Source organism: Labrus bergylta, chromosome 2 (genome assembly GCF_963930695.1).
Source record: "Labrus bergylta chromosome 2, fLabBer1.1, whole genome shotgun sequence".
NCBI lineage: Eukaryota > Metazoa > Chordata > Actinopteri > Labriformes > Labridae > Labrus > Labrus bergylta.
The window spans coordinates 15,443,359-15,514,456 of record NC_089196.1 but is presented as its reverse complement, the minus strand read 5'-3'; the positions used below and the strand labels follow the sequence as shown (position 1 = coordinate 15,514,456).

The 71,098-nt window shown below is 40.5% G+C and overlaps 4 protein-coding genes and 1 long non-coding RNA gene across 5 annotated transcripts; 3 read left to right on the top strand and 2 right to left on the bottom strand.

Annotated features, from left to right (window-relative positions):
* Nucleotides 1-13,995: 13,995 nt before the first annotated feature.
* On the top strand, nt 13,996-22,675 carry rgmb (repulsive guidance molecule BMP co-receptor b). Its single transcript, XM_020653635.3, has 3 exons — nt 13,996-14,529; nt 18,263-18,810; nt 20,474-22,675. The coding sequence occupies exons 1-3, from the start codon at nt 14,412-14,414 to the stop codon at nt 21,212-21,214; spliced, it is 1,407 nt and encodes a 468-aa protein (XP_020509291.1). The 5' UTR covers nt 13,996-14,411; the 3' UTR covers nt 21,215-22,675.
* Nucleotides 22,661-24,734, bottom strand: LOC114921285 (uncharacterized). Its single transcript, XR_003809589.2, has 5 exons — nt 24,502-24,734; nt 23,638-23,949; nt 23,484-23,525; nt 23,284-23,389; nt 22,661-23,166 (listed from the first exon to the last, which is right to left on the bottom strand). It is a non-coding gene; the product is annotated as an uncharacterized lncRNA (long non-coding RNA).
* Nucleotides 24,735-24,878: 144 nt separating this feature from the next.
* On the top strand, nt 24,879-32,978 carry erap2 (endoplasmic reticulum aminopeptidase 2). Its single transcript, XM_020653637.3, has 22 exons — nt 24,879-24,895; nt 25,243-25,315; nt 25,942-26,277; nt 26,391-26,577; nt 26,683-26,852; nt 26,985-27,123; nt 27,202-27,336; nt 27,424-27,544; nt 27,630-27,784; nt 27,882-27,995; nt 28,566-28,697; nt 28,922-29,053; nt 29,507-29,575; nt 29,698-29,873; nt 29,987-30,066; nt 30,261-30,444; nt 30,610-30,766; nt 30,870-31,054; nt 31,202-31,363; nt 31,569-31,709; nt 31,823-31,904; nt 32,157-32,978. Exons 3-22 carry the CDS (start codon nt 26,114-26,116, stop codon nt 32,301-32,303), a joined length of 2,832 nt encoding a protein of 943 aa, XP_020509293.2. The 5' UTR covers nt 24,879-24,895; nt 25,243-25,315; nt 25,942-26,113; the 3' UTR covers nt 32,304-32,978.
* Nucleotides 32,979-33,965: 987 nt separating this feature from the next.
* On the top strand, nt 33,966-51,585 carry lnpep (leucyl/cystinyl aminopeptidase). The gene is made up of 22 exons (XM_065965780.1): nt 33,966-34,372; nt 36,559-36,653; nt 37,671-37,873; nt 38,575-38,686; nt 38,808-39,065; nt 39,219-39,409; nt 39,586-39,724; nt 40,850-40,984; nt 41,122-41,242; nt 41,346-41,497; nt 41,591-41,704; nt 41,805-41,936; nt 42,692-42,826; nt 43,210-43,370; nt 43,463-43,551; nt 43,640-43,823; nt 43,960-44,116; nt 45,918-46,102; nt 46,333-46,494; nt 47,010-47,150; nt 48,323-48,404; nt 48,493-51,585. Exons 1-22 carry the CDS (start codon nt 34,345-34,347, stop codon nt 48,622-48,624), a joined length of 3,108 nt encoding a protein of 1,035 aa, XP_065821852.1. The 5' UTR covers nt 33,966-34,344; the 3' UTR covers nt 48,625-51,585.
* A 13,058-nt stretch (nt 51,586-64,643) lies between these two features.
* Nucleotides 64,644-69,268, bottom strand: slc14a2 (solute carrier family 14 member 2). The gene is made up of 10 exons (XM_029281129.2): nt 69,069-69,268; nt 68,532-68,603; nt 68,264-68,435; nt 67,428-67,617; nt 67,072-67,200; nt 66,485-66,677; nt 65,997-66,144; nt 65,600-65,734; nt 65,385-65,434; nt 64,644-65,299 (listed from the first exon to the last, which is right to left on the bottom strand). The coding sequence occupies exons 1-10, from the start codon at nt 69,090-69,092 to the stop codon at nt 64,886-64,888; spliced, it is 1,527 nt and encodes a 508-aa protein (XP_029136962.2). The 5' UTR covers nt 69,093-69,268; the 3' UTR covers nt 64,644-64,885.
* Nucleotides 69,269-71,098: the final 1,830 nt, after the last annotated feature.

Here is a 71,098-nt window from a genome sequence, read left to right as displayed (position 1 = left end):
GCTGTGAACACATAGTTTGTCTGAGTAAGCATGTGTGTGTATGTTTGCCCTTTAGTCCTTTTTGTCTGCATGTAGGGGAATGTGTGTAGATCTTTGTGTGCACGTGTGTAGTGTGTGTGAGAGAGTAAGACATGTACCCAGGTGCACTGCCTGAAGGTTGGTGGGGGTAAGAGGGGGGTGTATGTGTGTATAGTGTGAGTCTGTGTGTTGTATGTGAGAAGGGATGACAGGGTGTGTCAGGAGGATTCTACCCCCAAAATCCCAAGACACAAAATAAGGTCAAATTCAAAATATCGTGTCGGGGGAAAAAAAAAAAGAAAATAGAGAGAGAGCTGGAAGGTATTTTTATGTAAATTTAGATTTTCCACCGAATTAATGTGGAATTACAGCTGGAAATTTGAAGAAAACTTGAATGACACAAAACAGTACAGAGCTAATAAATGTTGATTTTACATTCATATGGCATACAACCTTTTTCCATGTATTTGTAATTTGGGAAGCTATAGTTGAGTGATATTAATTGTTTGATTACTTTTTGTTTCAACAGATGTTTAGCAAATCCATCCAAATATATTTTCTGCATATAAAACTATTTAAGACTCTGACTCATGCTTAAATTTAAATTTGCTACAAGCTGCAGAGCTTGCCTTGAAAGACACTTCTGCAAATCTTGTTTTTTTTTTTTTTTTCAAAACAAGGCTCAGCTTTTGCTGACATGGGAGTTGATACATTTTGTAATTCCAAAAAATAAAATACAAATCTCTCATTCTCAACAATGGCATTCAGGCAGAACTGAAGTGAAGCAGAGTGGAACGAGGCAATTTTGTGAATGAGACAAAGACAAAGAGAGAGCAGGGAGACACCTGCAAGGCCCTTCACCTCTTCTACTCCGTTATTTCGTTTAGCCCTCTGGTGATGAGGCGTGTGTGTGTGGGTGTCAGTAAAAGCTTGTAAAATCGGAGCCGTTTCTCTCACACACACACACACACACACACACACACACACACACACACACACACACACACACACACACACACACACACAAGCACACGCACACACACACACACACACACACACACACACACAAGCACACACACACACACTGACAGAATGGTGTCTGAATATTTCTCAAAACTCAGGCGTTTTGCAAAGATCGTGTGCAAATATTTGTTTCTCTGCCTGAGGTTCCATCTGAATAAGTCATCAATTGGAAACTGTGTGGGATGTGTGAACATGTACGTATCTGTTTATGCTTTGTGTCTTGTTCTGTTTGGGCAGATCTATGAATTGCAGCTCATCTTGACATAAAACAGAGGAGACATTCTTAAAATGTAAAAGCTTGAAAAAAGAAAGAAGGGATGGTTAGTGTTACTGTTAGCTTGTCTTTTCAACTGGAATAATGATTATAATAAAACATGATGTTAAAAACTAAAAAAAATAAAAGATGCAAATTATTAATGTTTTGTGGAAGCTCTTGTTTCTTTCCTAAATTTGTTGTTGGCACAGATTTTGCTGCTTGATCTAAGCCATCACAGATGTGTCTTGATTAATTGGACCTTCTTATTATCATACTGCACCGATCCCTCATGATGTCATTAGGGCTAATTTTTGTAGTGTTTTTTTTTTTAAAACAGTTAAATAAGAGAATCAGACCTGGAAATGATCTGGATCCATGTGCTGCCTTTTTAAAATCTGTGCTGCTTTTATCTCAGAGCATTTCCACTCACCACTGTTGATAAACAATCAAATCAGAGATGACTGGGGGCCCCACACTGTCCCTGACAACAAAATATTTATATATCAATTCAATTCCTGCCTTTCCGTATTCTACTAATTGGCTATATTTGAATGTAACTCAATGCATTTTTCATTTTGCAAATATTAATTTTAAACATGTTCTGCCTTTTCTTAAATCTCAATAGGGAACACTGCCCTACATTGAAAATCTTCTTTCATTTCTACACAGCTGTTTTAGTATGTTTCCAGCCCTCACAGGCAGACTGTTGTTAAATGATTTCTGGACACTGCTCCCCACCCTTCACCCGGCCTGGGTGGGCCTGTCTGCAGGGTGCCAAGCAGGGTGTCTGTGGCCAGTGATGTGAATTGACATGCTGTTTAAAAATGGATCCGTCTGAATAATTCAGTCTGTTATTTTAGTGTCAGTATTGAATGGTAATGTCTGGTTGTCACGGAAACATAGTCCCATGATCCTTGGGCCTGCAGCTGAGTCCCCCGGAAGAGAGGAGAAAAAGCACACGCCCGATCATTTTCTGCAGAGAATGAGCTGAAAGTAAACACCGTCACTCCAACTCAAAATGTTTCTCCCTCTAGATACAGAAAGAACAAGAGACTGGCTCTATTTTAATATGAGCAGGAGTAACTCTTTATAAGTTATATAAAATATTACAGTGCAACTGGCAGAAGGGTGTAGATGAAATACAACACTTGTCTGGAACTGATGAATACATACAGGCAGTTCTCTGGCTTTGTCGTTCTCTTTCTGTCTATCGCTGTCTTTTAAACACACACACATACACGCGTGCGCGCGCACACACACACACACATACACACAAACACACACACGCACGCGCAGGAAGGGTCCCGGGGCTCTATGGATCTCCAGTGAGACATGAACACATGGAGCAGTCATCGAGCCTCCAGCTGCTGCTGTGGAGTTTCTTTCTGTGCTGAGAGCGACTGAGAGGGGCTTCATCTGCAGGCCTGCCACTTCACTCAGTACACACATGTGTGCAGAAAAAACCTCATTGTCAGTAAGCACACCATGTGCATTTGTAGGCATGCCGGTGGGTTGCATGTGTGTGTGTGGGTGTGTGTGTGTGTATGTGTTCGAGTACAGTAAACATTTCTTTGTGAGCGGCCAAGGCAGAAAACCGGCTGTGAGAACAGCTGGGGAATCAGACGATGATTCTTTCTTCCCTCCTAAACGCTGGGATTTACACGCTGCCCAAAGCCCAGACACACACGCTTCTGTGCCAAGACGAACATGCATATGCATAAAATCATGCACACAAAGGACTCACTTGCACAGATTGCTTCATACATTTCAGGTCATTCCATCATCTGTTAGTCATTTTTCATCCTAAGCTCTTCACCTTAAACAAACTGTCACAATACACTCATTGATTTATTCATAGAAAGAGTCTTGTGTACAAATTGGTTCTTGTTCAAGCAGCTTACTTTTGATATGACATGCTACCTTTTGTTCAGATCATAACACTCTCACTCTGCAGCATTTGAAGCCTTATTTGATTAGACAAATTGACAAAGTCAGCACTGTGTTTTCTTCGATAAGCAAACACAGAGAAGTAATGTAACTTTATTTCCCCTTTACTGTCTCAGGACAGCATTTTTTTCTTACTTTAAGTGTTGTAAAATACTTAAAAGCAAAGCCGTTGTGTCTACAGTGCCAGAAAACTCATGAAATTTAACTCTGCTGTCTCTGTGTGACATTTACACAGAATAAATGTTTCAGTCATCACCTGAGCTGCAGTGTGCCGAACAGAGCAGGTCTTAATGCCAGTCAGGAGATGTTCAGACATTCAGAGACACGCAGCCTGCTGTCTTCCAAGTGACTCCAAATCCCACCGTCCCTATCGTGCTTTCATCCCTACCTGTCAGACGATGAGAGCTCTATACACCTGCGACAACCTGTGCTGATGTGTGTATATGTTTGTGTATGTTTTTGTGTGTGTTTGTGCCCACTGAGGAGCATGCTGTGCAAGCGTATTCACAGCCCATGTTTCTGACAAGCCTAATGAATCTCCAGAGAACCTCTACCTGCCAGCTCGCTCTTGTTCTGTCTTGTCTTCATTGTTCTCTCGCTCTGTTTTCTTCTTCTTGTTTTCTCCCCCCTCCTCACTGTTTGTGTTAACTGAAACTGCCTTTCTCAGCGCCATGGGTTCCTCCATCAACTAACAAGCCTTTTAACTATTTAGGGTGCACCTCTGACATATCCACATGAACTCCCAAGGAGGTAAATGGTCCGAGATAGACGTTGGTGTTGTTTCTGATGTAAATTACATGAACTTTAATCCAGTTGATGTATTGGTCTCTAAACTTCTTCTGCATGAAGGGGGGTACCTCCATCAGTGAGGAGCCTTTAATTATACTTAACCATGCTGTATTAGTCATGCCTCAGCTCAGCTTGTCTACCCAAAATCCATTACCTATGCCTGAGGAGGTCTTGTTAGTTCACAATTGAGCACTAATTACACAACATTATGATACATGGGCCTCATCTTGCTGTAATTAGTGAAATATAGTCGCTTTACATGAGCAGGGAGGCAGAAGAACAACGATGGTGCGAAACAAAACATTCAAATTCACTCAGTCTACCATCAACTTTACACGTCCTTCAATAACACACACACACACATGCACGCACGCACACACACACACACACACACACACACAAACACACACATGTCTGACGTGGTTTTCCAAAGTTGTGACTGCATCACTGATCTGTTGCCTAGCATAAATCAAGGGGGGTAGGGGGGCACACACAGAGCATGAGTAATGAAACGCTTCACACTCATTTGGCTTTTGCACTTCAAATGAGATTGGAGCAGTGCAGCTTCTAAAACACAACCATTAGATCTATAATGACTCCACAACCTACTCCCCGTGGACGGACTACACACACACACACACACACACACACACACACACATACACACACACACACACACACACACACACACACACACACACACACACACACACACACACACACACACACACACACACACACACACACACAAGCAGCACCGTCCCAGCCCCCCAAATAGTCTATGTATTATGCATTCCACCCATCTGCCACTCTGTGAGCACTCTATCCCAGGGGGAGATAGGGGAGGGGGTAGAAGAAGAGAGGGAGGCTCTCACAGCTGGATGCAGAAGAAGGAGGGGAGGATTGCTCTCTCGCTCTATCTTTCTCTCTCGATTGCTCTCTCGCTCTATCTTTCTCTCTCTCTCTCTATCTTTCTCTCTCTCTCTCTCTCTCTTTCTCTCTCTCTCTCTCTCTCTCTCTCTCTCTCTCTTCTCTCTGTATATCTGTCAGGTTGCTGGAATGTCAGGGGCTCACCTGTGTTTGGGATTTTTCCTCACAGACAGGTATGAGCATATGGCTCTGGAGTATGAGTGATTTATAGATGCCCATACATTTATTGTGTGTGTGGGTATGTATGTGTAAGTGTGTGTGTGTGTGTGTGTGTGTGTGTGTGTGGGGGGGGGGGGGGGGGGGGGGGGGGGGCTGACATTAAGCTGACCATCTGCAGCTGATTCAAAATATCTGCAAAACTTTAGTGTGTGTACGTTCAGTTGTGGGAAAAAGCACACCAACAAAGTGTTTGACTGTAAATGGGAGTGAAAGGAGATATGTGTGTATTGTAATCAAAATGGGCACAAAAATGATAGATGAACAGTTTTCAGATGTAAATGTTTGATTATGTCCCATGTTTGAAATGCACTCATGTTGACAAGAAAATAAAAAAAATGTCTTTAAAAGGGGAACTGGTTTAATCACAAGGCGTCTGCTCATATACGTCAACGTTAGCTGGCAAACCAACTGACAAAACAAGTTTCAGTGCAGAGCGAGCTGCAGGCGAGAAGGGAGCAGTTTTAATAGCGCGTCTTTGTCTCACAGCTGCCAAACATTCACCCTGACCAAAACCAAACTGCAACCCCATGATCCTCATCTACCCCATTACATCCCTCTGCTGTTTCCTTCTCACTGCTGTGTGTGTGTCTATGTGTGTGTGTGTGTGTGTGTGTGTGTGTGTGTGTGTGTGTGTGTGTGTGCGTCAGAGAAAACAGAGGCTTCCTTGTACTGTGCTGTCTAATGCAGCTGTGTGAGCTTCAGATGTTTTCACACAAAGGATGCAATGATAGATAAGGGAAATGTAGAAGGAGAGGAGGACGGTAAAGACAAAAACGATGACGAGATAGGGGAAAAGTAACAGTGGACTTTGTCAAATGTGTCACTATTGTTTACAATATTGGAATGGGTCTGTTTCCTTCCAAAGGTCTCTGTGGACTTGTGACTTAACATGACAGGTGTGCTACTATCTGTATGTTGTGTCAGATTTTGTTTTGATCTTCTGATAAACAGCAAATGAAACTAATTAAAACACAAAACATAACCTGGGCTGTTTTAATAGAGATACTCAAAATAGAGAACCTGAGGAAGCTTCAGGCGAAAGCGTTGTTTACTCCCAATAAAGTTACAGTAAAGCAGTTTTCAGTGTGCCACAGATTATTTCTTTATTTTTCATTGTATGTTCCTGCAACTGAGCGGCACCTGAGAACATTGTTTGGCTGTGTGCGGGGCACCCCATTGGCCATTTCCAGATTTAGCTTCTAGATTTAGAATAGTTTTAACAGACTTAACATGACAACCACAGTTGATTTAAGTTTCCTGTAAATAATAAAGTGATTACTTATGTATGGTAGAGTTGTTGTATGAATAAATCTGCATACATTTTTCAATCTGATTTTGCATAATAATCTATTCCCAAATGTAACCAGTGATTGCAACTGGCTTATATCCAAGATAAATGTAATAGAGAATAAGGTTAACATTATGACACAGTACAGTACATCAGTAAATGCACAATGGCTGACAAGGCCTCCCATCAAGAGGCTTAGAGGGATCCTGTTGTGATGTTATGCAGCGTTATTCCGTTGCTCTTGTTCTCTCAGAATGTGTTTTTCATTTATCATTCATGCATTTGCGGTATTTTGCTGTTAAAGCATTTGTATGAGCTTTGTCCTGCACATTCTACTTTTGCATTATTTTTCAATGTTGTACTTGTTTTGGACTTTGTAAGTGTGTTTGCCTTTGCAGCTTTAAATAACTGTAGTGATAACCTTGTTGGCAACTGTAACTCTGACTTTCTGCCAGTGTATATGGCCTATTAAACAAGCAGTTTAATGCAGTAAGAGGAGAGGGAGGAATATATTTGGATATTGTAGGAGTGAAGGCACAGTTATCATGTGTTGTATTTTTTCTGATTTGTTCCTATTTTAGTGTCACGATAGTATTTTGGGTTTACGTCAGTTCTAGTCAGTCAAGGAAAAGCAATGGGCTGCTATGGAAAGACCATTCTAAGAGTGAGAGTAGATACGGATCAATGTGATAATCTCCACAAAAGGAATTCTCGTTACAATAAATTGAGACAGGGATAAATGTTCTCGTGCTCTCACCCTGACTCTTTTTCCATTGAAGCATCTGAAAGAGACCTCAGTCTTTGTACCGGAGGAATTAAAGTGCAGCACAGGCTGATAAGTTCAAATAAAGTAAAACACAACATGAGTTTGGCTGGCAGTGAAACTGCTATCAAACAGGCTATTATAGGATAAGGTTTCCACTTGTATTACCCTGTGCTTTGATACCTGGATTTTATCTTTTCTGTTATCGTCTCGCGTTAGGAATATAAACACACACACACTTGTAGTCTCCATTTACCTTTACCACCCTTCAGTTAGCCTGGAATTCTGGGAATTGTGTCTGTGTGTGTTTTTGTGTTGCTGTTGATGGTATGAAAAATGGCTGCATGAATTGACTATGCATACAGTGAAAGAAAGAATCTAAGTCAGTCTAAAATGAACTTAACTAAAATATTAAGGTATCTTTACTTATTGTGCTACTTAAAGCAGCGTTATGTAGGATTTGGTTGGTGCATTTTGGTGCCCACCAAAGTTCTCCAAGTTTCCACAGTGCAGTTCACTATTTAAAACAGGCTTTCTGTTTCCTTTATTCTAATGTGCTTCATAAGCAAGCCCCCTAATTCCATGATATTATTCAATGTATTCAGGTATTTTCTAACATTAAGTTAAAAGTTGTCTTTAATTCTAGTGTTTCAATGTGCCATACATTTGTTTTCAACAGTTAGAGTCAGTTGGGGCGCTGGTGGCGCAGTGGTTAGTGTGCTTGCCCCACGTATGGAGGCTGTAGGTCTCCAAGCGGGCAGCCCAGATTCGAATCCTACCTGTGGCTCCTTTACTGCATGTCATTCCCCACTCTCTCTCTCTCCCTGATGCCCTACTCTATCCACTGTCCTATCTCTCCAAAAAAGGCACACAAAAAAAGATAGATAGAGTCAGTAGCTTTTTCCTGAAAAACAAAATATAGACTTGTACAAAAGTAATCAATCATTACTTTTGGGCCTCCATACATATGTGATGGAGCCTGTGACTGTAGAGACCCTGTCCCCTGTCTGTATTTAGGTCAATGTTCATGTTTTGGTTGGCTATAGGATTGTTTCTGAATGGGGATTGGATGTGTTTCCCCCAGCCATTGACAGTGTGTAGGTGAGTTTGGGAGTGAATATAATTCAATGATTGGATGCCATTTAAACTGGCAAATATCCCATTATACAACCAACTAGAAATGAGAAATAACTTAGTTACCTCAGTAACATTGTGAGCAGTAACGTGTTATAACAATGTTGTATTACTTTTTTTACAAACATTTTTGTTCTTTTTCCACCACTTCATGTGTGTGCTCATCTGTGAGTGATTGTGCAACATCTTTCAGTTTCTTTAAGCGCTACAGCCTTTGACATGTGAGCAACAATGCAAACTCTCAACATATACACACTCACACATGAAGAGACAGGTGTGCATGGAGTTGCGAGAGCCATTTGTTGAATGACGGGTTGTTTGGAGTCGGCGTGATGGGGTGGGGGGTGGAGAGAGGTAGAAGTGGAGAAGGGAGGCAGAGGTGTGGAGGTGAAGACAAGCTGGACTTTTGGAAACAGACTGTCTTTGTGCCTGAGGCTCACTGAGTGAATGTGTGTGTGACGAGGCAGAACAGTTCTGTAGAAGTGTGTGTGTATTTGTTTTTGTGTGTGCCTGGATGTGTGTATTTCAGGCTCCTCTGCTCTCAAGTCTCAGCTGTGTGTAATTGAGTAAATGAATTAGTATGAAATATGGAATTAAACAACATGGATCGGGTCATATGGTATCCAGATGTGTGTGTGTGTAGGTGGATGGATGATTGGAATGAAATATGATATTAGTCATAATGAATAGCACCATATGCACACACATAATTGAATTAACTGTTCTGTGTTTATGTAAATGAAACGTTCATCTGCTTCCTACTCGAGAGAGCTAACAGGTCACAGAGGTTTAACTGTGAGATATCTGCTTTTTAAATCTGGTCTCAATAGCTCATGTCCAGGTTGCACATCTGGCTGGAAAATGAAGGGGAAAATACGCTTTTAATGTCTTCGTTGGTTTTTATTTTAGAATAAGTTATGAGCATTGTTTCTCCCTCTTTGTAGACGTCTATGAGAGAAGTCACCATCCTCCAAAAGATATTCTCTCCCCCATTTAACGTTGATAATGGTGGTATGGACACACTTAAGGTATAATATGGGGCATTTCTTTTTTTTTTTTTTTAAGATTTATTTTTGGGCTTTTTGTGCCTTTAATGGAAAGATAGGACAGTGGATAGAGTCGGAAACCAGGGAGAGAGAGTGGGGTGCTCAATACATGGGGCGTGCGCACCAACCATTGCGCCACCAGCGCCCCAATATGGGGCATTTCTTGATCAAAATGTCTTATAAAGGGGATTTCAATTATATAATGTGTTCTTTACATTTGTGTACCTACATTGACCCAACTCTTTCCTCATAAACATGTCTTTGTAATTTGGTCAAAAGATACTGTATACTGTGTTTCTCTTATCCTGTCTTCCAAAGACCAAACTGATTATTTTCCACTACTTTATGAAGGTTTATAAAACTGCAAAGACATTGTTTGTTGGGGATGATTGTGCCAGTATTTAACAGTCAACAGCAGATTAACAATCATATTTAAACATATTTTATTATATATCTTAAGAAGCAGAAGTCCCCTGTTTACAGGACAGTGTTACTCTGTTATTGATAGTGCTACTAATGCATTAACATGAATGCAACACATAGTGAATTGAAGTGGAGAATATTCTAACTATTTATTGTAGTGTACATTTCTCATTGCTTTGGGAAAGTGATCATAAATTGAATCTAAAAAGTATCAAGTAAATTCAGCTGTGTAATGAATTATAAAGAAGTAGAACGTCAATGTTTCAGTCTCTTAATTGATGTGGAGTTGAACTATAAAGAAGTATCGACTGGAACTGCCTAAGAAAAGTGACAGTACTTAAAACTGTACTCATGTAGTGGCAGAGCGTCAGTACAGTTAAGACAGTTACTCATCGAAATTGTTCAGATTCTGTTTGAGTTGCTCATGTCATTTCTGTTGGACACATTTTGTGTCAAACCCTTGTGTGTTTACTGACACAATCAGCAGTAAGTCACACAAGACAGCGATGTGAGTGTGCATACTGGTTGAGTCATTTAAAGTGAAAGTACCTGGCTATGACACACACCACATAAAATATCAGCCACAAGGACACTCTGTTTGCTGTACAACACACACACACACACACACACACACACACACACACACACACACACACACACACACACACACACACACACACACACCATACAGTCACATATTTTCACACATATGCACATATACACACATACTAGCTGGCTAGTGTGGCACAGCAGGTCGGGGGGGCAGAGGATTACTGCTTTAGCATAAACAGTCCTGCAAACACAAGTATCCGAACAAGCTTCCAGAGAAATACAAGAACAAACACAATGTGTATCTGCACAATTAATAAAAAAATATAGTAATCTAGATGCATGGATACTTCAGAACTGTCTTTGAAACCTTTCCAGCTCAAGAATAGAGGAGTTTGAAGGTTTAACTTCTCTGTAATAAAAAGTTAATAAGAAATCAATTCAACAATTTGCAGAGAGTTATTCATTAATGAATGATAGTGTAGGTGGAGAGAACAATAGCAAAGGCACTGCTTATGTTGAAATATAACAGTGTGCAGTGTTCAATGTCTTTAAGGCCGGAGGCTGTTTACACCGTCTGCTCACCTCCTACCTCCTGCAGCTCTGACTGTTCAAATTTACGACTGTTACCGTGTGAACAGTTTGGTGTCTGTTTATGTCTGGACTGTTTTCAGTCGCACAGGAACTCCCTTTACCTTTACTATGTTTGTCTTTTTCCAATTAAGTTAGGAGAGATAAACCTTTTCCTGTTGGATGCAGAGGAGGGTTGTTGCACAACTTGTTTCAGCTGCAACATCATTCATTTTATTAAAGTTAAAAGTTTGATAAATACTTCCAGAGGGTGTCATTAGAAAGTTTATAGAAAGAAATCAAACATGGAGTTAGCCATTAAATGGATAGTGAATATCTGCCCAATTAAGAACTTTTCTCCTTGAAAAATATCAAGCTCATTTGGACAGTGGATCAAAGAAATTAAAGACTTCATGCAGCAAAATGATGTCTGTGAGGAAAACAGGAATTCATCCTGTATTAAAAGTGATCAATTCCAGGGTTGCAAATCAACATGGACTCTCCAGATTATTGTGTTATTCTCTGTTTTAATGTGTTTTGTTTTTGGTGTGGGTGCATGAACATGTTCAGTCTCATAATGAGCAAACATCATAAGAATTAAATAATTGGAGTTTTGTTATGTATGGATACACTAATCAATCAAACTAAGGGGTCAAGAGAGGCATGGGGGTCGGCGTGGGCATGCTAATCCCCGGCGGCACAGACAAGTTCTCGGGAAGTGGAACGCCCTCTCTCTGCCGGGGAAGGAGCCGGAGCTGTTGCGGGAGGTGGAGCGCTACCAGCTAGATATAGTTGGGCTCACCTGAAGACACAGCACCGGTTCTGGAACCAAACTCCTGGAGAGGGGCTGCTCCTTTCCATTTCTGGAGTTACCCAGGGTGAGAGGCGCCGGGTGGTTGTCGGGATACTCACAAGAACCCGACTCAGCTGTGTTGGAGTTTTCCCCGGTTAACGATAGGGTTAACTCTCTGGGACTTCAGGTTGCTGAGAGGAAGGCTCAGAGGTTAAATGCACCCAACAGCAGTTTGGAGATCACGCCTTTCCTGGTGTCTCTGGGTGGGGTCCTGGAAGGGGATCCCCCTGGGGACTTTGTAGTTCTACTGGGGGACTTCAGCGCTCACATGGGCAACGATGTAGACACCTGGAGGTGTGTGATTTGGAGGAACGGCCTTCTTGATCTGAACCTGAGTGGTGTTTTGTTGTTGGACTTCTGTGCTAATCATGGATTGGACATAACAAACACCACGTTTGAACATGGGGATGTTCATAAATGTACCTGGTACCAGAACACCCAAGGCCAAAGATTTGTAGTTGTTTCTTTAGATCTGTGGCCGTATGTTTTGGACACTTGGGTGAAGAGAGGAGCAGAGCTGTCAACTGACCTGGTGGTGACTTGGAACAGATGGCAAGGAAGGCTTCCGGAAAGACCTGGCAAACCCAAAAAGTGCTGGTGACTGGGGAACCCATTGTTGGGCAGTGGAAGGAATACTTTGAGGAACTTCTGAACACAGGCAACACGAGGTTGGCAGAGGTCACTGAGGCAGTTAGAAGCTCCTCAGTGGCAAGGCGCCAGGTGTGGGTGAGATTCGACCCAAGATGCTAAAGGCTCTGGACATTGTTGGTCTGTCTTGGCTGACACGCCTCTTCAGTGTTGTTGATCCAGTTTGGGGGCCTCAAAATGTCATCTCTGCTTTTTGCAGATGATGTGGTTTTTTTGGCTGGGACCTCCAGCAGGCATTGGGCCGTGAGATTGACAGACGGATTGGCTCGGAGTCAGCAGTAATGCAGGCGTTGTACCGGACCATTGTGATGAAGAGGGAGCCGAGCCTGAAGGCAAACCTCTCGATTTATCGTTGATCTTTGTTGCAACCCTCACCTATGGTCATGAGCTATGGGTAGAGAATAAGATCGCAGATACCAGCGGCCGAAATGAGTTTCCTTCAGTGGGTGGCTGGGCTCAGCCTTAGAGATAAGGTGAAGAGCTCAGACATTCGCATCGAAAGGAGCCAGTTGAGGTGGTTTGGGCATCTGATTAGGATGCCTCCTGGCCGCGTCCTTTTGGAGGTTTTAGGGCATGCCAAACTGGGACACCGGGATAGACCCAGAGTTCGCTGGAGGGATTATATCCCGCCTGGGAAAGCCCTGGAATCCCCCAGGAGGAGCTGGAAAGCGTTGCTGGGGAGAGGGAAGTCTGGGTTGACCGACCTCGGATAAGCTGAAGAAAATGGATGGATGGACATCTTTTTTTATCCCACTACCGAGGCATTTAGTTTGGAGAAGCTTGTGCATTAAAAAAAACAAGGACACTAAGACAACAGTTAGCCTATAATATAATAAGAAGGAAGCCTATTGTGTTCTACAATATGGTTCCTCAACCATCAAACATTAGTCATGGAAGTTGATTTGCTCTGGACATATAACATGATTTTTATGTATTCGGTCTTGGATAATGAAGAGTGTTTATTTTATCTCTCTGTACAAACAAAGTTGGGTTACGGGACAGTTTGTGACTCCAGTGGAATCTGATTAAAATATTTGAGCTATAGTTCACTTCAAATATTTGTCTCTTTTCTACACAATAAAGCATTTCTTAAAATGTTTAAGACAACAATGCTTATGATGACTATAGTGATTGATTGTGGTTATCATTTGAAATATAAGTTGCTGTGGGAGGCCTATTAGATAAAGCAATAGTAGCACCCTAAATGTTTTAATAGACATCGCGATAAGAAACAAACGCATAAGAAAATAGGCTATGTTGATCATTCTATCTCAGCCAAATAAAAATCTTGGCAGCACAACATCGGAAAGCCATAACTCCCTTCTATTTAAAGGTTGAATGGCATCTCACCAACGTTTTTCTACTTTTATCTGCTGCTTCTTCATAAGGCCTACTTGTTAGACCCTCACTCTCTTTCTCCCCGTGTGAGTGTGTATGCTTGGGGTTGGTAATAGGCGGGTTTTCCGCCTACAGCGTTTGGTTGATTCTCCATTGATTTGTCGGGGGAGCAGTGGAGGAGGAGGAGAAAGTGAAAGGGGAGGAGTGGAGCAGAAACCCCGGCCTGCTGAGGAAGAGAGAGATGTGATTGTGCGTGTTTGGGACGAGAAAGCAAAGCACGGAGTGATCCCAATCGAGGCAAAAGTCCACCCGTGGAGGTCGCGCACTTTTATCACTTGCTCGCGTGGATTTGTCAAGTAAAAGTGTTGTCGGAGGGACTTCTGCGTCTACTTTTGTTTTTCCTCTCTTTGCCTTTCCTCCCCCTCCGCCCTGCATTCCGCGGAGCAGCTGTGTTTTAATGCCCCTGCGCACCCGAGGAGGAGAGGAAGGAGAGAAGAGTGAGGAAGAAGAGGAAGAAGAAGAAGAAGAAGAAGAAGAAGTGAGAAGGCCTGGACACCACCCTTCCTCGCCCCTCGAAGGTCTGTGCTCTCTCCCCTCCTGGCCCTGCATGGACGGGGATGGGGAGAGCCGGATGCTGTTGCCGCGGGGCTGAGCGCCTCGCCTCCCCGTCTCTGCTGCGCCGTTTCCGGCCACTGCTGCTGCTGATCATCGCTCTCTGCTGCGGAGCTCACTTAGGTAACCAACTACACCGCACCACTGCAACCACTAGTGTCATTAGAAACTAACGTGCAATTTTACGCACTTGGTTATCCAAATACGCACTGATTACTGTTTACTACAACAAGTACACCAGTAACAACATTCCCCTTCAGTCTGTTACATTAAACCTCATCAGAGATACTTTATTAGTTATTAAGTGTTAGTAATCATTGTGTTGGGCCAAGTACTGCCTGACAATGGCTCTCTCTCCAGCGGCAGTGCAGCAGTATGTGGACGGATCGAGTTTCTCCTCCTCTCTCCTGGGCCGTCATTCTCCTGTCTGCCCCTTAATGGCTCATGGAGGAGGGGAAGAGAAGGAAAGAGTGGGTGACTACCTCTCCTCGTGAGCAAATATACAGCTTCAATCAGAACACTAAACTGAAAAAAAACATAATCCATCCCATGTGGAAAAAGATTTTTTCAAAGTTTGCTTCACGGCTGAATTGTGTTTTAAATCTTACACCTGATTTTGAATGCGCTACGTCCACAGTTGCATGATGAGAATCCAAAAAAATCCAGCATCAGAAATGATTAAAAAAGTTAGAAAATCTAGAATCTTAACAAATAAGCACTAAGAAAGCTTTTCTGAACAGCAGCCTCCTGTTTCTGTGATTGTTAATGTTATTATAACTACAAGATTAAAGCCAAATACTGGACAGAAAAACAAAGAATTAAATTCAGTAGAAATGTGTTTATTAAAAATCAAAGGTGTTTGTTAGGAATATCGAAACTTAAAATGTCACAATAATTATTGTCAAGTTTAACTGTGACTCACATCATTGCTTTGTTAAAGACACAATGGATTTTGTAATGTATAATGTATATAACGTCCTCTTTCCAGAAGCCTGCTCTGTGTGTTGCTGTGTGTGCAGGGGGTCGGCTGTTGTGGCGGCTGTCTGTTGAGCAGTCACACCTCCAGTAATTAGTTTAACACAGCACAGGCAGCAGGACAAAACAGCCCCTGCTCTCTTGTGGGAACAGAGAGACCCACTCCACATTAAAGACCCTTTTGGCACCTTCTGCTCCACGTGCGTCATGTGGAAAGAATGTGTGTGATTTTTGAGCGTTTTACCAAACAGAATGTTTTTATCTGTTTTAACTTGTACATTATTTGGGCATATTTCATATTTCATTGTCGTTCCATGTGTCTGTTTGGAGCAAGAGTCTGGAATGTGGACTATTGTTCGCTCTTAGTGTCGAGTGCATGCTGTACTGCTCCTGTGAAGCTTTGTGTCTCTTAGCTTGCAGGTGCTGTTTGTGTGATTTGAGCTCATTGTGCTAGAGTGCACACAACAAGGTGATCAATAAGCACTTCACAGAGTTATTCCCTCAGTTTGAGAGATGATCCCAGTAGATCCTCTCTTGATCTCAAGATATCAGAGAAGTTGGAGGCTTGTCGGGTAGGGAGACAAAGAATCGAAGCCGTCGACCCAAGAGATCCAGCTGGAGGATCTTTTGACCTCTGTCTGATGGGAGTGAGAGAGCCTCGGGAAGTGATGAAGAGAGGTGACCGGGGAATCAGACTGAGGGCTGCAGGCTTAAAACACATCAGAGCCCTGCTGTATTAGAATAGTGCTGATGGGAGTAAATGTTTGAACTCAGGGGAAAGAACAATCTGTAAGAGAAAAGATGAAACCTATGAGATGAACAAAACAGCTGGGAGAATGGAATCGAGTGAGTAATATTGCGTCATACTTTAGAGGAAGTTTTTCTAATGGTGTCTGTATTAAAAAACGTACTCCTGTGGATGAAACAAACCAGACTCGAGATGTGTGAAATGGCCCTTGTGTATAATCTCCTCACATTAGGAGTTCTTTATTCTCTTCTTAAGTATATTTTCTTCTCAATTCAGTATTCATCAGCACAACTCAAGTTACCACAAATTGCTTATTTGTATGCATGGATTGGCTTTTCTTTTGAAAGTACAGCTGTGCATGCTTAGAAAGGAAGCTTAGGAGGAGGACTTTACAAAGGAAGGATGATGGGACGCCTTCAAGACCAAAATTGAAATCTACTTGTGCTTACAGGGTCGCATGCTTAGCTTTGTAGATGTTTGGAAACTAAAGCAGATATGCTCTCGGAAAGGTTTCAACATTTGTTATAAGCCGCCAAGTTGAACCCAGGTCCATCAGTTTCAGGGTGAACTCCCTTCTTGCTACGTCATCTGTCTCTGAATGAGGGCTTTTGTATGTTTTTCGTGCTGCTCATGATTCTGATACCCTCGAAGAGAATAAACTCGCTCTGATTAGATTGCAAGCGGTATTTGGGTTCTGCAGCTCAGATGGAGGGAGAGAAGGAGGCTGTTGGAGCGCAAGTCAAAGACACAATGTGTCCTCAGTACTCAGACTGTCTGTACAGTGGTTGCTGGCATGGCAGGCCGTCTGTGTATGTGTGTGTATATGGCTTGTGTGGGTTGGTGTCAGTATTTAACAGGCAGGAGAGAGATTCTGAAGCGTTGTGTGAGTGGGGGTCTGTACCTGCACCCCTGTTCTCTAAAACTCAGAACACTACTGCCCCCAAATGGTGGCACTCGACTCCTTCATGCCCCCAAAATCAAATACATGTACAAAGAAGTGTGCTGTGTGCGTATCAGTGGAAACTTCTGGTTGTTGAGCGATGGTGTGACATTAAAAGAATCTGTTGATTTCAGTGAAAAACATGTTCTCTCTGGTTTTGCTTTTGATCATCCCACCATCTGAAGATCACGAACTGTTTGTGCCTTTTAATGGAAGCACGACTCACATTCTTTCTAAGAAAGCTGTGTGTGTGTGTGTGTGTGTGTGTGTTTGTGTGTGTGCAGCTGCCCATACACTGCAGAGCCTCTCTCCAGCCTAATCTAATAGGAGCATGCTGTGACTGATGCATTAGGTCTGGTCTCTAATCTCTCTCTCTCGCTCTGACTCCCTCTCCCTCTCTCTCTGATGATCTGTGATATAAAAGGCTGGTTTGACCCTTGTTGAATTCAGAAATGTAGTATTGGCTAAAAGCATCAGGGACATTTTCAGATAAAACTGTTTTTTTCCAGCGTATCTGTCTAAATGGTAGAACATGGAGTCTTTCGGATGCATTCCTGTGGTGTCCATCTATCAACAAACAAAAATATAGTTAAAAGTTCCATTTGTTTAATGCAATTTCATGATCATGGGTTTTTCAGTTTGTGTGTGTGTGTGTGTGTTTAAGCTATACACAAGATCACATATACAATGCCTGCAAAAATGACCACTGAATCTCACTAAAAGTGAACAAGTCAGGTGGTCTGTTAGTATGCACGGCACACCTTGTGTTGTCTTACTCTCTGTGTCTTTTATACTGTTTGTGTTTTGTGTTCCCTGACTATGCAAGCAGTATTATCTCAGTGCTGGTGGAAAAAAAAAAACTTCTTTATCTTCTCCCTCTGGCTGCTCTTTGGTTTATTACACTTCAGCTTTATTACACTCACAGAGCAGCCGGCTGATTGATCAAGACTTTCATCCTGCAGCCAGTTCTTTTTCCAATTTTATTAGGTTGAATGTAACAGGCCGGTAGTTTTGTGTGTTGAAGTTCAAAGCAGTTATCTTAGTTGTCTTTCATGCACATAAACCTTCAATTCTCAGTGAAATCCAGCTATTAATGCATCAAATGCCTATACTTAAACAGATGCTTTGGCTGATTGTCTATCACTGTATTAACATTATGTTTCCAACATTGTTCTGCATCTCTCTCTCCTCAGGTCAGTGCCAGGTTGTCACCCCTCAGTGTCGTATCCAGAAGTGCACCACTGACTTTGTCTCCCTCACGTCCCACCTGACCCCAGCTGTGGATGGCTTCCACACAGAGTTCTGCAAGGCTCTACGTGCGTACTCGGCCTGCACCCAGAGGACCGCCAAATCCTGCCGGGGGAACCTGGTCTTCCACTCGGCCGTGTTGGGCATCTCAGACCTCATGAGCCAGAGGAACTGCTCCAGAGACGGGCCGACGTCCTCCACGCACCCCGAGGTGCTGCACGAGCCCTGCAACTACCACAGTCGAACCCAGCACGCACACACACACTCCCACGTGCACACACACACCCATGCTCACAGCCACACTCATAGCCACTCTCGGGCTGGGTACCTGTTCTGTGGGCTGTTCGGGGACCCCCACCTGAGGACATTTAAGGACAGCTTCCAGACATGTAAGGTGGAGGGGGCGTGGCCTCTTATTGACAATGACTATCTGTCGGTGCAGGTCACTAACGTCCCTGTGGTGCCTGGCTCCAGTGCCACAGCAACCAACAAGGTGAGATGAGAACAATAAAAAAGTTTTTGACGTTCTAATTAGTTTAAAGGGCTGGAGAAGTTTAAATAGTAGCTGATGTAATCTATGTAATCTCTGATGTATTTTGTGTGTTAGAGAGAAACATTTTATATCATTATTTATAAATGTCCTCTTTTAGATTCATTTTGTGTCTGGAAAACTTTTTCTTCACACTCTACAATTCTATCTCTCTTTCTGTCTCTTTTTGTCAGTCAGACTCGTCAGTGTGAGTGGTTGTGTATCCTTCTTCTTGTAACTGCAGCTGTGTTGGAAACCTAACTGGGTTAATGGTTGCATGCAGCCTGACCTCTAATAACATGGAATGATATGTGTGAAAGGACCCACTGTTTACTTTGTGTGTGTGTGTGTGTGTGTGTGTGTGTGTGTGTCTCTGCAAGTTCTTGTTAGTGTGTGGGTCTCTTAAGTAGCTTAGCTTTCACATATTTTAAACGACTTTATGTGTTAAAGAACTATATCCTTGTATGACAAAAAAAGACACACACAAACATCACCAAATGGATTACAACCCACACAAGGTGATCTTTGTGGTGTTAAAGAAGCTTTGTTGATGTTTCCCTCGATGATCTAGCCTCTCTTGCTCAGTCGATAGCTTTAATTATTAAAACACATACACACCCTTGCAGACACTTAGTCATGCGCACACTGGCACACACACACACATTAAGCAAATAGCAGGTTTGCTAAACTGTGGAGCTGAAGTTTTGACCTTGTGTCAAAGGTGGGGCAAGTTATTAGTCACGATTATTAGGGACACACACTTACACACACAAACACACACACACACACAACCACCCACCCACACACACACACACACACACTCAAGCCCCCCAGGCTTAATGGCTTGCCAAGCCTCATTCCTCACGTCTGTCATGTGAACAAAGCAGCAATTCACCGGAACTATAATACTCACACCACACCCTGCGTCCAGCACAGCCTCCACTCACCACTGGACTCGAGCCCAGTGTGTGACTTTGTGTGTGGTTGTGTGAAATAGAAACTTGTTAAAAAGTAATTAGGTAATTATTCAAATACAGTATGACAGTGTGTAATATTTGAATGTTCATATTTCTGAGTGGGTGTGTTTGACTGAGAGAAATTCTACACTGGTCTATGGCTACTTACATGGATCCTTTCTCATTTTCAAGTATATTGGGTTTTTTGTTCTTCATTCATTTGTTCAAGGTTAAACTTAAGTCATATAAATATAAAAAAAGAGAGCCTCAACTTTTAACCGAAAGATTCTAATTAATTAACTATTCACTTATACTGGATATGATCCTCTTTAAGAAGTTACTTGAAAAATTAAATAAAGTTATTGCCTAATCATTTATTTTGAAAATCTCATTATTAACAGGCTTGCTTCTTTAAAAAAAATCCCTCATTCCCAGGGCAAAGTGTAGTCTTCAAATAGCTTGTTTTTGCCCAAACAACAAGATGTTTTATTGACTAGATGATATACATATGAAGCAAATTTTTGTTCAAATAGCTTAATGATTTTCAAACACTTTCAGTTGTTTGTATAGTTGAATCATTTCTTGCACAATACGTTTTTCATTCAAAACACAATTTTGAATTGATCAAGTTACTGGAGTTAACCTGATGCTCTGTCTTTCCCTCTCTATAGGTCACCATCATCTTTAAACCGTATGAGGGGTGCACAGAGCAGAGGGTGTACCAGGCAGTTACAGACGGCCTCCCTGCTGCCTTCGATGATGGGACAATCAGTAGTGGAGACCCCATTCACACATCTGCAGGTGCAGACGGTTCAGCTGGAAAAGTCCGGGCTCTGTGGATATCTGAGCGCAGCCCCGGGCGACATGTGGAGCTGCACGCTGGATACATTGGTGTAACAGTGATCGTTCGCCAGCTGGGCCGCTACCTGACCCTTGCAGTGCGGATCCCAGAGGAGCTGGCTCAAGCCTACGATGCCACCCAGGACCTGCAGCTGTGTCTGAACGGCTGCCCCAGCGGAGAGCGAATAGACCAGGCGGGGCACCTTCCCCTGCCTCTCTCCCCTCCTGCGCTTGGCCTGCAGCTTCAGCAGCTGCATAGGCCTGAATACGCCTCACAGACACAAGCATCCCCCTACGGTGCCATGCAGGTCTTCGGAGTAGAGGAGGCAAAGGAGCGATGCAGGGAACAGCTGGAGGTGCAGGACATTTACTATCACTCCTGTGTGTTTGACCTCCTAACCACCGGGGATGCTAACTTCACTGTGGCCGCGTACAGTGCCCAGAAAGACATGGAGAGTCTCCACCCTCACCAGGATAGATGGAGGATCTACCCTCGCAGCTCTGCTTTGTCCACCTTGTGCTGTGATTCTCCAGCTGTCCTGCTGTGTGCAGTGATCTTAGCACTGATGTAAGATAGGGAGCGGGACTCTTTGTGTGTGTGGGGGTGCAGCGCACTAGAGAGAGTTTTTTTTATGAGCACTGTTACTGATCACTCACCTGTCTCACATAGAGAGGAAGCAGCAGGCTGGACACGTACTGGGAACCAGATTTTTTGTAGAAGAACTGCATCTTACCCTTAGAATCAGTCGTCTGATGAATAACACTGAACATGTAATAAAGGCTTTTTTAAATCTGTCATCATCTTTGGAAAGGACACTTGACAGAGACACACATGTACCTGAGTGGGTGAAGAGAGTGTGGATACACTCTCTAAACTGTAAATAGCTTGTCTTCAGTGCACAGTGTAATGCCGTAGGGTTTTTATTTTTTTTTGTCATTTGATGTGATCTTTCTTTAATACCTCAGACAGAGGATGTTTTAACAGAAGCACTTTATTTAGATTTTTTTTTTTTTTTTACAAATCTACATCAGTGTTTCTTCATCACTTGCTTTCTCCACCAAAATCGCTGATGGTTCACTTCAGAGCCATCTATAATTTGACTTTTGATCCATTTGAACTAAAAGTCTGTTGAATCCAAGGAGCTGCGATATTTGTTCAAATGCATCATCTAGCTGATTTGACTCAGCGTCCCCTGTAACATCAGACAATGTGAGTTATCTTTTGAATGTATTATGATTTTTCTTTAAAGCAAATGCCATTACTTTCTGTTGCTCTTTGAGTATGTTTTTCTCAGTCCTGATTTCAAATATATGTGAATGAGTGTGTGCACGTGTGTGTGTGGCTGTGTCAGTGTTTTTTTATTCCTCTGAGAATCATGTTGCAGGTGTTCCCACCTTTTTTTTTGTTGCCTAAAGTCTGTGACAAACAGGCTCAGTGTGTTCTTTGTTTAATTTGAGCCAAAGAAAGTTAATTTATGGTTTAATGTACAAAAAAATCCAGAACTCACTGTTTAAACCAGCACGTCTCCTCCTCACTCTCTCTGTGTTTAAATGTTTCTACTGTAGACAGTTTTACTCCTAAAGCCAGGATTGAAGAGCTGCTCCTAACTGGGATACATTAAAGATACAAAACACTGCAAACCAGCTGTGTGTTGTGGAAAATGTGTACTATTAAATATCTAATAGACCCTTCAGACTATGAGCCTTATAACATGTAACTTTCTGTAGTATTATGCCCCATTTGGTTGGATGTATGAGTTGGTTTTCAGTTTTGGGCATCTTGTGCGTGTCACTTTGGTGAAGAGTGGCTGATCAATGTTGAAATACTTAACTTATTTATGATCGTAGAGTCCTGTAGAGGAAGTGAAGCTCCATATTCTTGCTGTTGGATAATAATTTAAATAATGTCAGATGTGATTGTACTGCCACTTAGTGGTGCTTTGTTGCTATGTCTGTGCTACTCAAGGTGCTCAAAAAAACGGTGTGCAAGCGTTTTATTTAAAAAACAATAAATACAAAATGGTTCAAGTTTCCTTTCTGTTTATTTATGTCTCATTCAAGCTAATTGTTTCTTTTTGTAAACTACCAACAATCTTGACTTAAGTCTTCCCAACAATCCAAGTAAGTTGAAAAAATAAGTAAGACAGAGTTTTTCTCAAACATATGCATAGCACAATGTGCGCTAACCCACCTGTCTGAGGTTAAGTTTGGATCAGATACCAGGTCTGCCCTCACAAACATAATCTGTCGTCAACTGTCACAGTCTGCAAACACCTGGCTGTCAGTAAGGAAAGGCGCGCCAAAGACTCAGAGCATTGAGACCCGCTGCTCAGTGATCCTGATAACTTAGCATTAATACAAGATTCAAGTCCAAAACACAGCGTACAAACATTCTATCAAAGTTAACTTCAAGAGTGGACTGTGCCCAACCCCCTCGGTGACTTCAGACAATAAAGAGTTTTCCTCTTGGTTTGTTTCCTTTTAAGGTCACATGGTTCATCTGCAGGCCTCCTTTTCCAATCATCTGAAAGTTCAAATTCATGGTTAGGATCTTTGAGACACTTACACATTGTGTAACATAAGACACATTGACAACACTATGAATATAAGTCATAATAAAGTCAACAGATGTATCTCTTACCACTTAATAACAGCATATGTGGTCATCAGAGTGTTAAAGATGATTATTTTAAAGAGAAGCAGCCTCAGTATCAGGACAACCACTGTGTTAGTCCAAACAACCACGTCTGGAAATCAAACCACACAGACCGACATATGAGACAACATTTGCAATTTGAGTCCCCAGGATTTAAAAAAAAAAGTTTGCTAGAAGATATTTACCTCCCGTCTCTTCCTCTTCGTAGCAGAACTTGTCTTGATGACCTGATTTTATAAAAAAAAATTGTTAATTAAACATTAAGTTACATTTGTTTGTTAGTGTTAAAGATTGAAAAAAACTTCTGGTGTCCTCACACCTGATCGTCTTCAGTCCTACCTACTGAGGATGTATGATGTCTCCTGATTACTTTGGCCCGTCGTCTTTGAGTCACAGAGCAGCTGTAGGATGGCCAGTCTCTGCTGGCCACAGTGATGATTGCCACAGCACTGTGGCTGCGATGCTTACTTTTTACAGAGAGTCTGAACGGCGAGCTGGACATGTGACATTCTGATGGTGACCTCCAGTTTACCTCTAGGTGCCCTGTCCTGAAGTCAGAGACCATACAGACCAGCATTGTCCAGCCGAGTCTTTCACCTGACAGGTGGACCGGAGGAGCCAGAGAAGCCAGCACGCCTCCCTCTACTCCTCCTGAGGGAAGATGGAGGATCAGGTGAGAAAGGATTACAAAAAGAAACGATATGCTTAGGCTGAGGTGAGAGCTAAATAAAGGCTATCAACTGGATTAAATTAAACAACAAATGAAAATGAATGAAAAACAGGTCTGTGATGAAGCAATGGTTTAAAATTAGAAGTAAGAATTAATAAGCTACACAAGGATAAAAAGAGTTTCAGATTAAATCTCTAATGCATTGAAACATAATCTGCTAGATTTAACTCCAAAAATGTCAAAGATTTATGTTTGTGCTTCAATATTTCTTAGGTTTTGGAGATTTGAAAGCCGTTACTTAAGTAGAAAAAGTTGTACACTTTGTAATAAAAATACTTAAAGAATGATTAAAAACCCTGAAGACTATTTTCTGACTTTGGTCTTTACAAAATAAATGTTTTGCATTTACTTGATGTTCAACTCAAACATGTTGGCCATGTTTTTAACAACGATTAAAAAAAGCTAACTTTATTTTTTGCATATTTAAACAAATAACACTACATGGTTGTTATTAATAAATTGAAATGACTTACCTGTCCATAAATAGATAATAGGAAGGTAAAATAGTCCGCTGTGAGGCTCAGTCATGTCTGAATTGTTTTGAGTTGCTTCACTGTTTACTGTTTGTGTGTGCATGTGTTTGAGTACCTTGTGTATTTGAGTGTGTTAGAAATGGGGGCAGGCAGTTTGGCTTTGCCAGGAGCATTGCATTGTGGGGGACTGGACTAAAATTCCTCTTTGTTGTGACCTTATCCTGACAATGGATACCCCTCCACACACACACACACACACACACACACACGCACAAACACACACGCACAAACACAGGGGGAGAACAACAATGAACAGCAAAGTAACAGACTGTAGAAATCCAGTTGAGTCTTCTGAACAACTGGAGACACACCTGCAAAAGCTGTTAGATCTGAGGTAAGAGACTGATAATATCAACACACACACACACACCACACCACACCACACCACACCACACCACACCACACACACACACACACACACACACACACACACACACACACACACAATGTTGAATGTAGACTAATGTGTGTGACATGTGTGCCAGTTGAAATGTACTATTAAACACTTTTATAATATTTAACATTCATTCACAAGTGCACTGAAACATGATTTAGTAGTCATTTAAAATATCTCGGTAAATATGTAGGCTGCAGTATATTTTTAAGACATACTTGACTTGTATTTCTCCCCCACAATCACATCCTTACAAATGCGCATTTATAGTTTGTCTGCTGTTGCAGTGGGCGGGAGCTGAGCTGAAAAGAGAAAGTGAAAGTTAACATCAGGAAGAATGATAAAGCAGCAATGACCGAGGTAAAAGCTTTTTGATAGTTGTTTGTGCTTCATTTTCATAAACCATGACCTCTGGAGCCGATCCAAGACATAAGTGACTTTAATAACTTCATACTTTATAACACGTGTTCGATTTCAGGTGAATTTGTTGTTAAAGTTTAAACAGTCTTTATGTTATCTGCCGCTGCCTTTGGACAGCCTTATTTGAACTCCTGTAGTTCTGCTCCTGCAGCTGTTGTCACCTCACAGTTTTAGCTGTGTCCTCATCTTGTTTATCCGCATGGAAAATCATGTGGTCCGTTTGTCACATGCTTGATTTCCACAGGCTGAGATGTGTTATGTTTTCAGCCTAAAATTTGAAAGCAGCTCAGTTTGCCAGTAGGCTACAAACTGCTCGCTCAACAAAATGTAGGCTAGGTGTGATGCTTTCAACTTCTGAAAGGTCTGAAATTGAAACCTTTATAGGGAAAAACTTTACATTTATTTTGGATGAAGTTTATAATACTAAACTTCATGAGTAGTTTTGTACAGTGACCTTTGAAACCATAACCAAAGCCATAAAACTTGCATGAAAAAGGTGGGAAGACATCTCATAGTGAGACTCATTCAAATGTTTCAGATTTTAATCCTGTCCTTTTTTCTTTTAGGTACAAGGAACATGTTACTGAAAAGATATTTTCCTCCAACCATATCCTGGAGGTGATCAACACTCACCACCACAGTTTAGTCCTTCATATTATAATTGATATTACTAAGTATAAGACCAGCTTTTAGTTGCACCATTTCTTCAATCAGTGTTGGAAGAACAGGTTCTCTATAATGGTGTTGTTAAAAATATTAGTGCTGTGTGTCCTCCATCTCTGTCTTGTGGGGTCTCAGCCCACCTCTAAAAAAACATCCACTCCTCCTCACCCTGTGGGAGAACAGTCTCCTCTGGGTCCTGATAATCTTTCCTTCCCCTGGAGCCGCCTTCGCCTGCCAAGGTATCCCTCACACTGTGTTTGTTTTAGACCCACATACTGAGTTTACATGAATATTGTTGAACATATATTTCTGAGTGGCTGTATAAAAAATCTGAACATGTACTTTGTCTTAGGTACATTAATCCTCTTCACTACGACCTACTCCTGCATCCAAACCTCACCAGTCTCAGTTTCAATGGATCAGTGCAGATCCAGATTGATGTCCAGAACAACACAAACTGGGTTGTCTTGCACAGCAAGGGTCTTAACATCACTAAAGCCACCATACTGGACCTAAACCTTGCTCACCTGTCTGACCAGGTAGCTGTAAACCAAAAACTCCTTGTTATCTCTTAATGTTCCTTACATGTCACCAAAAAAATCGGAATCTGAAAATACTGTATATCTGGTGTTTTCTCTTCATAGGTTCTTCCCGTTCTTTATAACCCTTCCCATGAGCAGATTGGTATTTTCTCCCCGCGGGTGCTCACTAGTGGGCAAAAGTACTTTCTGTATCTTGAGTTTGCAGCAAAACTAGCAGAGGGCTTCTATGGCCTTTATAAGAGCAGCTACAGAACCAGCACAGGAGAGACAAGGTGAGAGGAGATCGAGTATTTCACTGCAAACTTTATAAAATGTATTACATGTAAAGGGGGGGGGGGGGGGGAGTCCAGCTACAATAGTACGTTTTCTTCACAATACAAGTGTCTTCCAATGTCCCCTTGCAGAAGTTTAGCTTCGTCTCACTTTGAGCCCACAAGCGCTCGAATGGCCTTCCCGTGTTTCGATGAGCCGAGCTTCAAGGCCAAATTCACGGTTCGGATAAGAAGAAATCCAGAGTTCATCGCTCTGTCCAACATGCCTGTGGTGAGTTTTTAAAATAGTAATAATAAACATTTTAATGTTTGGATAAAAAGGCTGCAGTGAATTGTTGATGTATTTCAGGTTGAGACCGTTCATTTCAGTGATGACCTGCTTGAGGACCACTTTGATGTGAGCGTTAAGATGAGCACATACCTCGTGGCTTTTGTCGTCTGTGACTTCAAATCTGTCACTGCAACAACATCTTCTGGGGTGCAGGTGTGGTGTCTCTGCCGTTTCTTAATTTCTTAAAACCCAGAGAAGGTTTTTTACAGGTGGGGGTTTATATTCCGCTTTGTATCTTAGGTTTCCATTTATGCTGTCCCAGAGAAGATTCAGCAAACACACTATGCCCTGGAGGTTGCTGTCAAAATGTTAGACTTCTATGAGGAGTATTTCAACATTAACTATCCTCTACCAAAACAAGGTACTCTTTGCTCAGCCACACAGCATTTCTTCTTTTTTGTTGTTGTTAATTATTTTTCTGTTTCCCCTGCCTTTTCTTACTGTAGATCTAATAGCAATCCCAGACTTTCAGTCAGGTGCTATGGAGAACTGGGGTTTGACCACCTACAGAGAGACCAGCCTTCTTTTTGATCCCCTCACATCCTCTGTTTCTGATAAACTCTGGGTTACCATGGTGATTGGCCATGAGCTTGCCCATCAGGTGAGAGATATTACATGCTTGTATAGTTTTTGAACTCCATTATGCTCATGTGAACTTCAGGAAGATTGCAGAAAGTTAATAACACTCTCTTCTGTAGTGGTTTGGTAACTTGGTGACCATGGTCTGGTGGAATGATATCTGGCTCAATGAAGGATTTGCCCGATACATGGAGTTCACTTCAGTGGAGGCCACGTACCCTGACCTTAAAGTAGTAAGTGCTTTATTTAAACAAAGTTGTAACCAATATCAATATAAGCTGATATTCAGTAAATCAGGACCTCAAGAGTGATATTTCTCTTATATTATTTCTTTTATACAACAGTTATACAAGCAGCAAATAGATGAAAAAGTAATAACGACAGATCAGAAATTCTAAAAGTATCACATCTTAACTGAAGGTAGATGGTTTCCAAAAAACCCAAACATTATCCTTTACTCTGCTACTTTGTTTGCATCCATGGATACCACAGACAAGCTACTTTTACATGTATCTACATGTTTAAATTTATAATGCAACCAGTGAAATAACAGTCTGCTGAGTGATTCTGAGATATACTGTGCTATTGATTACTAAAGACAGTTACAGTCTGCTGTAATGTTAACTGACAGATTCAGAATACCTGGCTTCGGTGTTGTGATACACATTTGTACTCTATCAGATGCTTGGAATGCTTTTTTGTCAATACTTGTGTTTTTTGGAACTCACTGTTGTATATGAAGATTTCTGGATCAATATGAAGCCCTTGATCTCTGACTGTGTATTCTGTGCTTCATCTTGCAGGAGGAATATTTACTGCACACCTGTTTTGCAGCAGTTGGTCTTGATTCGCTGAACTCCTCTCGAGCAATATCAAGCCCAGCAGAGGACCCCACTCAGATCAAAGAGATGTTTGACACAGTCTCCTATGAAAAAGTATGCATTTATTACAACATTTGGGTTTCACTGGTTTGAAAGAAATAGGCAATGAGCCTCTTGACAATGACAGTTGCTACTGCGTAACTACAGATCTCTATATTTTTATTTTTTTTTAAAAAAATACCAAGTTTTGATGTTCCTGACTGACAAAATTCATCCTGCCTAGTCTCTAATGACTCATGGATTAAAAATACCTTTTTCTCTCCCCCCCCTCCCTCCAGGGAGCATGTGTTCTGCACATGCTGCGACACTTTTTGACAGAGGACGTGTTCCAGAGTGGGATAGTACGATACCTCCGCAAATACAGCTACACAAACGCACACAATCAGGACCTGTGGGACAGCCTAGCCAATGTAAAAACTCACTCACTGTGTGGACCTTTTTTTTTTTTTTTTATCTTCTAGGGTTTTAGATATTGATGCGCATTTTCTTTTTCCTTCGAGACAATAATTTATTTTTACCATTTATTTAGCTCTGGTTTATAAATCAATGAGACTTCCTACAGGCATGTTATTAATCCAAGTGAAGACCATGTCTGTTGTTATTACCATCATATGTTTGGTTTATTAGCCCAGAAATACAATGGTTATTGATTATGAATCCACAGTAACAAGCCATTGACAAATATGAAAGCGAAACATGGGATCCTGTGTGATGCATTTTAAATCTTCAGTTTATTTTCTTATTGGATCAAAAGAAAATGAAATCAACAGCTTTCATGAAAGTGGAATATCATATTTAAATTCTAAAAGACTTACATGGTCACTTATAATCTATATGCTAAAATTTTTGCTTTTGTTTTACAGACCTGCTCAGAGGAGGATTTCATCTCAGGGAAACACTGTTACAGCAGCAGCCAGGCCTCAAAGAATGCAGTCAGTTAACATTTAAACTTCAACCACGCATCCCATCGCCCTTAATTTAACCTTTACAACAATATATTCTGACTCTGTGGTTTTTGTGTTAACACATGTTGATCTCTAATTGTCTCCTACAGTACCTGTTTGCAGGGGAACACATGGACCTGACTGCCATGATGAACACTTGGACTCTGCAGAAGGGGATTCCTCTGGTGAGAGTAAAGAGGGCGGGGTCTCGCCTGCTGCTCAGACAGGAAAGGTTCCTGAGGACTGTGCTGCCCTCTGACCCCCTGTGGTCCACAGTGCAGCAGGGGTGAGCATGCACTAAACAATATACTCTTGTTTGTTGGTCTTATCCTTACATACATTTTAAGCTTACTAGATTCAAACTTTGCATTTCAAGTGACGCTCTCTTCTCTTGTATAGTTTTCTTTGGCACATCCCTTTAACATACAAGACAGATGCTTCTAGCACAATCCACAGACATCTGATGACAACCCTCACAGGTAACAGCAGTAAAAGCTAAATGTCATATTTTAGTGTAAACTCAAATACACTGGTAGATAGACAATTAATAACTATGAAGTAAATGCTTTTAAAAAATAAACTTGCTTAATAAATATATTTTATTTGTACCTTCATCAATGCTTTGCCATCAGTTAGTTAATTAACCTCTCTTTGTTTTTTATGTGTCATATAGACAGTATAAATATAGGGGAGGAAGTCAGCTGGGTGAAAGTCAACAGTGACATGACAGGATATTATGTGGTTCATTATGAGGACGGCGGTTGGGATGAGATGACCAACCTGCTGAGGAAAAACCACACAGCTCTGAGCTACAAAGACAGGACTCAGTTGATACACAACGCCTTCCAACTGGTGACGTAAGCATACATCTGCGTATGTTAGTGGGTTTGTGTGAGACAACAATAGAGACAGAGTGATGTTTTAGTTTGTGTGTCCGTAGAAACCAACAAACCAAACTAATTTTATTATCCCTACTGTACAGGCACATAACCATTTAAATGTGTTCATATATGCCTCTAAAGAGCAGGTCATCTTACACTGAATAAAGCCTTAGACCTGATTGGTTACCTGGGGTTGGAGAACCACACTGTGCCTCTGCTCCAAGGACTGGGCTACCTGGAGTTCTTTTACCGGATGGTCGAAAAAATAAACGAACCTGATCTTACAAGGAACCTCGGGGTAAGAAGAAAAGAGTACACAGTTAGAATATGTAATCTAATGTGAGCATCTTAATGCAGCATACATTCATTTGACATTTGACATGCTGTTTCTCTTGTTGCAGGTGTACATCCTGAAATTTTTCCGTGCTGTCATTGACAAGCAGACGTGGAGCAACAACGGCTCTGTGTCAGAGCGGCGGCTGAGGTCAGAAGTCTTGTCCCTGGCCTGCCACCTGCATGACCCTCCCTGTGTGGAGCGAGCACGCCAGAGCTTCAAAGACTGGCTCCAGTCCAACGGTACTCTCAAGTATGTCCGTCTACATTCTGTTTCTACACATATCAATATGAGTCAAAAACCTGCTGATATGACTCACATAAACAGTAGCAATTCCTTGTGCCATTCTTGACTGTATAGTTGGATATTTTTTCATGTCTCTGCTTCTGTTTACCTCAGCTTGCCCACTGATGTGGCTGAAACGGTGTATTCAGTAGGAGCTCAGGGCGACCATGGCTGGGCTTTACTCCTACACACATACAACATCTCCCTCTCTGCAGCTCAGAAAAACACAATTCTGTATGCTTTGACCTGCACCACAGACACAAATAAACTACACAGGTTCGTCTTCTTTCTTTTATATTTTCACTTGGATTTTGCTGCCACCATGTGGATAAAATGTTGTATTGAACATATGCGAACAGATATCCTCTTTTTTTGAGACATGTTAAAGAGATGTGAGTGGAGGCTTTTTAGGACTGTTAGATACTCAGGCAATTAAAAGATCGGGATATATATATATATATTGTTTGTATTTCTGTTGCAGACTGTTGGAGTTGGGTCTGGAGGGGAAAGTGATTCGATCTCAGGACCTGTCCTCTCTTATTCTGATGGTGGCCAGGAACCCACAGGGACATCATCTTGCCTGGAATTTTGTCAAAAAGAACTGGGACACACTGGTAAAAAGGTTGGTACTCACTCACTCACTCACTCACTCACTCACTCACTCTATCACTCACTCACTCACTCTATCACTCACTCTATCACTCACTCACTCACTCACTTCTGTCTTCTCTGCAGGTTCCAGTTGGGCTCATCTTGTATCAGAAACATCCTTGTTGGCACCACAGGCCAGTTCTCATCTCCAGAAGAACTCACTGAGGTGAAAGTGCTAGTAAAAATTCATTGTTGTTTGCATTTTAAATAGCAATATAATTAATGATAGCCATGGTCAAACAGTTCAAAATGACTTAGAAACTTATCCTAGTGTTTGTACTCAAAGCCTCTCAAGAATGTGTTTTGGTTGACAATTACTGACCTAAACATCTTAGCTTTAAGACACCATAATGTGTGAAATCTATACATGTGTGTTTGTTCGTGTTTTTTTCTAAATATCAGTGTGTTTGACCCTCAGGTGCAGTTGTTTTTTGAGTCCATCAAAGAGCAGGCGTCTCAGCTAAGAGCAACCCAGATTGTCCTGGATAACATGCAGAAAAATGTCCGCTGGGTTCAGAGAAACCTGGAGACACTAAGACTCTGGGTTAATGAGCAAACGAAGTGAAGACAGCAGACAGCAGAAATAGAAGTGGGGTTTCATGGAAGCAGAAGAGGGGCCCTGTCCACGCAAACCATCTCCCTTCATCTCCAGAGTACTTACATGTATTGTTAAATACTCCAGACAGCAACTACATTTTCATCACGGAAATATTCAAGTTATATTCTACATCATTTGTAGGATAGGATTTATTTGTAGGTTGTAATGATGATATTTGAAAGCTTTTGTTAAATTTGTATTTGTGTGATTATTTGCAAAATATATGTTCTGAACTGTAGAGTTGTTAGTTTGGCATCTTTTTTTTCAAGAGAACTTGTTTTTTTGACAACAGAAATGAATAATTGGTAGTACTGTACTGAATATGCAGCAGTAGACTTTTTTATGAGTAGCTGTATACATACCATGGTGTGATGTTTATGTGGGTTTGTGTGTGTTTCTGTGTAGGCGTGTTTATTGGTGTGTGTTTGTGAGATAGAGACTTTTTTGCTTTAATATTGTGCATTTTTAATTCTGGATAAATTTTTGCAGTGATGCTTTGGCAAAATTGTTTCTATGAAACTCTCCTATCAATAATACCTTTTTTAAATTAAAATTAAAATAAAACAAGAAAGAGTTCGATTCCAAAGTTGAATCGTGTAATGGATGCTTAATATACTAATAAAAGGTGAGTTGCAAATCACAGCTCCTTTGTGTGAGTTATGGTAAATGGAACATATGACTGTGTTAGGGAACTATTATGCCTGTGTTTTCATTTGTTAGGTGTACTTGCCATTCATCATATCAACTATATGTTCTATAACTAAGACTTGGTTTTAACATGGTGGCAATAAGGTTCAGAATTGTTTAAAGGGTAAAAGTAAAACTTATAAATAGAGTAAGGTTAAGCTAGAGGTTGAGGTTAAGCATTCAAAAGTGATTTGACTGATTTATTTTTAGAAATTAAGTACGACAAGAAATAGCAAGGAGCCTATAGGCTTATGATGATCTGTGTCCAATCACAATGTAGCCTACCTCTTAAACTGATGTGATGAAATGCACTATCTAGGAGTGTGTTCTTGTTTTGTGTTCTGTCATGTTGTCTCGTCTTCTCTGCCGCGTTTTGTTTCTATTTTGTCATTTTACACTTTAAGATTGTATAAGGTCTGTCTTGTCTTATAATTATGTCGCCTAATGAAAACAAATATATTGGTAAGAAAGAAAATGATTGAAATGGTGACACAACTGTCTTCATAAGTGTAGGAGGACCTTACAGTCTATGACAGGGATGGGCAACTGGCGGCCCGGGGGCCACATGCGGCCCCCATCAACCCTCAACGTGGCCCTCAGGTCAATTTTTTACACATCAATTAATCGGGAACATGAAGAAAACATGACTAAATCTGCCATGAAATCATGAAAACCAGAAATATGTGCATATAATATTTGATCACTGGCATATGTTGAGTTAAATTTGAGACATAATTGACTATTGATCGTTTTTGTATACTACAATTTGTCCCCCTGGCAGTGAGAATTAAATGAATGTGGCCCTTGCTTGTGACCAAAGTTGCCATCCCTGGTTCTATGAGTAGGACACACAGATGGGAGCGTCACAGCGCTATAGCCCCGCCCCCTTGTGCAACATCCAATAGGATTCCAGTGTTGTAATTCGATAGGAAGTTGTCAACAACTGGTTACAGAGGAAACCAGTGTCATTTGGACATTTTCGTTAGTTCGCCGAGCATGTGTGAAAGTAAAATTTGTTGTTCGGCTTTTAATACAATCACGCTTGTCTTCATCTTGTAGTCGGCAAAATCAACATGGGCGACAAAGTTGTTAAAATCCGCTCGCGTTAGCTCACCGGATGTCTTTCAGTCGGTTAACACTGTCAGAAGTTGGCTAGTTCAAGCTAGCAGCTACGTAGCAAAACAGAAGTACAGTGAAGACAGTGTTTTATTGTTAGTGCGTGACACCCTGCGGTCTGACCGGAGAGAAATAACCTCGTCTGTTCGGCTGCTGTAAACATTACCTTGTTTTGGTCGAGGGCAGCCGTGAGAGACCCTCAACCATGGATCCGTTTGACAACCACAGCACAGGTAAGAGAGACAGATTGTGTGACACAAGCTAACCGCAGCGGGCCATAACAAACAGGACAGGAGCAGCAAGCTGGATGGAAGTGACATTCACCCGAGGACATGTGCTGGGCTTGACATTTACCATGCTAAAACGACAGCTAACTTAATCTGTGCGTCTGTCTTTGTGACGGTCCTGCAGGGAGATGATAAACATGTCACAAACCCTGTGAGCATTAGAGGATGGTTTGTGAAGCTTAAAGTCTGTTTACGTAACCCTTTGGTTTAAAAAAAAACCAAAAAACCCAGCTGCCTTGGGACCTTTTGAAAGAAACACAGTAAGAGTTGTGTGTTTAAACAAAAACAGGAACCGCAACAGCTGGTAGTAGCTGTGTTGTTTCTTTTGTAAGGAGAGCTGATAAGTCCTCTTTTAAGTGTTTTATATTATTTCAGGTTGTTTCCAAACTATAAGAAGCATTCAACAAATCTACAGCTTCACTATTTGTTCTTTGTCGTGACTAAGGGATTTTTTTTAAAGTCACACAATAGCATCTTTTTTTCTTTTTTTTTTTAAAACAAGGAAAAGATAAGAAATGGTTAGCACATGCTTCTTTCATTACCTTTTTGTTTTCAATTAAAGATTGTATGTCTGCATACATTTGTTTGACTCTGCGGTAGGGTTAATGCATTGTTTTGAGTAAACAGGAAGGCTGCAGATAATGCCTGACTGTTGTATTTCCACACAAGTATGAGGAAAGCAGAGGTTGTGTTGGTTGTGCACATTTGAAAGAGGGTTTGTTATGGTAGTCTCGTGATAACCATCACACCTTCTGCTTCAGTCGTATGGCATCCGGCTTGTATGAAATACATTTCCCCGTCACATCACATGACTGTCCCACAGCTGTTAGAAGTAGATGTTGTATGCCATTTATTCTTTAGCAACTTGGCTTAGCTTTTATCCGTCTTAGTTTTGATCAAATCGTCCTCTGCACATTTATAGTAACCATCTACTTCGCTGTTAGCCTATTAATAGACAGTCATACCAGAGCAATGATTCAAACTCAGCGACAGCCCATACACACTTATCACTGTGCAGGGAAGAAGAGGAACAGATTCAACTCATGAATTACTGCAGTCTTGTCTTCCTTTTGGGAAGCCAAAGGTTACAGCAGACTGCTGTTGAACATGAGTCTGGTTTTGCTCAAGGTTTCTGCCTCTTGTTGCTGTTGCTTAATGTTGCTTAGTGCTCACGTTGGCTTAATGTTGGGTCTTTGTAGATGTTATAACAATGAGTACGGTCTTTTATCTGCTCTTTTGTAAAGTGTCTTGAGGTAACATTTGTTAAGAACTGGCGTTATACAAATAAAGATTGAATGAAGGGTCACCCTTTTTTTTGGCGTCATTGGCTCTGAATGAACACTGTGTATAAAGATTCTCTGCACTTTCCAATAAGTCTATCAACAGCTGACACTGATAATGTATTGTCTTTGACTTTAAGACTATGACTGGAATGTGACCCGGACAAGAGGCTGTCATTGCAGAACATTTTACTACTTTCATTATTCAATTAGGAAGTTGAACATGCCTCTTGTTGTTTCAAGAAATGCTGAATAAAGAATCTTGTGGTCACATGGATTTTTAAAAGGCAAGGGCTGACTCAAAAATGAATGCTTTTATACCCTACAGCAATATCATGTGATTTGGCCCAGAGAATGAGTGTTTTTCCTACTTTTGCTGTAAATCAATTTTGAAGGAAACGGATGTTCTCTCTAGTCAGATTTTGTAATACCTTGTGCTCAAAAAGGTTGTTGAACAAGTCTTCAGGTTGCCTGCACATTCACAAGCTATAACAAGGCTTTGTGTTTAAAAATGGCTTGCCACCATAGTTTGCGACACATACAAAAATATCCTCACTTATTTGCCAAAAACAGCACCGTCTCCTCTGTGTCAATCATTTCCAGTCAGTTCTCTGTTTCTCTCTCATGTTTGATGAAGGACGAGGGCCCGAAACGTTACATGTGATATTCCATTTAATTCTACTTAATTGGAGCAGCTTCTGGTGTGTGGACTCAATCCTTTTTCTGTCTTTTGTCCAGCACCCAGTACTTCAACTTTCTCGGATGTGCGCACCTTTTTGACATCTCTCGCTCCCCTCTCATTTCTCCTTTTGAGAATTTGTCGTCTATTTTCACTTCCTCTTTGTCTTGCAGAGCGAGCCAACCTGCCGAGGAACATGATCGAGAACAGCATGTTTGAAGAAGAGCCTGATGTTGTTGATTTAGCAAAAGACTCCTCTGCCTTTCCGGTATGCTCACGTCATCTTTTCCCATGCATGTTATGCACATCTTTATTTCAAGACTTAATATTTGAGCTTGAAACAGAATGTAGATTTGCATCACTCGGCACAAATGTGCTTTGATTCTCAAGGCTGATAATTGAAAAAGATCAGAGGAGACTTGTAGATCAGTATCTGTTGATTGGAGGTTGGCTGACAACTTTTGTTAGATGATGCTCATCTGCTCTCTTTCAGTTCATTACATCCCATATGACTGTAAATCTGTTATAGCTGTAGACAGCTTTAAACAAATTAAACCACAGTATGCATCATGATCACACTGGTGATCCCCCGTGGTGTGTTGAAAGTATTAATATCCTGTTCTTTAGTGATACCCTGACCTGTTTACCTCTTCCATCCTCTCTTACAAAGGACATAAGATGTCATAAAACCTCATAATCACAGTCTTATAAAATAAATGAAAAATCCCCGCACACTGAAGGGGACTTTATTGTGAGCCAACAATGTGTTTTGTAGCTTCCTCAGGTTCGCCCTGCATCATCACGTGGGCATACACAGATGTGTCAGATTGTTAATTGGATTATTCAGTGTCATAACCTCAAAATGGTAGTGTGTATAAAAAAAAAAACATGATGTGATTAGTACTTTATACATACTTTTTGGAATAATAATATAGTACATGCTTTCATTTTCAAAACACACATGATATAACAGCGTAACAGGAATAACAAGAATATTACCAATTCATGTAATTTAAACAGAGTGAACATTTGTTCCCTTGGTCACCACGACCTGTATCCTCTCTGCAGTCATCTAATTTTATCAGTCGTCCGTGCATTACTTCTCATTATTGCTGTCCCTGCCCTCACTCTCCTCACTGACCTCGTTATCTGACATCTTGCCCTCTGATAATGAATTGACCTGTGAGGACAATCCAGTTATTAAAATCTACGGGAAACACTACACTGCTTAACTGTAAATAAAAAAAAGAAGAAAAAATCAGTGGCTAACAAATTCTTTCCCCAGACGTTTCCTGCTCTTGACCCAGATGAGGCAGTGTATGAGCCCCGCAGTTCACGGCTGCTTGTGCGAGGCCTCGGAGAGAACGACCTGGACGAGGATGAGGAGGACTGCGAGTCTTCGGCACGTCTGCTGGGCATGTCCTTCATGAACCGCAGCTCTGCTCATAGATCCAACTCCTCCCCTTACACCAGACAGGCTCCGCCCAGGTAATGCACCCAAAAGGGGATTATCTAATGTGATCTACATTGTGGGATTTCTTTTTACAAAGCAGTGCTGCAAGAGTATTTATCATATATCATTATATACAGTGTGAAGAAATACACATTTTGAATTGAGATGAATGTATCTCAACATTGTCAGTTTCTAACTAACATGTCATGAAAACTGAAAAGCTGCTATTATTTTTGGAAACGTGTCTCTCGATAGTAGAGCTTTATTAAGCCAGTCAGTATAAAGGGAAGTAATTCACACGTGTATTTCTTTGACAAATATTTACAGGGATCATAAAACATCACATGGTGGTGTTGTAGAACAGCTTGCAACATTTCTTGAAATTACAGCTGTATTCAAAGTGATGTTGAAAACAGTGTTGTCACAGATGAGAAAAATGAAGCTATTCCATATGATGCCCACAATTGTTGACATAAAAAATCCTGATTATTTTTGAACACTCAACCATTTTAAAATCCAGTAGAGACACTCTAAACCTGTAAAAACAGAAACCATAACTGTAGTCACAATAGTAGGCAAAATGTGATGCAGATTAAAAAAGGAGTTATGAGCCTATATATGGGTACACACAGGACAGGACACAGTTTCATTCTTTGGTTAAAATTCTATACTTACATAAACATGTCTGCAGTCTTTCACACTGTAAATGTGACTAATTGTCTTTGTGGTCTCTCAGGTCATGTCCTCGACCCTCAGCCCGCACCATGGTTGTGTGTGTGTTATTCCTTGTAATAGTCTGCTCCATGACCATGGTACTCTACTTCTTACCTGGATGCACCTTTACCAGGGTAGGCAAAATATAATGATGGATTATAATTTAACTCCGTATGCATACATTGCTGTTGGATGATTTTTTTGTTGTGATATCTAATTTCCTTGGCTGACCCCTAACCGTCTGTCCTACTGCAGACGGGTTGTCGTAAGCCGAACAAGACGTCCCCCATGGAGACCATCTTCCCCCTGTCCACAAGTGGTGAACTGTTTCCATGGGTAGAGTACCGGCTGCCTCACAGCATAAGTCCTCTGAGCTATGACCTCACCCTGAACCCCAACCTCAACAATATGACCTTCACAGGCAGATCTGTTATCAACATGTCTGTGCTTCATAACACCAAACGCATTGTCCTGCACAGTGCTAACCTCAACATTACCAAAGCTACCTTCAAGGTGAGACATTGTTTTCACTCTGAGCCGTGCAAAGCCCTCCTGACTACATGGACTGTATACAAAGATTTAGCTTTAGCTAGCAACATGAGAAACATTTAAACATTTTGCTTTAAGTTTTCTGTTAAATTTTGAGATAATTGTTCTCTCTTCCAGCTGGGGGATGAAGCAGCCAGAGATGTGACCGTACTGGAGTACAAACCCAGACAGCAGATAGCTGTTAATTTTCCTGAGGAGCTGAAGGCAGGACAGTACTGTGTTCTGACTCTGGACTACTCTGCTAACCTGTCGCACACCTATGATGGTTTCTACAACAGCTCATACACTGATAAAGATGGAAAAAAAAGGTACATTTCACTGTTTTGTAGGCACAGTATTTTCTGTATACACAACTGAGCTTGTGACCTTCAGTTCAGTGCACAGCCATGTACTAAGGAAACTGCTGGCTGTTCTTTTCTTTTAGGCAGGATTGATCTAATTTGGTGAGTCTGCATGCTCACGCTCATCTCCTTCTTGTCCTCAGGGTCCTCGCTGCAACCCAGTTTGAGCCACTGTATGCTAGGAAAGCCTTTCCCTGCTTTGATGAACCCTCATTCAAAGCCACTTTTCTGATCAAAATCAGCAGAAAACCAGACTACATGACTCTTTCCAATATGCCTAAGGTAATGCAACATTAGTTTTATGGTTACAGCGTGATAACAATTCCTGAAACACCTCGCGCTGGCTGTGTGTCCACAAAAGGGACTATCACATATGAAAAAAGCCAAACTGGGAGAGTTTGAGGCAGTGTTTTTTTAGCAGGAAGAATATTTTCTTCCATGTGTTGCTCTGAATAAAGGAACGGCTGAAGCACATTAGTCAAAGGGATACTCTGGAATTGGGTGATATTTATCTCCCTATCTTTGATGTTGTTGTTGTTTTTGTAGTTGTTTAGCACGTTAGCTTATAGGCTGTGACAGCAACAGCAGTTTTTCTGCCCCTCCTCCGATGTGATTAGACGGCTTATTTAAAATTGACATTCACAAGTGTAGCACTTACCTAAAGTTGAAAATTGTTGACCAGAAAAAGGCCCAAAAGGCGAAGCACTCAGCGCAGAATAGAAGCTCAGTTTCTTTGCAATGCTTCCACTGTTTGTAGTGTATAAACAGCACTCCCATGGCCTCAGGAAAACATTTTGGTGGACACACACACAGCCTATTTGTTTAACAGGATTTATCCTTCAAACTTAACAGAGAATTTGATTCACAGTAAGCTCTGGTTGTGTTTGACAGCTAAATTTGAAGTTTTAAACCAAAAAAACGATCATAGACAGGTCCCAGGTTTAATATCAGAGTGAAATAGAGTATCTTTGAATACATGGTAGATTGTTCCTAAACATACAGAAATATATAGTTAAAATAGAAACCTCAGGTGTGTGTGAAGGTTAGCACTGATGCTCATATTTCTGATATGTCAGTTGTTACTAGCATTAGCCTGGGACAGAGCAAATTTAATTTTCTTTGGCAAAAAATGTTGGTAATGACCTGAAGGGAGTTTTGTTTTTGGTATTATATGCACAGCCTATTTAACTGATCTCCAAGTCTTGTCACCTGCAACTGATCGGTAATCTCACACCCAGTTTCAATACAGCAGAAAGTCATGTGACTGTGATACTTGTAAATTTGGGCACAATTAAATGAACAGACCATGTGCTACTTTAAACTCGCTGCGTTGTTTTCTGAACAGAAAAGGCGAGAAGATGTCAGTTAGTTAGTTAGTAACACGTCTTTATATGCTGTGTGTTTCAGGCTAAAACCACACAACTTCCCAATGGCCTGATGGAAGATGAGTTTGAGAGGACCACTTTCAACATGAGCACCTACCTGGTGGCCTTTATTGTTGGTGACTTCACCTCTATCAGCCAAAATGTTTCAGACACTCTGGTAGGTCTGACACAGATATGACTTATTTTCTGCTTTCGATGAAGGCTACCATATTATATATATATATTATTTTAGCTGTCATTAAGATTCTCTTGTTTCTGATAAATCATCATTTAACATCTGTTTGTGTCTTCTAGGTGTCTGTGTACTCTGTGCCAGAGAAGAAGGAGCACACTGACTATGCTCTGGATGCAGGCGTTAAACTGCTGGAGTTTTACAATAACTTCTGTGAAATAAACTACCCCTTCAAAAAGCTGGGTGAGTACACACAGGAAGTTGCACACTATTTCATTCTCCCTCACCTGTTCTTTCTTGTCATCCCTTTTTAACACACCTGAGTTGCTCAATTTCTCTTTTCCAGACTTGGTTGCTATCCCCGACTTCCTGGCGGGCGCTATGGAGAACTGGGGACTCATCACCTTCAGAGAGACCAGTCTGCTGGTGGGCAAACAGTCCTCTCCTCTGGAAAAACAAGTGGTCGCCTCTGTTATCGCCCATGAGCTCGCTCATCAGGTAGTCATATTCACCTGTGTGTCTGTGAAAACAGCAGATAGTGAGTATGTGCTGTAGGGAGGTCCTCATCTATCTCTGATGATGTGTTTGCAGTGGTTTGGAAACCTGGTCACTATGAGGTGGTGGAACGACCTGTGGCTTAACGAAGGCTTTGCCACTTACATGCAGTACTATTCACTGCAGACAGTCCTGCCGAATCTGGAAATTGTAAGTTTACTTATCAGGTCTCTAAAAAGATTTGTTCTCAACAGATGAAGCCGTTTGCCTCAATATGTGCTTTAACAGAGATCCCTGTGTTTTTTGACAGGGTAATTTATTCCTGGCAGTGCGATTCAGAGCCTTGGACAAAGATGCACTAAACTCCTCCCATGCCGTGTCGACAGAAGTTAATTCACCATCACAGGTGGAAGAGATGTTTGACTCGGTCTCATACGAAAAGGTACAGCTTTATATATGATAGATGGGTACTTTACATTTATGATTTCCCTGAACTTCTATAGCTGTTTATTAGTAAATAATGTCTCACACTGAAGCCTTTTCCACATACACACTCCTAAACATTTCTTGAAAGGCAGGCTGCCCTTGCTTCTTGTAAGTACGGTAAGTGAAGTTTATTTATATAGCACCTTTTAAGAGCAGACGTCACAAAGTGCTTCACAATAAATACTCTTCCTGAGTTGTTTGTTGGATCTCAGGAGGAAGACGTGACGTAAACGGAACAACACAGAAGTGGCGGGCAAGGAATCCAACACTATAATGAAAGTCTTTGCCTTTATATCAATGCTACGTGTAGTTCAACACATTCACAATATCAACCAAAGAGCGGAGAACAAAAACATAAATATGTTTTATTAAGTGGACAGAGGTTGCACTGGTCGTGTACATTCAGTCTCTAGTAGTGTGCCAGTCGCAGGATCTAAACGTCAACCTCTTTTCTGCTCGCTCGTGATTGATTTTCCGTAATATTTTTCCGCCGAGTGCTCTCACCCATCAGCTCACCCTGACTTCATGTGGAACATTTACTAGGGGGCTGGCAGGAAACATTGTTTGGTAAAGCTGGAGTGAACCATTTGGCAGTTTGTGGGAACATGCAGCTCAACCCAAAAGCTTCAGGAAGTTTTCAAGAGTTTAGTATAACTACGGTCATTGCTCTGCTTCGGTCTGATCACAGTTGCTTTGTGTTCTGCCTTTCAGGGTGCATCTATTCTCCTGATGCTGAACGCTTCACTGCCCGGGGAACACCAGTTCAGAAAGGGTATCATTCAATACCTAAAACAGTTCAGTGGATCAAACGCGGACACAAACGACCTCTGGAACAGCCTTACAGAGGTGAGTGTTTGTGCCTTATTGATTTTTTTCATACAATGGAGAGCAGTAGTTTACCTTTTTGGCTGCATCTTAACTTTCCTCTGCTTACTGTCAAAATTACTTGATCTCACATTGGCATGGTTGTGGTTAGTTTAGTGGTCTTTGCTGATTCACTTGGTGATGACATTGTTCCATTTTCAAATAAGGCAATTTATACTTTTGCTAACTCTCCGTAACAAAGGAAGAGCCTAGAATTCCTTACGTTAAACAATTATATTATACCATTCTATTATTGATATTATTTTTGCTTCTTTGAATCCTTCTTTATGTAACTTCACACATTCAGAAAACAAATGACATGTCATTGGACTGCACACACTCTGGATTTCTCTCCCTGTCCTCAGGTCGAAGTCTCACCGCAGCATCAGAACGTGTCAGAGATGATGAGATCCTGGACATCGCAGAAAGGCTTCCCATTGGTCACCGTAAGCCGCCAGGGAGATCAGGTGACCCTCACACAGGAGCATTTCCTGCTCACCTCTGACTATGCAACACACACTTCCAGGTGGGTAATATTAAACACACAGACGGACACACTTGTTGAAAGATCGCAGAAACACACCACACTCATGGTTATAAATTTCTCTCTCTGTGTAGCTTGTGGAATATTCCAGTGACATACGTGAATGACAACTGTAGTGTGGCTCCAGAGTGCAGACAGGTGTTCAATCTAATGACCAAGTCAGGTAAAACACAAAGTAACACAAACAGAAACATCAAGTCTCAGTCTCTGGTTCTGGGTCAATTGGTACATCTGTGTGTGTGTTTTTTCAGGGACTTTTAAGATGGCAGAAAGTGTGAAGTGGCTGAAGATAAACTACAGAAACACAGGCTTCTACATCGTCCACTATGGAGACGAGGGTTGGACTGCTCTTGGAGATGCTTTGTCTGAAAATGTCAATGTTCTTACACCAGAAGACCGTGCCTCGCTTATACACAATATCTTTGCTCTCTCCAGGTAAAGCGTGTAACACATTTTTCTTTTTTGATTAACATTCATTGACAGGATAAACTCAGGTTTAGGAGTACTTGTCCAATTCTTGTATTTCATGCTTTTAACAAGCCTTCACCCCCCTGTCCCATGTTGTGGACAGACTGGGACGTGTGTCCTTCCTTCAGGTCAACAACCTGTTGAACTACATATCCAATGAAACCGATACGTCTCCTGTGACAGAAGCCTTGTTGCAGCTCAGCAATATCTACCAACTGCTCTGCAAAAGACAGGAGCACAGTCTGGTGGCCCGTATGAAGGTACATAAACACATGGAATTTGGGTAATGTTAAATTGTTTGACAAACATGAATCAAGCCACATGTCTGCCAAACAAATCCTGATTATTTAAAGTCTTGATAATCCAGTGATAGTAAGAGTAATGGATGTATGAGCATACAAGCTGTTAATATTTAATTTGAATGATGAATAGCACATCTTACACCTAAATATGCGTATTCTGAGTTTTTGCATTAATGAAACACACCACCTACCAAATCTTGGATTTCCTGTTACGCTGTTATATCATGTGTGTTTTGAAAATGAAAGCATGTACTATATTATTATTCCAAAAAGTATGTATAAAGTACTAATCACATCATGTTTTTTTTTTATACACACTACCATTTTGAGGTTATGACACTGAATAATCCAATTAACAATTTGACACATCTGTGTATGCCCACGTGATGATGCAGGGCGAACCTGAGGAAGCTACAAAACACATTGTTGGCTCACAATAAAGTCCCCTTCAGTGTGCGGGGGATTTTTCATTTATTTTATAAGACTGTGATTATGAGGTTTTATGACATCTTATGTCCTTTGTAAGAGAGGATGGAAGAGGTAAACAGGTCAGGGTATCACTAAAGAACAGGATATTAATACTTTCAACACACCACGGGGGATCACCAGTGTGATCATGATGCATACTGTGGTTTAATTTGTTTAAAGCTGTCTAATCCAAAATCTCAACATTTTACTTTTGGCAAATCAATTTCACATGACAGGAAAATGTTTATACCCAACAGTCGTGTATAAAGACCCTGCTGAGTATACAGCGCATTTGATGTAGCTGAGACACACCAACATACAACGCTGCATAAACACACACATCACGCACCTGTTTACTATCAGTGGATTCTTATATCACACAGTTGATCCATACTGACCGAGTCTGTAACACATGTGATCAGGTCCAACTTTTGGTTCTGTTAACTTGTCCACACAGACTCTGTTAAACAGCGCTGCGTTATTAACACTGAAGATATAGCGCACGGTAAATGCATGCTCCACTTTCACTTCCAACACTCGCCGCAGCAGCAGTCAGAGATACACACGTCCTATAATGAACAGTCAGCTCATGTTATGTGTTCAACACTGTCGAAGGTAAATCAATAGAAAAGCTTGTTTTTGTGGATTAAACACATTTATTATTCACAGATGGATTTGAGTTTTGAGTCTGTAATGATGTAATGCAGGGGTGGTTCTAGGGGGTAGCAGGGGAGTCTGGGAACTACTACCTTTATATATACTGTATTTTTTTAAACATTTTTCAATGTCTTGATTTGATAAAATGATCCAATTCATGACTTCAATCTGTGATTTAATTTAACGGAGCATTATACCTTAGTAACTAATAAAATATGCTTGGTCAGTGATTTTTTTTCCTCTACCTGCTACCTTGGCTGGTGAGTCAAAAAGTGAATTCAGACCCTGCTTACATGTATATTTCTTGGATACATTAAAGTAATAAGTTATCGTTTTTCTTTAATATACATTAAATGCACACAAAAACTTCACGTCTTTTTAAAAGCAACTTGAAATGAATCATATTCACAATTGTTGCTGTATCTACACTTTTCATGTCTGGTTTAGCCTCTTTTAAAAAGTTTTGATGAGGCTATGTGAGTAACAACTTATCATAGCATGAAGGCATTTAGGGTACAAGCTGTATTCTGAAGTCCTTAACCAATCACTCTTTATCTAGGATCATGAAGTGGAAAAAGTGAGTTTTGTGTTTGTAATCATAACTCCATGATTGTCTGTTTTTATCTTTTGATAGAACTATATTATGCATCATTTTGGTTCCCTGATGGAGAAACAAACATGGGGAGAGGAGGAGAGTGTATCCAATCAGGAGCTGCGCTCAGTGCTGCTGGAGACAGCATGTCACCTGAAAGAAGGAAACTGCGCTCAGCAAGCCAAAGCTCTGTTCAAGAGTTATGTTGAATCCAACGGGACCTTGCGGTACGTATAGCACCCTAGAAACATTCATTACGTGGGCCACAGTGACAACAGCCTGAGAGGCTCAAACATCTGTTTAGTCATAGAAGTATCTTTAACAGGGTCGGGGGAATGAAATGAAATTGAATTGACATTAATCTGTTTTATCATTATAGATGATGAATGATGATTATGAAGTTCAAATACATTTGTTGTTATAGTAACCTGAGTAACGTTGTTATATATTTGTGCAGGATCCCAGGTGATCTGCAGCAAGCTGTGTTCAATGTTGCTGCTCAATCAAATGAAGACTGGGAGACTTTGCGCGACTTGTATTCTCATGTCACCTTTGATGCAGAGAAACGAAAAATGCTTCGGGGCCTCGCATCCACTCAAGATGCTTGGCGAATAGTCTGGTAAATGTTTGTTTATACTTCTACTCAGGTAAAGCCAAGCAGATTGTGCAGGAATACAGTTTGCAGTATTTTCAGTGTTGCAGTGGTTTTTCTTTTTCAGTGCCTACTTATATTCCACCAAAAGATGCCCTATGTTAAATAAAAAATGAGAAGAATTTTTCTTTTCAGCTCTTGAATTGATTTTATATGTTGCCTCATAAAATTCACAAGAACACAAAACACAAATTCTACCATAACTGAGAACCGTTTCTCTTACGACACACTTTGTGCTATTCTCTTCTTGTTTACTGTATTCTGCAAATGCAACGTTTAAAGAAAAAAAATCACAAGGATTACAACTGAGAGCTTTACTTTAAATTGTAGATGTCTGAGACTCTATAGAAACGTTATTATCTGAGTTATAATTCAAATCTGTATTTGTGTATTTGAGTCTCCTGCTGTATGTAGGTGAGGAAAGTGTGGGTGTGTAGAAACATTTTTTGTGTAAACAGAAAAACTGATCTCACTTTCTGCAGGATTCTTCATGCTGGTCTGAAGGGGGACGTCATCCAGACCCAGGAGCTTCCTTTGGTCATCAGCACTGTGTGTAGCGGATTTACTGGCTACTTGTTCGTCTGGGATTTTATACAAGAGAACTGGGACAGCCTCATAGAGAAGTAAGCCTCTTGTCAGTTTCAGACATGTTATCACTCAGACTCCATTTTAAAATCGTTTCGTTTCAACATTGGAAAGATTTTGTTTCTTTAATCATGTTTTATCATTGGACCAGGATAGAGACATTTAGCTTTACGAGAGTACTAGCTCGATGCCGTCTCCTAATTCTTCTCGCTTTTTTTCCTACAATGTTCCACGTGAAATAGTAACATAGCCGTGTGTGATATGGAACATGTGCTATTTCTATGGTTAGTTGTATAACGCTCGATTGATCTGTCAGCTTTTAGCTGTGGATAGGAGGGAAGCTGTGGCTCCCTGCATTTGAAGTAGGGGCATTCCCAATCTTATTTTCATTTATTTATGTAAACTGTTCTTGTTGTTGTGTTCATATAGAGGTCAGCAGTTCAATTTTACTGTACATTACAGGTCATTTCTGTACTTATGTCCACATCGATAGTAAAACTTAATGGCAAATAAGCTTCGGGCCTTTACCTGGAATGTACGAGACATTCACAATCCTCTAAAACGTAGGGAAATACTTACCTTTTGAAAAAAGAAAACATAGATATAGCACTGGGACAGGAAGCACATCTCGATGATACAGTGGCTGTACTTATTAGACAGAATCTACCTTTTAGACTGGTGTTAAGGATAACAAATGACTACTACATTATTATTATTAAAGGCATCTTACAAAAGCAATATATTTCAATAATGAATGTTTATCATCCACCAGGTCAGCCATCAGATTTTCTTAAAATATTTCTGGACCCTGCAGTAATGACAGTGGGATTAGTGGGTGGGGATTGTATTGTATATTAAATCCACTCATTCATAGATTCCCTTGGATTTGATGATGTATGGAAGAGTCTCCACCCCTCTAACAAAGAGTATTCTTTTCTTTCTACACCTCACAGGTGTCAGACCACAATTTATTTATTTTTTCCCGCCTAGGACTGAATTGCAATCAGTTTGATTCTGTAGCATTGACAACAAAATCATATCAGATAATAGTTATAAAACCTAATGTTTCATTAATCTACATATACATTATATACACATACTTGTATAAATGTTATTCTTGTGGAAAAAAAATACAATTCAATAAACGTATGAATAAATACGTATAAAAAAGATGAATTCATGAATAAACATCTTTGTGTCTCTTCTCGAGGTTCCCTGTGGGCTCATTTGCAATCCAATCAATCATCAAATCTGCCACCTCCCAGTTCTCCACACAGGCACACCTTGATCAGGTTTGTATTTCAAAAAGTTTAATAATACTTCAGTGTATTTTAGGGCTAACTTGACTATTGTGTGTGTGGGTGTGATTGTGTTTTGCAGGTAACGAGTTTCTTCTCCGGGCTAAAAGAGCGTGGCTCTCAGATGAGGAGCGTGCAGGAAGCTTTGGAAACCATCAGGTTAAACCAGCGCTGGATGGACAAGAACCTGGTTGTACTCCAAAACTGGCTGTAAAAAGAGTTGCCCAATCAAGACTACCCAGCCGGGGTATGAGGGAAGTCAACAGCAGTGTTTGCACTATCGTAGGAGTGTGTCTCTTAGCTTTTTTTTTATCCAGGCTGGAGTAGTATTGACTATCAGACGTCACGCTCCACCTGAGTGGACAAGATTTTTTTGTTTTGGTCCTGTAAATTGTGTTTCCTAGCTCAGGGTGGTGCCGATTGTGTATCCGACAGGCCATTCGATACACACAGACACACTCCTTACAATTCATGCTGTCGACCAAAAGTCAACTCTGCAGGTTTCATCTGAACCTCTTGTCTGAGCAGACAATCATGTTCCATCCACACTCCTCTCCTTCAGCCTGCTGTCAGGCACTACGTCTCCATAAGTTGTTGTGTAAAGGCCACTTTATAAACTCAATTTAAATGTCCATGACTGTTCTGCCAGCCGGTTCCTGGACTTTCTCTCAGCCATCAGACTTATGTAAAACAAGTGGCAGAAATTCCTCAGCCATGAGAGGTTTGGTTACTGAAAGGATTATTATGATGAATCCCTTTTTATTTAAAATCTGTGTGGAAATAATAGCTAGCTGCAATTATCAACTCCAGTTACTCATGCAGCCTGAAGTATTTATTACAATAGTCATGGTTGAAAGCTTTGATTAAAACGAGGTTTTCGCACATCCAACCATCTCGTAAAGTAGATGAGTAGGACAAAAACCTAGGGCAATGAAAAGGAAGCTCCTGCACACTACTAATACTCGGAATGATATTTTTTTATTTATTTTTTTAAACCACAATGTTTCGGTCCCTCTGAAGCTTTTTCCAAGTTTGTTCTCAAACAGTTTCCCCACCATGACCTTAAGTAGACAATGTTCCACCAATGTTCTACTTTGACGTGCCTCTCTGGATCTATACATACATCGTTAAATCAATCAATGAGACTCTTATACATAAACTCCAGTACACTGCACCTCTGTTGACAATAAGGTCAATGTTACCACCTCTCTCTGGCAGTGTTGCCTTTTCTATGCCCTGGATCCTGAATGATGAGATGTCCTAACACAGTCCAAAACACTTAATGCATACATGCAGGCACCCACTCACCAAATGACCAACTCTGATGTGAATAAAAACACAAACAGTCAGACAAACAGAATTACACCAACTATGTTTAGTCAAAGTTAAACTGAACTATTTAACAAAGCCAAAACTCACCAACTTATAAAATCTGGACTTACAAACTTAACCAAATGTGCAGAAAATGAAGCAAATGTAGAAAGCTAAAGAAACATTTCACAACAAACTTACATACAGTACTGTATGTGTTAATATGATGTGCAACAGGAACAAAACAGCCAAACAAGCCCCCAGATCCAGGTGGGGAAATTGTTAAAGTACACACTTGACAAAGCTTCTGAGGTGATGCTGACCAAGAGTAGTGTGCAGGATTTTTTATTTTCAATGGTTGAAAGCTGAAAAACAAACCTTGTTTTTGGCATTGATTGTACTGAAAAGCCTTCCCACTGTGTACAGCAGATGGCATACTGCACAGCAGTGCTGGTTTGAATAAACCAATGTGTCTTAGGAGAGAGCAGGCAGTGCACACTGGAGCCAAATGTTCATTTGTCATTTTCTCGATGTCTCTTCCTGGCTAGACCTGCTTTAGCTCTCATCTGCAAGTTTGAATTAGTTAACTTTTTTTCACCATACATGCTCAGTCTTTCACTTGTTGTGCTTGTAATCTTGCAATTATAATGTAAATATGCTTAACCTTACAACTTTTACCCTGCGGTTTTGAATGTGTTTTAAATATCTTTTAAAATCAAACGATTTTAAAATGGTGTTTTGTATATAGAGTGTAAATGGGAGATGTAAACATAGACTGAAACATCAGTCTTGGTCAAATATTTGAGCTGTATTTCTTGTTTAATACCCCTCAGGGGGGTCATTTGCTGATGAATGTTTGTGTTTTAAGGGCTAATGTGCATAATGAAGATACAAATGGTATAAAAGAAGATCTATATTGGACATTGCTTATCTGTCCTCATAGCTTTTCTTCATCAGCCAAATAAAAATACAGAAAGTACAAAGTTACTCCATTTGTAAACTGGCTGAGAATAATGAGTAAGTTATTCAGTGTTGAAATATGTTCACCAACTAATGTTCCAAGATTTTATTTAAACACATTTGAACTCTCACTTTAAGCTTCATCTCAAGTGCTACTTCAGTTATTTTCTATTGTTATATGACCTGGAGGACAGCAAGAAGATGTAACAGTTCTTAAATTATTTTCTGAAACCTCTCTGTCTAGTCAGAGTTCCAATCCGAGTGATATCTCTGACTTGGTCGTGTGGTCCCCAGAACTAATTGGGGTAACTCATGGGATTGTCACTGCAATGGCGGCTCTCACTGGCAGGTCACAGTGATTGCAAGAAGGGATGGGATCCAAGAAGGGACTTGAAAGACAGGGAAAAGAGACATTATGTTTGTATTAAGGCTATAGCCTGCTATAGTCAGAACTGACTTTTAAGGATGTGATTGCAGTTTAGATCTGTGACAGTGTTGCCTTGTAACAGCCCACCAAAGTTTCACATACAGTGTATAATGTGTTTAGCTGGTGATTGCTTTGAATACATATCCTTTACGGTCATGTCCTGGTTTATTGTGGATCATTACAGTGTCGAGGTGAGTCATCTGTGTGTCATCTGTCCAGCTTCCAGCAACCACATTACTGTCTCCTCTCCATTGAGGCTCTGGGACATTGAGTGTTCTTCATATTTTGGTTAGATAATAACTGCTTCATGTGAGGTCAGTTTGTGATGTCATTTAGGTACAGGGTCCAGTCTGAGGGCGGTCTGATGTCAGAATTGTTGTATAGTACCATGTGTGCAGTGAACCTCAGATTTTCTGTGTTTGCACTGGGATGAAATGCTTTATGTGAACAAAATAAAAGTAAAAGTTGTTTTCTGAAGATTTTGAATTAGCATGTATCATTTTTTTCTTAATTAAAAATCATTTGGGTTGGTAGTCAGTGAGCCTGGCAAATATTTATTTTAGTTTGACATGAGAAAAAAAATCAGCTCCTGAGCAATTCAATCAATGAATCAAACTTAAAGGCTATCACTTAAAAAAAAATCAAGCTTACAGATTTGTTTTAATCCTCCTGATCAAGCTTTGAGCTTTATTACAGTCTTAAGTTGTTACTTACAAAAATAATTATGGGGAATATGCTGCAATACCTGTAAAACCCCTCAATCTCCAACATGTTTGAAGATACTCTTTGGCATTAACAGTAAAATAAATCATGCAGGATGCTACCCAGTTTTACCAGGAGGGGTCCTTTTAGCTCTTCTGGAAACATGCACTCTGGCTCTCTTCAATGGTTTTACAGTTACAGTTATATAGTTATACAATTATAACAGATATATTAACCACAAGTGTATAAGGATATCATTCATTTGAAGGGTCAACTTGAACACTGAAGATGTTTGGGTAGATGCTCATTTATAAGGACTTGAAACCATTTTTAAATCCATCACTGCAAGGGAAGTCTGTAGAAGGAAATATATCATTGTGTCTGATTATTAAAGATATCTGCATGTTAAACAACATTGTGAAGTTTTATCCTGCTCACTGTGGCAAACATTTCCCTCCTTGTTTCAAGTGTGTTTTAGAAAACGTGTTTTGGGCCTTGAGGACTTGTTTGGCAGAATGCCCCACAGCTGGAAGACATCACGGTGCCAGTCATTTTCACCCTCATACTTTCTTTTTTTGCCATAAACTGAAGTACACAGACAACTGAGAGCGTTATATTCAAATAAAAGAAGAAATACAACCTCAGTAGTTATAGAAACGGCTGCATTGAGGCCTGACTCAGGCCAGGCCAAACTCATTGTTTGATGATAGCAAGACAGATTTCACTGATTAGTTTAAATACCTAGCCCATAAATATTAATCTCTGTTGGCCCAATTGTGTCACAGGCCCTGTTGAAACTGAACCATTTGAACTATGCAGGTGTAGAGGTCATGGCTGACATCAGCAGAGCTGGTCATGACCTGCCTAAGACACTGCTGCTTTGTGGGCATCAGATTATCTGTGTGATCCATCTGTAAGTTAGGACACACATCTGATCACTGTACAGTTCACCGTACATTCAAACACTTTCCTCACATTTCTTTATATGACATGTCATATAAATAACTTCCTTCTTAAGAAGCTTTTTGAAATGAGTGGTTGGTTACAAAAAAAACTTCTCCCCCAAGCAAAAAAAAGGGAACAAACTTTAACAACTGAAATAGAAGGACTTAACCATTACATCATTCTATCGATAAATCTAATGACCTGGTAAATTACAACATAAACAGAGGGAATTAGATGGTTTAATTGAATATATAGGACATATAAGAGTTATCACAAAAAGGGCAGAATGGATGGGGAAAAGGGAGAAATGTACAAAACTGTTCTTGAGACTCCAACAAAGGAATGTTTTAAACAACAACATCTCTAAACTTGTTTCAGATCACGAGGAAATGCAACATAGACGTTCAGATAAAGATCAGAAAAATGTCTTAAAGATATTCTCTTTCCATCAGTAAACTATTCAAATAGAATGTGGTCAGAACTTTTTTCCAGAGAGTTACGAAAGCAAATTAAACGATGCTCAAAAGGAGTGAAGGCCTGATTACAGTGGAGGGACTCCAGTCTGCTACAATATCCTTTAAAGCAGGCAGAAGTCCTGGATTAGATGGAATACCCAAAGACATTTATCAGACTTAAAATGTTATTAGGAAACAGTTTATTTCCTATAATGTTGAATACCTTTCAAATTCTCAAAAAGAGGGTCTCATTTGGTCAATATCAGGACCCAGTATATCTAAGGAACTGAAGACCAATCACACTGAAATGCTATGATGTTAAGATGCTAACATACTACAACTGTGAAACAATGACATCTCTTCATGTGATCACACGCAGTATTTTTTTAATCTTAGTTGGCAAAGTTTTGATCTTTCTGACCTTTAAGTTTTGGTCTTGCTGTTCTTACCAAAGCAGGATTCCAACAGCCAGACTGATGAAGCTTGATGACGCTCACAGTTTATGATAAATTGCATGCTACAGAGATTTTAGGATAGCTGCATGTCCCACATTACATTACTTCCACTTACATGTCAATGTCATGCTGCTCTGCTGCACCTTTAATTAAATCATTTGAACTTTATCCAGTTCCCTTCGCTCACAACATGGTAAACTTTGCAGTTCAGTTCAGGAGAAATTTCTGGAAGCTTCTGTTGTTGTGTTCTACCTGATTATCTGATCTTTAAACTTCCTTATCTTCATCCTGGATCTCACATGATGGATTGAGGAAGATTGCCCTGGAAGTCAACGTGACATATTTTCATTGCAGAAAACCCAACCTTAAACTTGTTATCAGCAACAACAGAACCATTTGTGTAGCTTAAGGCATTTTAGTGGTCTTTAAAGCTAGCTTGTATGTTCATTTTGACCTTTTGCTTCTTTTGAATATCCGCCCAGTGATCTTCCTAAATATTTACACATAATATTCACACATTCTGAGAGCTCCTATAACTTAGCTTAAAAAATCCTAGCAATGATTTTTAGCTAAGAGTGATTTAGAAACATTCTTAGAACAACTCTGAGCAAGGAATTGACTTTTATCTTATTGAGAGGGCGTGGTTGACCCAGGTATGACACATTTTTTCAGAAGTTGTGATTGGTTGATCCAAAAAAAGTGAGAAAAAAAAAAAAATCTACGGGATTCGAATTGTCTTTTTTGTTTAGGAAGGTCCCTAACTGAGTGAAATGACCCGGAAGCATCTAGGTGGCGGCCATAAGAGCCATTTGAATTCTCTAAAAGCTAAGGTGCATCAATCCTTCCTTTATAACCTCCTTTAGCATAGGGTACACTGGACCATCTTTTACGAAAGGAGATGAGGTAATGCTGTCCCACAATTCCTTGTGGCCACAACATTTAAAGCGGCTCGTGCATCCGACCGTTCACAAAAACTTACGATGACCGAAAAGGGACGCAGCTCATGTAAGGAATGAAGGGATAAGAGACATTTTTAGCCAGATGATGTTTTATTCAACATATTTCATTCACTTAAGAATGCTTTTTGCAGCTGTACATTTGTATACCTAAAACATGATGTATAGCTTACATAAATGTAACAATTAATTTCATACAATAATACTTATTTTCTATTAATGTTGATTTATGAGTGGACAGGAAAATGTGCATGAGCAACCATTCTCAATGTGACAACCATTCGGTTTCACTTTTGTTACTCGTAGCCTATATTCCTTTGATTTAAATTCCAGCCTTGTGGTAATTAGGATTATTTCACCGGTAAGTAGGCACAGGGGAAAGTTTTTTAGATGCGTTTTTAGAAGTCTATTTTTGGAACATAGTTTCACCACGGCAGACCCACGTCATTAATCTCTGCCGTCGCATAATTCCGTAGCCTATAGGGGAAATAAGGTCGGATTGTCAGAGCAACGCAAACGCCTTTCCCTTAGTCCTTTATTAATTCTCCTTACATCTTTCCTTAGTCTCATGACGTTTTCCCCGGGGGAAAGTGGATTGTGAAAGTGGATAGTGAATCCACCCATAGAGTCTAGTCAGACTTTGTAATTATGAACACTTTGAAATTAGCATCTGTGTGATATGTTAGACTTACTTTAAAAGTAACCCTAACCCTACAAAATGTTTGAAATCACATGCCCACTGATGCAGCAGCTTCTTCCCATGCTAAGGGTTAGGAGTATATCAGCAGGTGAAGAGTCTTAATTAGTGATTGGCTGCACCTGTGGAGGTAACCACATGTAGAGAAACTCAACATGCGTGTCTTACTTTGCACAGAAAGAAGTCATTGTTGGCTTGAAATGTCTGCGCAAATCATTTTTGTCTGTTTGGCACTACTATGAGTGAATGAGTTTGAAGAACATTTCTCCATTTTTCCCTCAGCTTTAGAAACTCTTAATCCTCTTGAAAGTCCTCCTCACTGCTCCTAACAGTTTTACACCTTAGGAGCTCTTTTAACGGCTAAGATGCTGTTAAGATGCTATCACACAGGCATCCTATTCCAAGGATCCAGGATATGCTAGAATCCCTATATGGCAACTCTTGGTTTACAGTCCTTGATCAGGTGAAAGAATATCACGGTTCATAGACCTTGAAATCTGCTCTCTGACAACCTTCATAACACCCTTGGTGGCTTGAACCAGTGGAACCGCATTCTATTTGGTCTCAGCTCAGTTCCAGCGGAGTTCCAGAGGAGTATTGAGGACTGCCTGAAGGGGCTTCATGATGTGGGCGGCAGTCCGTAGGGACTTGGGTTGGGAACAGAAAGATCGTCAGTTCAAGTGCAGACCATAATATGGAAGTTGGTCTTGTAGCTGGAGAGGTGCCAGGACACATCTCGAGTACTGCCGAGGTGCCCTTGAGCAAGACACCAAACCCCCCAACTGCTCTGGTGCGCTCACTGCATAGTGGTGTGCAGTAGTGTGCATGTTTCGGGCCTATGTGTTTGAGAAATGTGTCTCTCAATAACAGAGTGTAAACCAGAATTTCCCCTTGGGATTAATAAACACATATTATGTGTAGGAACATTTAGGAACATGACTCGGGGTGGATTTTCAAAAGAAGCAAAAGGTCAAAATGAACATACAAGCTAGCTTTAAAGACCACTAAAATGCCTTAAGCTACACACATGGTTATGTTGTTGCTGATAACAAGTTTAAGGTTGGGTGTTCTGCAATGAAAATATGTCACGTTGACTTCCAGGGCAATCTTCCTCAATCCATTATGTGAGATCCAGGATGAACATTTTTATTTAATTAAAATTAAAAAATGTCACTTGTCAGCATTATCGAGACGACAACCTTGTTCACTCTCCCTTATTTAACAGCCATGTGGACCACATCAGATCTGTCCTGCAGAGATATCAGAAACATGGTGCAAACCAGTCCTCAGAAATGATGGCCCTTTCCGAATAGCTACAGCTCAGTATGCACTGCATACTTTTTAGTAGGGAGTTTCAGTAGACTGAGCCCTGGTGGTCATTCAGTAGGCTCTTTTTGGGTCCACCTCAGTATACTGAACATTTCAGCACGGGTTTTATGCAGTATGGAATCGGATGCATCCTTTCAAGAAATTAAATGTATTTTACCACCCACAATGCAGTGCGAAAATTAAACGTAAAACGTCACTCCACGTGTGCCTCCAAAAACAAACGAGCGTGGATTAATTGCATCAATTTTAAATCTAGAGTTAAAGTCCCTACTGAAATCGCTGCTTTTAATAAACAACAAAAAATGTAACAAATGTATGCATTATTGTAAAACCTTTTCCCCTGAGACGTCTATTTAAATAATGATTTCCCTATGTATGCGTCTTTATTGGTTTATTTTACTCACTATACTGTATATTACTGTCATTTAATTTCCTGTATGTACTATATGTTATTTTATTTGTTTTTTACTTGATTTACATTGTGATACTGTTTTTTTGTTTACCTGACTGTATATGTGCATTACTCTTCTTGAATAAAGCTAAACAAAAATAACAAAAAAACAAGGATTGATGTGGCCGGTTCAGGTAACGCAAATGACACCACTTCCACTCTGAATGAATCACACGAAGTAGGAACAAATATCTGCCTACGGTTGGTTTCAGAGGAGGGGTATTAAATGGATCCAGCAGAGATAGCTCCTGTCCCACCTCTAAGATACAAGCCACCTTCAACAGTAGGGGAGTTGAGTAAAGTCCTTGGCTTCGTATCCTACTCGTATCCTACATCCTAGGGGCTGTGATTTACTAGCAGAAAAAATGACTCACAGATGATGCACAGCTGAAATAAAGCGGGATGTAGTCAGAGCTGTTGTCCATATGCCGCTAAAGTTCACAGGGGTCTGATCATCCAGACCGGCAAGATGTTACCGCTCTCTTCCCTCGCACTGCATCTCGCACTGTCTATCAGTGGACTCAGGATCAACAACATGAGCTAGGCTGATGGCAAAGCAGAGTTGATCACTCCTATTTCCTACAACGTACAAGTGACGTCTTTTCTTATTGATCAATTCACAGTCTAAAGTCTTCCCAAGCTTTCGTTTCACACCACCATTGGGTTTTTTTTTTTCAAATCTGAAGGACTGCTTCAAAACCCTCGTCGGTTGCAATGCCATTGTTTGATTGCACTATCTGATCTAGCAAATCTACAAAAGCCGGTAAAATATTTTCACCCTCATCGTCGACGGTGATTGAGACATGCCGTTGCACATTTTGACTGATGAGCTCAAGTTGAACCACATCGTTATGGCTAGCCTCAGAGTTTGCCTGTTCAGCCAATTCCTCAAGTGTTTCTATCACATCTTGATAAAATCTAGCAAAATCGGGGACATTGCTGGATGGAGGGAAAGCAAGGGAGCGTCTGATTACAAGTTGATTAAAAAGCTTGTTTGCCGATCTTTGGGTAGCTGTGTTCCTCCTCAGTGTCTCACTCAAATTCCCTCCCTGCTGTGGAGCAGGGGGGCTCTGGAAGGAGGTTGACGTGTTTAAGGGTGTATTATGTGAGGAGGAGGAAGTATGCGGTTCAATCTCATCTTGATCTGTTTGGTTTGACTTGTTTTACAGGGTGGGTAAAGGGTTTTGATTTAAGCTTTGGAGAGCATCTTCTAAGGCCTGAAAATAGTCAGCTTCACAGGGGGAGGTCAGAATATTGTTCAACTGGTCTATGGCTATCTGTATTTCATTTGGTATTTGAACTGCGTCAGAAGGGTGAAAAGTTCCTGAATCTAAGTTTTCATTCATGTTTTAAAAAATTTCAAAATTTCATCCCATCACATATGGCTAAAAAGCAGGAAATGAAATTCTGAGTGACTTCACATAGTTACCGCAGCGTTGTCATGCACTCCCGATGACGGTTTCGGCCTCTTCTCTGCCTTTGAGGTGGAGATGCTTGCGTGATTCCAGGGGTATGCTGTATCATTTGATTTCTCCTTTGCACAACCTCTGAAATAAAAGACACAGAGACAAAAAAATAAAAAAATGACTGTGTGTGTGTGTGTGTGTGTGCGTGCATGTGTGCATGTGTGTGTGAAAAGTAATCCCCAAAGACAGAAAAAAACAAAACCTGCCTCTACGACCCCTCCCTCCAGATGTTTGTTCAAAAGGGGAATTGTAACTTGATACCACGCCCGTATGTGTGTAGGTGTGTGAGTGGGTTGGTTGTTGGGTGTGTGTGTGTGTGTGTGTGTGTGTGTGTGTGTGTGTGTGTGTGTGTGTGTGAAAAATTATTCCCAAAAACCGAAAAACATACTTACTTCTGACCAATCTCCTTGCAGTGGCTGTTGAGCTGGGTCTTTGACACTTCCTACGTCGAGTAGACCCCAAAGATAGACCCCTGATCGGAGATGCTACACGGCGTCTGACAGGAGTTGAGACAAGTCCTCTCAAAGGATGAGCTTCATGTGTTAGAGGCCTCAAAGGAGCTGTAACTGCGGACTCATTCTCAGCTGTGGGATGATGACAAGAGATTGAGATATATCCACCCACCTCCCGATACATAGTACAAAAATTAAAAAAAACACGTGAAACTTAGGACAAATATTAACCTATGAGAATACAATACGTCAACAAAAGCATCATCTGTAATCAGAGATCAGATTATTCAAAACGCTAACCATCAGGCTGTTTTAAAACTGTCAAGTTTTAAATCAATCAAAATCAAATTACCTGATACAACTTGGACGCTGAGGGATGTCTTAGCCGGGGATGTTTGAGGGTTTGAAGTTTGACCAGATCTAAGAGAAGGACTAGGGTTGGAAGTATCCAGAGGAGTGATGTCCAGACAAGTGTCTTCTTTTTTCAAGAACCACTAAACTTTCACCATCTTCCTCTTCCCCCAATGATTCCACACGGTTCCCTTTAATGCGGCTTTCAGAGTGATGGCTTTCTGCAGCATCCACAAGATCTGTAAGTAGTTTACAGAAAAAAAAATAAGCTTAAATAATAAAATAAATAATAAAATAAAAAAATAGATGGAAACAAACTTTGAATAGAAGGAAACAGACTGTAGGCCTACCTATGAGTGGCAGATCATCAAACTCGTGAGGGTTAACTTGAAATATAAAGACAAACAAAAATCAATTAAACTATCCATTACAGAAAACAGGATAGATTTATAATAAATCAGGAGAATAGGTATGATCACTTACCAGGATATGATACAAAACTCTAAGGTGCTGGCTGGATCTTGGCCTAAGCTCTAACTTCTAAAATACACACATGCATTTGAGTTTTATATAGATTTTTAAAATAGAGACGTTTTTAAAATAATTGTTTTGGAAGAAGAGATACCGGGCTTCATTTTGTTTTTCTTCTCCACTCAACACAAAAGACTCTGACACTCTCTGAAGCAGACTTCTGGATGAGGTTGGAGGGGTTGTCTGGTGTTAAAAAGGCTGTTTTTTAATGGGTATTTTACACATTTGACTACTTTTGGTGTGGGGCTTAGTCATATATTTGACCACCACCACGGTTAAAAGCTTTTCAACCTATGCGTTTGTTTGTTTTTGCATGTCTGGCTGGGAGGTTATTGTGTGTGTGTGTGTGTGTGAGTGGATGGGTCGTTGGGTGTGTGTGTGTGTTGTACCCATTGTTGAGTGACACAAAGTTTTCAGTGAATCCAGGTTGGGCAGCGATATACCCTCATTGTAGGATTTATACCTTTGGTGTGGGGGTTATGAATCTGACCTCCAAAGTTAAAAGCTTTTTGGTGTGTGTGTGTGTGTGTGTGTGTGTGTGTGTGTGTGTGTGTGTGTGTGTGTGTGTGTGTGTGTGTGTGTGTGTGTGTGTGTGTGTGTGTGTGTGTGTGTGTGTGTGTGTGGGTGTGTGCATGGTGCACCTACTTCTCTGACATTGTTGAAGGCCCCAGTGTTTCACCCCCATCCAACTGATACAGACAAAGATCTCCAGTTTCGTATTTGAACACGTACCCCCAGCTACCGCTCTGTCTGTAGGGCTTCAAGGACCATTCCTCATGCAGGGACTCTGACGGTGGCATTTGAGTCCGACGCAAATACACCATGCTTTTCTTTGGAGCATCCTGGATGGACTTTGATTCCTGAAAAATGGTTACCGGGGTTTCTGTTATAAGGGACATGCTGTATTCAGCCGATTTCTCAGACATGGTAAGTCTTTTTCTTATGTCTTCTGGAAGCTTAAATACCCTACAGTTTGCATAGTACACGCTCATTGGTCCTTTTTAAATAGCGTCATTCATTTTGAAAAAAACACATTCCTAAACATTTGAAGAAAGGCGCAAAACTAAAAAAACCCGGAAGAGGAGGGACTTCCGGTTTCAATCAATCACACAAGTTTTTCATGATGTCATAAAGGGGAGGGTCCTACTCACTTACAAGTGTGTAGGATCCTATTGTAACCCAAGGAATTATTTTTCCCGATTTTCCTGGCTTGAACGTGTATGAAAACTCACCAAAATTTCCCAAAAATTCTCCCCCGCGAGAAATTGACATATGAAAGTGGTTCGGTGTTTGTACGTTGAAAAGTGGCTCCACTGCACCCCAACCCTCAGCTAGGGTACTGCACTTAACCTACATGCACGAAAAAGGTTAAGCATTATGCATCTTGGTGAGACAAACAAAAAGTTACATTATGACCATACTAATGTACAGGAAGTCCGCAAATTTCAGTTGAAGATCTCAGCTTGTGCTCTACACGATTCTACATCATTAGGTGTAGGCGTGGCCTGCTGTCAAACTTTCATCTTTTTTTGGGGCAATTTCAGAATCACTAAATGCCTTTATCTCTGCCATGCAAAGGTCAATCACCACCAAACTTCAAATGCATGATGGGAGGCCCGCTGTGAACACATCCATATTGTTATTTTCGCTTATAGTCACAGCGCCACCTGTTGACAACAGGAACTTACCATGGGCGGTTCTAGGGAGGGGCCAACAGGGGCCAGTGCCCCTGTAACTCTGAGCTTGGTCCCCCCTGTGGCCACCCCTCCAAAAGGAAGAGCCTCCCTAATAACACATACACAGTATTTGACTCAATAACCGGACTCACAATCTAGTATTAAATACTGAATAAATACTATTAAATATTTCCCCAGCGCTAAAGTGCTGGATATCGCTGACAGGGTCCGAGACTTAATACATTCCAACCCAGGAGCAGAAACCATCTTTGTTCATGTTGGCACTAATGACATTCCCAAACAGCAGTCTGAATTGCTAAAAGCTGATTTCAATAAACTTCTGTCACTCTCACATCCCTGAACAAGCTAATCCATATATCTGGCCCAATTCCCACTTATGGCCGCGGGGTGGAGCGTTTCAGTCGGTTACTGAGTCTGAACTCATGGCTTTACTCTGCCTGTATCACACACAGTGTCAATTTTATTGATAATTTTAATGTGTTTTGGGAACGTAGGGGTCTCTTCGGTCCAGATGGCCTACACCTGAACTGAGCTGGAGCTCGGGTCCTTTCAAACAATTTAACGTTTGAAACCCTTCCTCCTCCGCCCCTGCACAGGAACTACGACATGCACGACTGGAAAAGACCGGCTCATAAGACCGTGACATTCTCTGGGTCCCTGTCCCCTTCTGCGGAGCTCCATGTCGAAAATTCATTCAATTACAGGACTTGGCTTCTGGCACTTTCTGGCACTTTCAATATTCCAGTAAAGATATTCCAGTAAAAATGTCTTTCCAATATCACCAAGGCTCAAAATCCCGATCTGCCACTGAATGTCGCAGCGGTGTAAACTCTAGTAACCTCTGCTCTCTGCCATGGACACTACTAGCGCACGTCAGTAATGTGGCCCCAATTAAACTGGCTCTGATAAATGCCTGATCAGTGTTAAATAAGACTTTTATTCTTAACGACTTTTTCACATCCCAGGGCCTAGATTTCCTTCTGGTGACTGAAACTTGACTGAAGTCCAATGATGTTAGTCCACTTATTGAGCTTTCTCCAAATGAATGTTCCTTCTTTAACACGCCACGACCCTCCGGACGGGGCGGGGGTCTGGCAGCAGTTTTTGAAAACAAGTTTGATTGTTAGTGCCTTGCTCTGGGTTCCTTTTCCAGTTTTGAAGCTCAGTTCACTAAAGTGGGTACAGCAAACCGTCTTCTTATCATCATAATATATTGTCCTCCAAAATCAGATAAACATTTTATCACTCAGTTTGCAGACCTCTTATTGCAAATTGTGCCATCATTTAAAATAATTTTGATACTGGGTGATTTTAATATCCATGTATGTTGTCCGTCAAAACCAATTGTCGGTGAATTTTTAAACCTGATTGAATCATTTAATTTTGCACAGCATGTCTCAGGTCCCACTCATAAACATGGCCACACTTTGTACTTGGCCTTGTCTTGTGGTCTTCCTGTTAACAATTTGGAAATAATGGACCCTTGTCTTTCAGATCACAGTGCCATTATTTTGAATGTGTCTCTCTCTGACCTGTCATCAAATGGTCTCCTCCCCATGTATTACTCTCGTTACATTAACTCCTCCACTGCCAGTTTATTCTCAGCTGCATTCTTATCTGCTCAAGATACTCTGTCTGTTGAAACTTTTTCCTACTGAACTCTGCACTGAGGATCACATTCAATTATTTAATGCTACCTGCCCCTCAATTCTCAACCATATTGCTCCTCTCAAGATGAAAACATTTCTCAGATATCATCTCAAAACATCACCATAATCCTAAAGTCCTATTCAGTCTTATAAACTCTCTCAACTGCCCCCCTCCTGGATCCTAGACACTCCCCTTAGTAGACCAGAAGTCTTCCTAAAGTTCTTCACTGAAAAAGTTGCTGGCATTAGAAAAAATATCTCAGCCCCTACCAGGCACATCTCAGCCTCCCCGCCCTTCAACTGCTCTGCCCAGTTAAACTGTTTTGAGCCTATCACCTTAACCTCACTCAAAGAGACGGTTTTTAAAATGAAATCTGCCACCTGCCCCAGTGACATAGTACCTACCAAGCTCCTCAAAGATTCCATTGATGTTACCGGCCCTTTTATCCTCTCCATTATAAACAGCTCTATGTCAACTGGTGCTGTTCCTCCCTCATTTAAACATGCTATAGTGTAGCCTAACTTTAATACTACCGCCTCCACAAGGTTTGCACCTGTTGCCATTCACGCACATTTTCTTAGTAGAAAACCCGCAAAACGCCCACCAACCAAACGTCCAAAAGTTTTGGAGTGAACACGCAATTTAGTACTCTTTAATTGGGAGCTTAGTAAATCTGGCTCATTGAGTTCTGTTTGTAGGGTAGTTTGGAAACCGATTAACTGTTTGCTTTATTCAGTCTGTGCTTCAGTTCTGTATGGTCTACAAATGCCTTGGACAGGTCTATTAAGAGGGCTGCGCAATGATGATATCATTTGTACATTCTATCTGCTGATAATTTGCTGTGTTTTTAAAAAAACAGATTGAAAAACAGATGAACATTATTGGTATTTAAAATGTCCATTGTCAAGGGTTTTCAGAACCTTGGCCAGGACAGACAGTTTTGAGATGGGCCTGTAATTGTTTGAAAATGTGGGGTCACCCCCTTTGAAAATGGGGCAGAGCAAAGGCAGATTTCCAGATTTGCATAATAACACCAGTGACCAGAGAGAGATTAAAAATATGCGTCATAATTGGAGTGAAAACATTTGCAGCTATAGCTAGCTTTCAAAAGTAAGGTTCCAATTGTGCCTGCAAAAGCTCGAGAAACTCCATGGTCTACACAACTATAGCACTAAAATAAAAGCATCTTATTACAGAGTATTTAAAAGTTTAACTTTAACTTAACTATCTATTTCTCTGCTGTGGGACAAGTGACTGTGTCTTGTCAATAAATTATGTATTAAAAGTGTTGCTCAGAGAAGAAATATAGCTCATCATCTAGAGATTAAATGTTTCACAGATTATTTGTAATTTTTCCCAGTAAAATACAACATAGTATTAGACATTTAATAAAACACCTTGGACTAAAATCTTTATTTGAAATTAATTTATTGAAAAAAATAAACATTCACTATATAAACAAAGTTATATTTCTTCAAATCATGTAGTTTACCAACAACTTAACTCAGGAAATCCTGCCAGCATGAGTATTCCATGTAAAGTATAATATACAAATACTACAAATAACAGGCTTACAATTACAAACAGGCTTTTTAGATTGTTAGTTGCTTATTTCTCTCTCTCGCTGCAGAAATGTGGTTTTAAACATAATCATCTGAACTGCTGTCAATGTGTTTGATTTCTTTTTCCTCAGTAGTATTGTGTTCTACCGCAGGTGCATTGTCCTCAACATACATCTGGTCATATTCTCCCTCTGATGCCTTACATTCCTCTCTCCCCTCCTCCATTTTTTCAAGCTCTAGTCTCAGTTGCTCTTTCTCATTTAGTATCGCTTCATCTTCAATGGCTCTCTGCAGCTGCTCCCTCTCCTTCTTCTCTTTCTCAGCCTTTTCCATTTTCTCCTGCTTCTTCATCTTCCAGAAGAAGACCAGGTTTTTCTCGGGGTAGGTGACTTTGGCAAGCGGCAGCTTGAAAATCCTGTTGGTCTCAGTTGTTAAGAGGAGGAAAGTGAGCGCAGACAAACAGAAAGGCCATGTGCAGGCTGGAAGTCCAAACTGTGGGGGGAAGTTACAACAGTAAATCAATTCTGTTAACCATAGACTGACATTTAAAAAGGAGTTAGGGAAATTATGTACTTACTGTGGACATGCTATTGGCAATGGCTGATCCGAGGTATGCACAGAAAAAAGCTGCAGAGGAAGGGAGGAGAGTAGTGAGAGATCATACACAGGTGAATGCTGTGGCCAAAGATTGTATCTGGCCTCTGATCTGATTACATAATGTCATGTGATTTTAGCCCAGTAACATGTGATGTGACTGGAACAGATAGTTATTTATTCTGATTGTCTACTCACCACATGTGATGGCCAGTAGGTGCACCTGCCAGGTAAGAGCATAAAACATTCCACCAATGGCAATGCAGGCTAACACACAGTTGTATCCCCAGAGGCCAAAGTAAATGTCTCCAAAAGGCGCTGCTAGAGCCAAGCCTGCAAAATAGGATATCACCACTATCAAGGGAGTGCAGAGTTTTGTTTAAATTATCTTAATCCTGGTAAATATGCACCTTAAATAGATATATTTGGGCTCATCTGGGAGTTGGAACATATTGAGAGTGGCTTGAATTCATTCTGTAAGCATGCAAGGGAGCAAAAATAAGTAGTGCTTGATTGATTGAATAACTTTCACTTCAAAAGTTTGTTATTGTGCATGATTCCAATTACAAGCACAGGTAATGTCGGATTGCCTCACCAGAAACCATGCCCACTGCAGATCCTAGAACAGCATGAGCACAGGTGATTGGGGAGGAGATGAAGAGTGAGATGATGAAGATTCCTCCAGTCCAAGGGTTGTCACAGCCATATACCTGTCCTACTCCCACAGGCACTGACATGAATAGCTGGGGAAGGTTAGGACAGCAATGTTTAAAATAAAAAAAGGAGACACAAAAATCATGCTTTACACCCCATAGGTTTTGCAACTTGTGTTTCATGTTGTGGGTATGTCTAGAAACATAAAGATTGACATCACTGCCCCTTTACGAAAGACTAAATCTTTTTCAAAAACTAACGGAGCAGTTATGTTGCAATCCCACATATATTCATTTGAAAATGTTGGTACTTGAAATAATCTGACTTTAAAAAATCGGAGGAATCTGTATTGTCTGAATTGCGTAATGACAAAGTGATATCAGAGCACAGCATCCCTAACAGAGGAACATGTTCTGGCATGTCACTGACCTTGGCCACATCGATCTCAGCCCAGGTGATGTTGGGCAGCTCTGAGCGAGGCTGAATGAGGACTTGAGGGAAGTAGTGGTTGTAGTGTCCGGTGGCAACCATGTGGAGACACACCAGGATGTTGAAGGGTAGAGTGAACACTGGCAGGTCCCAACGACTGTTAATAGATGCCAGGGCACTGGACACGATCGGACTGGACCACAAGGAAACATCACCAGTTTTTGATTTAATACACATTTTATTTTCACAGCTATTTGCATCCATCTTTTTACAAGTTTTTTCTCAATCATCTCCATTTTTCCCTGCACACTTTGAATCTCTTAATATTCAAATACATAAAGTTAAAGAAGTGACTGTAAGCTGGTTCTATTTACTTTACCACATGGTTTGTTCGCTTTCTGTCACGGGTGAAAAAGCATAGCTGACAGCTAATGTTTTAAATTTGTAAGGTTTTAATCTAATCAGTTTTTACATTTTGAATTTCATGGTTTGGTTATTTATCTACTTTCTAACCTCTTTGCATCCCCATTCTTGTGATATAAGTCTACTCGTGTATCACTTTACCATTGATTAATCTGGTTTCTTACCACATCATGGACATGAAGATGTTGGGTAGAAGGAGCCACCAGTACCAGTTTCCTGCGTTGGAGAACACAGCCATCAGCAGACCCACCAGGATGCCGTTGTAACCATACAGGCCTGCAGCGATCGCACCCCTGAGAGAAACACAGTACACTCAACACAAGCAACAAACATGACCTTCAACATCCTGATGACGAAAATGAACGGACTTTTCACTTGAGTTTATATTAATTGCATTATGTTTAATGTCAGGACACTTTGCAAAAAATGTTAGCCTGCTCTCACTGTAACCCTTTAAGGCGTTGTAATGAGGCACACTGATAGTAATATAGTGTGATCTCTTTCATCAGTTTGTTCGAACCTGTTCTGTTGCAGGATAAGGGCGGATATGGTGGCAAAGAGTGTGCCCACAAAGCCGTTGAGAGCCCACCAGTAGTTCTGCAGGATGAGGCCACCAAAAATGATGAGGCCACTTAGAGGGTTGTTGACAAACATCACCTGAGCAGCTCCTCGCAAAACCCAGTCCAGCAACTGCAGCAAAAAGAACTGTTCTGTAGGATAACAAAGAGGGAACAGAACGAGAGATGACAATTTTTGAGAGTTGCTGATGAAGCTTCCCACGGTGATCATTTTTGTCTGAACATTTGTGCAGCAATTATAATAAAATCCTCTTGATCAGAAACAAATGTATTTGACCCTCTTTTTCTTGTGTGAAAAAATTCTGACGTAAAAACAACAGCAGAAAAATGTTAAGATGTGAAAAGCCACTCAAAGGGTTGTATGGTTTTCTGTTAAGACAAAGTTTTGCTGTAAGTATCAAGTAACAAAGTATGTAACACAAATTTTTAAATCTCCTTAACTTAACTCAAAATGTGTAATACCTACGTTGGTCCACAGCGCAAAACGTAGATGGCTATGGACGCGTTGTTGATAGCGATAGATAAGTAACACAATGTATTCATTCACTGAACCATAATTTAACAGTAACATTGTGTGCAACACATACATTTTACTGGGGGTCGAATTTGTCAAATATCTTTACACAAAGATTCAGTTCAGTGACTAACACATTTAAGGTAAAATAAAAAACAGTTTTTTGAAATTTCACAACTGCTTTTTATGTAGTAACCACTTCTGTGCTAGCTTGGTGGGACAGGGAAGAATGCTTTTAAATGTACATGATCAGTGTTGACCTACTTTCCATCCATTTTCCAAAAACTTCCATGTCTCCAGAGAAGTAGGATACTCCTTTGAGGAAGTTGTCCCTGGCCTTCTGCAGGGCAAGGGGTCTTGTTTTCTCCCCCCCGACCTCCTGGGGTTTGTCATTGCCAACAGGCAGGTTACTTTGTGCCATCAGGGGCTGGAGCTCCTGCAGAGTTTGAAAACAGTTTCTATTTATAGACCAAAAAGCAGAGCGCATCTAACTTATTTCTGTATTTTAAGCTGTGAACCCTGGCTGTCTTACAACAACAGTGTTGAGAGGAAAGGTGGTGCACAGAGCAGCAGAGGCCAAACTGTTGATATTCTTCTGAATATCCTTAAAGCAAAAAATGAAAGGCATTAATCATCAACACATTTATTCAACTATTATAGTTATAAAATGTATATATCGATTAAATATTTTACATTTTTATTAACTGCTTTGGCTCTTTGATTTAATAACCTATCCTATCAGCATTAATGAAACCATTTAAAATAAAATCGAATACTGAAATAATTGACATAATAAATTAAGGTATTTTATTTGTCACAGCCACTGAGTAGAAAACATTAAACCAAATCAAACTTTTCATATTCATAATTATGTAGCCTATACAAAATTACATTTAAAGTCATGTGTATCGCATCCATCAAAATTAATACTCACAGATTAAGGTATCAAATAAGCTGACCATACACCTTCACAATCTTCTTTTAATGTTAGTTTACTCCATCAAAAGAGCATGAATGGTTTTATGCAAAGTGTTCTGCGAGACTTACAAACAGTTACAAGTGCTCCTACCTTTGTGCAATGTTGTCCAGGCATAAGGCTCAGAATAGGTCGTGGCTGTGAAGGTTGCCAGCTTCTCTAAAGCTGTATCGTGGAAACTTCCAGACAATGCTTTTTATAACTTACATCTTCAGAGAAAACCACTCCTCTTCTTTTCCTCGACCATATCTCCAGAAATAATCAAGAGCACTCTGAAATTGAAGCGTTCATTTTGGTCCCACCCTTCTCATAGTATCCTCCGTCTGACACATTTACAACTACATGTTAGGTGGAGCTGAGGTCAGAAGTGAATCTGAGGAGTTGTTTATAATACCAAGTCAAATTCTGCAAGACCTAAAGAATAAGAGTGAGGCACCACACTCCACTGTCACTTCTGAACCAGGGGGGTGAATACCTTACATTTGACTTTTCCTGAATTTGTGCTTCAGAAAAAGCAAACAAACAAAATGCCATGACTGATTGCATTTATCATATATCTCCAAAGCTGGATGTTTGCTAGCTCAAAATCCTTTCAAAAATACAACATTAAAGAGACAATTTACAGAGGTTTTGTGTTCTCAGCGTTTTTGCTTCCCTCAAGAAATCTGCTCTACTCTGCCAATGTGTTCCAGTGTTGTATGTGTGACTTGGGTCGTGGCCCATTAGTGTTCTACACAAAATTTAAATGTACAGAAAACAAAACGTTAAAGGGAAATATTGTGGCACATATTCAATGAAGTTTAAATAATAATTCCTGCTATTTGTCTTTTCTCTTTAGTTATTTAGTCACCTTGCAGCATGCCTACAAAAGTGCAAGAAGTGCCCTACAGACATACAGGAATATGTTATGCATGTCAAGAATGAAAGTCAGCACATGACAAAATGCATGTTGGGAAAAGTCAGAGTTGAACATTTTAACAACAACACACAGCAGTTGAACAATGCTTCTGTACACACTATGAGAGATTCTCTGTGTTTCCTCACTCTTTCATTGTTCAGAATATTCTTCCTCTGCACTGTTGGTCAGAACAAGAGACAAAGTAAAATCACACTGTTAACAATGCTGTAAGAACAGTATAAAGTCGGCCTACAAGACACAACAATGTTTGAAATGCCATACAGTCAACTTATTTGCATATTACACTCCATGTCCTTTCTCTCTAACACAGGCTTGCATATTAATCAAGAACTTGGTTATATAAATGGTAACACAAAAAAAGGGGATGGGCCAGAACATTTAATGGATCCAAGCCTGTGCTGTCCAAACCTATGAGGGCACAATGATCCGGATCATCTGGAAAAAGTATTACAGAGTTTTACACAAATAAAGCACAACCTGTCATAAGTAATAAGCTTTCCTGATGAAGGGAATGTGCACACAGAGTAGAAAACCTTTGAGGTTGTTTTCTGATGCATTGCACCTGTCTTCATGTAGGCCTACCTGCTTTACCTGATAGATTGGATTATAAGATGGACTGCAAGATATGATGTGAAAGTTATGTAATTGTTTTGTAATAAATCACAGCAACAAAGCTATCATGCAAACATTCTGATACTAGATGGTTACATATGAAACCTTATTATTATTTTTTATTGGATTTATCATATATCTCCAAAGCTGGATGTTTGCTAGCTCAAAGTCCTTTGACAAAATGCATGTTGGGTAATTCAGAGTTGAACATTTTAACAACAACACACAGCAGTTGAAAATGCTTCTGTACACACTATGAGAGATACTATGTGTTTCATCACTCTTTCATTGGTCAGAATATTCTTCCTCTGCACTGTTTGTCAGAACAAGAGACAAAGTAAAATCACACCTTAATGGAAACCTTAATATATATATATATATATATATTTTTTTTTTAATGAAAATCTGTGTTTATTGCTATGTTAAAAGATACTAAGAGGAATAATACCCATTAGAAAAACAAAAGATGATGTCCTTTCCCCCAAATCATTTTATGACATTTTTGCAGACAGTAGCATGATGTCAAATACATGTTCGTCAGAGCATCTGCATAGAAGAAAATAGAAATAAAACAAAAAACCCAAGTATAATA

What these genes read in the sequence shown, in the direction of transcription:
- rgmb (XM_020653635.3), top strand. Translation starts at nt 14,412, where the DNA reads ATGGGGAGAGCCGGATGCTGTTGCCGCGGGGCTGAGCGCCTCGCCTCC. An exon ending in CTGCTGCGGAGCTCACTTAG is followed by an intron (nt 14,530 to 18,262) that starts GTAACCAACTAC and finishes CTCTCTCCTCAG; the next exon opens with GTCAGTGCCAGGTTGTCACC. An exon ending in GTGCCACAGCAACCAACAAG is followed by an intron (nt 18,811 to 20,473) that starts GTGAGATGAGAA and finishes CCCTCTCTATAG; the next exon opens with GTCACCATCATCTTTAAACC.
- lnpep (XM_065965780.1), top strand. Translation starts at nt 34,345, where the DNA reads ATGGATCCGTTTGACAACCACAGCACAG. An exon ending in CTACCCCTTCAAAAAGCTGG is followed by an intron (nt 41,243 to 41,345) that starts GTGAGTACACAC and finishes TCTCTTTTCCAG; the next exon opens with ACTTGGTTGCTATCCCCGAC. An exon ending in TCTGGAACAGCCTTACAGAG is followed by an intron (nt 42,827 to 43,209) that starts GTGAGTGTTTGT and finishes CCCTGTCCTCAG; the next exon opens with GTCGAAGTCTCACCGCAGCA.
- erap2 (XM_020653637.3), top strand. Translation starts at nt 26,114, where the DNA reads ATGGTGTTGTTAAAAATATTAGTGCTGTGTGTCCTCCATCTCTGTCTT. An exon ending in CTATCCTCTACCAAAACAAG is followed by an intron (nt 27,545 to 27,629) that starts GTACTCTTTGCT and finishes TTCTTACTGTAG; the next exon opens with ATCTAATAGCAATCCCAGAC. An exon ending in TCTGATGACAACCCTCACAG is followed by an intron (nt 30,067 to 30,260) that starts GTAACAGCAGTA and finishes TGTGTCATATAG; the next exon opens with ACAGTATAAATATAGGGGAG.
- slc14a2 (XM_029281129.2), bottom strand. Translation starts at nt 69,092, where the DNA reads ATGCCTGGACAACATTGCACAAAG. An exon ending in CTGGACAACATTGCACAAAG is followed by an intron (nt 68,604 to 69,068) that starts GTAGGAGCACTT and finishes TTTTGCTTTAAG; the next exon opens with GATATTCAGAAGAATATCAA. An exon ending in CTGAGATCGATGTGGCCAAG is followed by an intron (nt 66,145 to 66,484) that starts GTCAGTGACATG and finishes AACCTTCCCCAG; the next exon opens with CTATTCATGTCAGTGCCTGT.